General features: G+C 34.8%; 1 protein-coding gene across 1 annotated transcript; it reads right to left on the bottom strand.

Moving 5' to 3' along the window:
- Nucleotides 1-22,371: 22,371 nt before the first annotated feature.
- On the bottom strand, nucleotides 22,372-66,535 carry GNAT3 (G protein subunit alpha transducin 3). Its single transcript, XM_010993375.3, has 8 exons — nucleotides 66,315-66,535; nucleotides 50,165-50,207; nucleotides 45,966-46,107; nucleotides 38,766-38,923; nucleotides 34,316-34,444; nucleotides 24,592-24,721; nucleotides 24,247-24,400; nucleotides 22,372-22,562 (listed from the first exon to the last, which is right to left on the bottom strand). Exons 1-8 carry the CDS (start codon nucleotides 66,430-66,432, stop codon nucleotides 22,372-22,374), a joined length of 1,065 nt encoding a protein of 354 aa, XP_010991677.3. The 5' UTR covers nucleotides 66,433-66,535.
- Nucleotides 66,536-72,089: the final 5,554 nt, after the last annotated feature.

Genomic DNA, 72,089 nt, shown 5'->3' with positions numbered 1-72,089 from the left:
TTACTTGGATGCTTATTAGTGATTTATTTGTGTGTATATTTAATTTAACTTTAGTAGCTTAATTGAGACATAATTCACATACCATACAATTCACCCATGTAAAGTGTACCTTTCAGTGTTTTTAGTATCTTCACATACTTGTGCACCCAATAGTACCACAGTGTAATTTTCTCATATTTTCTTGTTTCCTAAAAGAAACTGAATTCCTTAGCAGTCCATCAGCTCTCCTATTCTATAACTCGGATCAGCTGTTAATCTACAGTCTGTCTCCATGAATTTGCCAAACCTAAATATGTCATATATAAGGAACCAAATAATATACGGCCCTTAGTGACTGACTTCTTTCACTTAGCATGTTTGCAAGGTTTGTCTGTATTGTTGCATGTATCAATACTTCAGTTCTTTCTGTTGTGAAATAATACTCCATTAAACAGATATACAATATTTTATTTCTCCATTCATCAGTTGATAGGTAATTTGGGTTGTTTCCATGTTTTGGCTATTATGAATAATGCTGCTGTGAACATTCACTTTCCACTTTTTGTGTGGATGCATGTTTTCTCCTGAGTATACAAATAGGAATGGAATTGCTAGGTTATATGGTATCGGTGATGATCGCTGGGAATGGTGGATTTGAGACCCATTCACAGAAGGATGATGAGTGGTGATAGGAAGATAAGATCATTACCATTACAGAGCAAAAAGGGAAGAGGAGTGTGATGTATGTTTGACTAGATTTGTGACCTGTTTTAATGACCAGGAATATAAATCTAGAGCAGACATGAAACATGACGGTTTAAGCTAAGTATTTCTGATTCCTAAATATCTGTCTTTAACAGAGCTGAGAGAACTATGATATATCGGCATCTTGAGGCAGTGCCCGCTCTTGAAGACATAGCTTTGCCCTTGTCCAGTAGGGAGCAGCGCACACCAACACACACAGCCTTCACTATCCTGCAAACAATACAGGGCAGAAAAAGAAAGACCATTGAAGAATCCACTGTCTAAAGCTGGTGAAAAACTGAACCTGTAGCAATTAGGGTCCTGCCTCCAGAGGGCAGTTGGAGAAATGCAAAGATTACAGCTTTGCCCCTTCTTATATGTTCACTAGTTGAAAGAGTTATGTTGAAGTCAATTCTGTTTGAGTCATAAGGAGGCTTCTTAGAAATAGAAATCTCAAGATCAAACAAATTTCAATTTAATCTCAAACACAAACATAATTCTTAAAACTCAGAAAAGTAAGAGGAACTTTGCAAAATCAATGCATTTAAGATCTTCCAGAACCTAAAATTTTGGAGTATGAATAAGAAAGTAATATGAGTTATTGGCTATATGAAAGAACATGATGCTATAAGATGGACTTTATTTTTGTATTTAGAAGGCCGCTTGACTAAGGTTTTTGTTATAAATATGACACATCCTATATTGGCTATTTTATTAATTGCTTTCTGATCACTGCTGTGCCATCAGATACTCTGTTTTAAAAAATTATTGTTTGAGTATGATGGTATAATTATTAAATATACAGAAGTAAGATCATGATTGTTTGCTGAGGACACAGACTAGGAATTTTAGAAATGGAAGAGAAATTCAGACCATCTAGTGACTAAGCTTTTTGCTTAAAGATACTGTCTCAAGACAATCTTGAATATGTACCTTAATAAATACAAAATTTTAAGATACACTAATTCTCACTTTAGAGTATTTAGAGCTACCTATAGGAAATAAGCTAAAATTTTCTGAGCAACTTAACAGGAGCTTTGTGTGTTTATCATTTAATTAATAGGTATTATTTTACAGCTTAAAAAAAAAGGTTTTAAGAGATCACAAACTTTACACGGTGTTGCATACCTCCTGAAGCTGGGATTCGAACACATGCCTAACTATAGATCTCATAATCTTTCCAAAACCCACACCCCCTCATTCCCAGGATCCTAATAAAAGTATTGGACACTACCATATAGAAAGATTTCTCACGAGTTAAGAATCCTGTAAAGAATTGAGACCAATATGGCTCAGAAGAAGCAATAACAGAGCAGACTGCCTTCCAAAGATTCCTTTTCTACTTTTGTATCAGTGTATGTAAGAAGACATTGCCCAAATCTGAAAGTGAGGAGGAGGTCTAGAAACAGACAGTATCTTTTGTTCAGAAAAATGACGTCAAGAACCATGTCCTAAAGGAAAGAGCTGCTTCTTTAATTTCTGTATCTCTCCTTGGAGCACTCCCCCTCCCTTCCCCTTCTCCCTTCCTGTCCTTCTTCCCTTCCCCCTTCCCATTCCTCCCCCTCCCTCTTTTGTATGCTCCTCCCCTCTCCCTTCCCCCTCCTTTCCCCTTCTTTCCCCTCTATTTACTAAGTGATAAGAGTGATAAAGTTGTCTTTTGCTATTGATACCAAGCCATTTCAATCACCTGCGTTTATCAGTGAGTGATTTTTTGAGAAGCCTCTAGGTACTGGCAGGGTAGGGGCTGGTTATCAAGGATACCAGTTCTGTAATTAGAGGGTTGAAACATTCAGCCCTGTCCTTACCTTCAGGGTAAGGAGGAGGTGTGGGGAGAGTGGTGTGCTTAGGGAGGTCATGGAAGCTCTGCACCTCCTCCCCTACCTCGCCCTAGGCGTCTCTTCCTTTTGGCTGTTTCTGAGTTGTATCCTTTTATGGTAAGCTGATAATTTAGAAGTAAACTGTTTTCCTGAGCTATGTAAGCTATTCTAGTAAATGATGGAACTGGAGAAAAGGGATCAGGAAACTCTGATTTACACTGGTATGGTCAGAAGCACAGGCAACAACCTGGAGTTTTGATTGGCATCTGAAGTGGAGGAAGTCTTGTGGGACTGAGCCCTTAACCTATGGGATCTGATGCTATCTCCAGAAAAATATTGCCAGAATTGAATTAAGTTATAGGACACTGAGCTGGTATCCAGAGAACCAGAGACTTGCTTGGGGTGGCAAAAAGCTTCACATGTGGTGTCAGAAGTGAAGTATTGAGAATACTTCTAGAACAGTGGTAGACAGAAAACAGCTGTTTTTTACACCTGTGGAATCCACCTGTTACCCATTTCTGTACCCAGGCAACCATTGGTCTGCTTTTGGTCAAAATACAGGTTTGCTTACAAGATCTTGAATTTATATTAACGGAATCATGCAATATGTAGATACTATAGGAACAGTAAAGTATGAAAAGATGTTCAACCTTTCTAGTCATCAGGTAAAAGTAAGTTAAAACTACAGTGAGTTACCGATACATATTTATTTGGCTAAAAAGAAGAAGATTGACTTTTTCAAGTGTCGGCAAGGATATAACGCAAGTAGAACTCTTTACACTGGCATAGGGATATAAAATGGTACAACCATTTGCAAAAGCGGCTTGACAATTTCTTAAAAAGTTATATACCTACCATATGATCCAGCCATTCAACTTCTAGGTATTCACCCAAGAGAAATGGAAGCATATGTCCACACCAAGACTTATATATGGATATTCATAGCAGCTTTATTTCTAACAGCCTCAAACTTGGAAAAACAACTCACATGTCCCTCACTATGTGAGTGGATAAATAAATTATGGTATATCTCTACAATGGGATATAATAGGCAATAAAAGGAATGAACTATTGATACTTGTAACAACATGGTATTTACATGGCTTTACATTTTTAAAGCCACTGGCTGCCTTTGAGGAATTCTCAGTGAAGGAGGGAGAAAGGGAGATGGGAGATCTGGCCTTAATTGAAGATTCCCCCTCCCCAAATATATTCATAAGATAGCTTCCCTGGAGTGTATCAGATAAGATGTGGGGTGCAAGGTGGCAAGGGGAAGAAAGATTAAAATCTTAGCAACCCCTGTCTCCCTTCCTCAAGGGAATTTCAAACAAGACAGTAGTACTGAAACTTCTTGGCATGGCTTTAGTCAAACTACATAGCCCTCACACTTTCTTAGGCAGAGTTAACTACAGATATTAACAATCTGAAAATATATCATTTTAAAGTCTTTTCCCCTCAAAACATAGTCTTATGAGGAGCGACAGACAGGTAAGGAAACTCTCTGGAATATTTAGATATGCTTGAATTTCTAGGGCTCAAGCAAAGACCCAGCAAAATCCTGAGAGCAAAGGTGCTCTTTTTTTTTTTTTTTTTTTTGAGTAATAGTACTTCAGGTTTGTTCCACTTTGGAGAAGCACATCATGAGTTAAAGCAAAGTATGAGCTATTTAGGAGATGAGCAAAATCACTGTATTCCTTACAAGATTTTTGCTTCCCATAGCTTAATTTATTTTATTGTTCATCATCTATTCATAAAGCTCTTCTAATTTGATAACTTCTTACTGTATATTCAGCCATAAGCTCTCTTTGTGTTATTCATACTGAATCAAATGGTTGCTTTCCATGTTACTACGAAAAATTCTTTATTATGGGTTTTGGTATGGTCTGTTCATCTAGGGCTTCCAAATGGCTTATTAGTACTGGACATTTAATAGTTTCCCTTAAGAACAATCCCTCACTCCTTTCTTAGGTTTTTAATATGACCCATTAAAAAAAAGTTAAGTTTTTTCTTTACCCATTTACTTTTTTCTATTTGAGTTCTTCTTGCTTTGTTCCAATAAACAAGTCATAGGCTTATTTCTAAGCTAATAGTATGGTCCATATTCAGTGAATCCCGCATCTCTATACATGACCCATGCCAGAGTCACTTTCTTTCAGACTGATGCATCACATTTGTCTGCATACTACAAGTGCAGTTTCTACATTTTCTTTTCTCAAGATGTTTTGTAATTGCTCTCATTCTCTCTCTTGCAAAAGAAAACCCCATAATATTAATTAAAAGCAGTCTTCTACTTGGATCAGCTATACAACATATGATAGGGGAAAGCCTCCTGGATAATAACAGGACCAGAATCGTCCTCCAAACTTAAGAGAAGGCAGATGATTTGGAAAGACTTGATCAGCACGCACCTGTCGTAAACTGAAAGGCATGTTAGTACTTGTGAAAATTTTACTTGAGGAAAAACAGACAGTTCCATAAACTTTACAATTGACAGGAATATAACTACATTCTGCATTCCTTTTAATATGGTAAATATTTTAATCTGATTGAGACTATTCACTTCTGTTCAAACATACACTTCCACAAGATTATAATTTAGAGGTCAAAACATAGGTTTTAAAATATCTGTAATCAAATCAAATTAAATGTACTGCAAATTAAAGAATTTAAATATGTTATACATACAATTTGTCTTAACCTGAGCTTCCCAGAGAGCAGGCCCTCAGAGAAAGGATTCCTTACAGGTGATTTATTTGGCAAGGGAGCCTGGTGAGCAGGAATGAGGACTAGGAGGAGTGAGAACTGGCACCAGAGAAACCTAACGCTGGAATGCACTGTTGAGTTGATTGTTGCTCTACCTGGTGCTCCATCCTTGGGATTTCTGGGAAGCTGTCTGTCCAGAGAGAACAAAAGCAGAAAGCATTATTCAGAAGCTTCGGATCTTCCTTGATGAAACTTGGCTCCGTGGTTGTGTTAACTACCCTCACTTCCTGCTTGGGCTTGTCTGAATGCCGAGTGGACTTCTTAGGGTGTCCCCATGCCATAGTATTGGAGGAGGCCCTGGTCAGGGGAAGTATGCTGCTCAGCCCAGACAAGGTGCTGTAGAAATTGACTGGACTACCGCCACTGGGACATTGGCTGCAGTAAGAGAGAGGGCCAGGCAGATTTGAGCAGGGCTGATGCAGAGCCCTTGATGTAAATGTTAGTATTAGTGTGAGCAGATAATAGAGGTTCATAGCTCATTCATCTAAAATGTAAATATGCGAAGGTAAAATTGCTGGTTTAGTGACTATGATATAAGCTAGTTTGTAGGAACTTTGTAAATTCAATTAGTCAAATCCCAGCAACAACAAGACCACCAGACTCAGTCTGCGATTTTCCTGCTCTTTCTCCAAATGTGAACTACGTGTCAGATGGATCAAAAAGTACTTAGTCCTCAACATTTCACTTGTTATCCAAGTAATACTGTGATGATATTAGTGAGGTTTTAGTTGTTGCAGAAATCGAAGCACCTTACCAGATCTAAATATTTATATATATTCTTCTGGTCTTTATACTAGCGCATATTCCCATACTTACATTAGCATTAGGAGTTATTTTTAAATTGCTGAATTAACAGTTGATTATAATTCTGAATATATTATACCTTGTAGCTTTCTATTTCACTTCTCTGAATATTACAGAACTTTTTTTTGATTTTCTTTTTTTTTAACATTTTTTATTGATTTATAATCATTTTACAATGTGTCAATTTTCTTCTTTGTATTAGCTTTTTATTCATACAAATTTCTACAAATAACAACAACAAATAACAAACTCAGTGACTTGAAACTACTCAAATTTATTATCTGACAATTCCTCTGGATCAGGAGTCCAGATATTGGTTAGATGGCTTTTCTGCTCAGTGTCTCACTAGGTTGAAATCAAGGGGAAAGGCAGGATTCCAATCTCATCTGAGGTTTTGGGGTGTTCTCTTCCAAATGCAGATAGTTTTTGGCAGAATTCATTCCCTAATGGCTATGTTGACTGAGGTCCCTGAGTTCTCTGGCAGCTCCTGAGACCACAGATCCCCTACTAACCCAGAGACCCTCTCACAGCATTGTAACTCACTTCATCTTTGAGACCAACAAGAGAACACCTGTCTGACACTTTTAATCATCTTTTGAAAAGCTCACATGATTAGGACAGGCCTACCCAGTGTAATACCCCTTTCTGATTAATTCAAAATCTAATCACAAGAGTGATAATCCATCGTGTTCATAGTCCTCCCCACACTTAAAGGGAGGAGATTACACAAGATGTGTACACCAGAGGGTGGGAATCCTGGGGGCCTCCTAGATTTCTGTCTACTACACTGAGCTAACTTTGAAACATAAAATAATGTATTGAATAGGTACAATGTCTAGGTCAGTACATTGATGTTCAAAATAAAGTGGAAAAGAAATGCAATTTTATTAAAAATAAGCAAATGTTTCAACCTCAGTTACATGAATATTAAGGATACTTGCCTTATTTTTCACATGAATTTGAAATGCCATGTTCTATTAATCAATAGTGTATTAAAATCCCCTACTTTTATACTGCTGCCTCAAAATTTTTCTTCTGGAATCATTGCCTCGACCTTAGAAATTTTCCAACTTTATGTCAAAAAATAAATGAGAGTATAAATAGTCCTCTTCCTTCTAGTCATTTTGTTCAATCACCTGCTTCTAGTTCAGGTTTGAGATCTCAAATGCGTATCACTCACACAAAAGAGAATATAAGCATTTTAAATAAATTCATGATTTTCCACCGTCCTTTGGTAAATTGACTTAGATTTTTTTCTTTTCTGCCATTCTTCTACTTCTCCGTATACATGCTGGTGTTTCCTTTTTAATTTACAAGCTCAAGGGAGTGAGTGGAAATTATATCTCCGCTCCCATGTGTAGAATATTTTTGCCCATCCCTAATATTAAAATTGAAAGTTGTGAAAGTAAATCATAAACATTGATTTTTTTCCACATCTCTGTAGATTTACAAAGTAATTCTCTTTAAGTTAAAAAGATTATAAACAAAATTATAAGATAAGTTATTTAAGTCAAACTTTTAATCTTCCAGTAAATAACAGTGGGAATGTTGTTGTAAGTTACTTGAACTAACCTACCCTCAATTTGTGGGTTTGTTTTTTAAAAAATGCTTGGATTGAAATAGCACATTATGTATCTATTTTAAACTAATTGCTGATAATGATGATAAAGTTCAGTGAAATAAATCTTGATTCAACCTAATCTGAATGCTATTTAAATGTTAATTTTCTCAAGAGCATTTTATGTGATTCTTATGTTCACGTGGAGTTACCAAGTGGAAACTGGTGTTAAACAAAATTCAACTGAGTAAGTTTTACAGATCTTACTGGCTTTATTCAATTATTTATGAATCAGGCAGTATTCAGTCTAGCAGATAAAAAGCTTGAGGAGCAGTACAAAATGAAAGACGGTTACAGGCGGAAGGGAGTGGGAACAAGGAAGTTACTGGAGGCAAGAAAGCAGGTTGGTTATTGAAAGATTGCCTTCCTTTAGGGGACGGCAAGGGTGGGCCAGGTAGATTACTTCACTAGTGCTGACCTTGCAGTTGATGATTGATTGGTTTCACATTCCCTTTCTGGGAGAGCCAAAACTGTAATAAAGTTGTCTCAGATGGGTGAAGTGGAAATGAACATAAGCGACTCCATTTTGATCCTGCTGTCTTCTTTTTAACACTGGGTAAAAAACATCCAGTGCAGATGGGTCACATTCTAATTCAACTGCTGATTGTTGAGATCTACAGTGATCAGGAAATGTGATGAGCAGTTTGGATTCACTCTCACTCAACTTTCATGGACATCCATGACATAAGGGTCATTATTCCCTTTTAGTTGAGCAAACTGTGTTTTTAAAAAGTTACATTATTATGTTTAAGCTAAATAATAGAACTTGGGTAGTCTTGTGAAACTAAGTCACATGCTCATTTAGGTAGCAGGGGAAGTGCGGAGTACTGGCGACCGTTTCCGTGTGTTGCAGGATGGGATAGGACCAGGGAAGTCTTGGTAGAGGGTATGTGTTAGAACCAGATGACTAGCTTCAGTGATACATGCATGGTGTTTTTAATAGAAAAGAAATGTGAAAGGAAATTCCAACACTGAGTAAGAAAGTAAAGATGATGTTTCTGTTGGAAAGTACTGGATTTGAAATCAGCACTGTCTTATCTCTCCCCCTCTTCTCCTCTTTTTAGTCAGATTTCTTAAAAACAAAACAAAACAAAAGATTGTCAGTACTTATTGTCACCATTATCCTTGCCAGTTTTATTCTCTGACCCATGACTTTCTGACTTCCAGACATACCATTTTGCCAAAATGTCATCAGTGACACCAGTGTCCATAAATCAAGTGGATACATAATGTAAGATTACTGATAGCTCTTCTTCAGGTTTGAAAAATTCTCCTATTTTGTCCTGTTCATGCATTCTCCCTGATCTGAATCCTACTTTGATTTTCTTTTCCTTTTCAGTGTCCTTTGCAGTCTCCTCCTCTTTGACATAAAACTGTTAACAATTCCTCAAGGCTGTATCACAAGCTCTTTTTTTTATTTCCTACTCCATATCCTTGATCTAATTTGCACCCATGATTTTTAGTACTGTCTATTTCTTGATGATTCACAAATGTCTATCTCCAGTTCATACTTCTCTAATCTCTGAATCAGAATTTCTAATTACCTACTCAACTCTAAGGTGATCTCCAAGGTACCTCCAATTCATCATGTTCAAAACCATTATCATATGTCCACTCTTCGTTCCTTAAACCTGGTCTTCTACCATTCCGCACGTCAGTTAAGTAACCACCATCCCCTGAAATTTCCTCTTGCTGACTGTCCACTAGATCCTACCATATCTGACAGTGATGAATTAATCACTGAGGTTTGTTGGTTTGGCCTCCAGAATACATTGTAAGTCTGTCTGCCCTTTCATTCTCCACCTCTATTGTCCTCATTCAGGTTGTTATATCTCCTTGTGGAAACTTTTGAATAGCTGCCCACTTCTCTGTACAAATCTTGTCTTCTTTCCTCTCATCATTTTTCCATAGCACAGCCAAGGCGATCTTTTCAGATTGGAAATTTTATCGTGCCTGTCCATTTTGGTCACTTGTTTTCCAAAATCCTGGATGTACCTTAAAAGACCCTATGCGGTCCAATCTTTTCAAAGGTGTTCTTCAAAGCAACAGAATTCTTCCATTCATGTGTTAATAATGATATAGTCAAAAATCAAGTTTATTTACAATAGATACACAAAACTTACCTTTTCTTTTCTTTTTTTTTTTTTTTTTCCTGATCCTTAAGTGCACTTTCGATTTCATCTGACCAGTTTTTGCTAAGGGCAAAATGTGTTTGTCCTCCTGTGTGATAAAGAAATTGTTGCTTGTGTCTTGAGGTCAGAGATACATTAAACGTTAGATGCTGAAGGTGTGGTCGTATCTCATAATCTGTAATTGATCCTAATCTACAGTCATATCTCATACATTTTACTGTGTCGTCTTTTGGGAGATCTCAACCTTAAGTGCTAACATTTTTCTAAGTTCAACTTTGTGGGTTAAATCATCTGGAAAACAGCTAGGCTGAGAAAGCCTTGTTAAGATTATTTCAACAGTGTTAGTGAAAAATTAGTGTCAAGGAAGAATTGTATTCAGATGAATGACCTCATGTTGATATTATGCAAAGGAGCAAGTGGTTTCCTAGGGAAAGAGAGAGGATCTTGTCTTTGATTCAGCATTTTACAATGATAATAAATCAGATTGATGACATTCTGATGGTTCAAATTTTGGAGCACTTACAATTTCTGCTAGGGTAGGATATTTGTGTTTCAGTATTAAAATTTCGTAATTTAAAGATAGCTGCTCAGTTCACTTCATTCACTTTGGGAAGTCAGGATGAAAGTCAAGTCCCTGGAGAACTCTAAGGGCCTGTCCTTATCCAGGGCTTTTTTTGTTTTTAAATATAATTGTTGCACCAAATAGTATCCGAGCTCCATTAGGAGAAAAGCAGAGCTGGCACCTAGCACAAAACCATCATCCACAAGGTGGCCTCACCAGTCTCGGGACACTGCTCCCTCTCCTGCGACCTGGACTTTGTCAGTCATCAAAATTGCATTTTACTGTGCTGAAGTCTGTTTCCCATGTGTTTGGTTTAAAGAAATACCAACATTGCCCTTGTTTAATTGAAATGTTTGTGGCCACATAACCCTATGTTGGACAGAATTGAAAGTCAGGAGGTAAGTAGAAAAGGTTTTTGTCCCCAACATCATAAAGTCCATGCAATAATGCCATTGCTGTTTATTTATTACCTAGTATTTCCCCGGCACTAGCTGCAAAAACAGAGATTCCAAAAAGGAGGTTTTATACTGTGTCTCCTTGAAGATACACAGATTTAAAGAAATGTTTAACCTTTGTCAACTGAAAGAAAAATGCACAATGAAAGTTGTGAGTTTCAGTCTTATTCAGGGATCTTACCAAGGACTATAGGCAGAGAAAGAGCCTCTCAGATAGCTCTGAGGAATTGCTCTGAAGAGATAGGAGAGGAGCAAGATAAATTTTTGGTGAGGAAATACATGTAGTGAAGCCTACACCTTGGTGAAAAATGACTGCCACTCACAAAGAACAGGTATCTTTAGTTAATGATTTAGTGCTTTTCTATGATGTATGGGAAGAAGCAGGAATCTCAAAGTCATTGAAATATTTCTTGAGGTACATATCTTAACTATCTGTGGACCATTTATCTACACTGTTGGTGGGTAACTGTAGTTAAAGATGAAAGAAATGTTGCTAAAGTCAGATGCTACCAGTAATGTGTAGAAAAATCCTTTAACAGAATTTTAATTTTTGTTGTAGTTGATTGACAATGTTAGTTTCAGGTGTACAGCAGAGTGATTCAGTTATACATATACATGCATATATATAGATGTGTCTATTTCTGGCTTGTAGATAAAATTTGTTTCTTTTTTTTTTAGATTCCACGTAATAAGTGATATTTGTCTTTCTCTGTCTGACTCAATTTCACTTAATATGACAATCTCTACATCCATCCATGTTGCTGCAAATGGCATTATTTCAGTTTTTATGGCTGAGTAATATACTCCATTGTATAAATATAACACATCTTCTTTATCTATTCATCTGTTGATGGGCATTTAGTTTTTTCCATTAACACCAACCTTTTAATCAATGCATTAACCTTTTAGAGGATACCACTTTTAAATATTGTCCTCTTTTACCTCCACCTTCCTCATATCCCTTCCACGTACCCAACCAGGTGCTCTGTTACACAATGAACCCTCTTTATATGTCTATATACAACATTACAGTGGCTTCTTAACTTTTCTGCGCCCTATATAAACAGCTAGTCATCTATACCATTTATCAGGCACTCTTCTAAGCACTCTGCACATATGAGCTCATTTATTGCTGGGCTCTGACCTGGAGCTGTTTTTATTTACCCCATTGTGTGGATGTGGGTACTGAGGAGTTAAGGCTCTTACTCTAGACTATATAACTAATCAGTGACCAAGCCAAGATATCAGCCAAGATATTTGACTGAGAACCCTTACTTGGCATTGTTCTCCTGTTTATATTCTCTCCACACTGAAGAGGAGGTTTCCCTTGCATGTTCGTCTTTAAAGGCAAGAACTTTTTCTCGTGTGACTCATATTATCTCCTCACATATATGAGTCCCTAGGACAATAAATAAGATGAAACCCACATGCCTAACTTGTAACTCAGAGTATCACTGCATTACAATATAGTAGTTGTTGTTCATCATCATGATTACTGATCATTAAGAAAAGGATAAAATACATTGAATATATTCCACCTCAGAAGACAGAAGAGTTGATAATACTGTTGAAATATTCATTATGGTTCAAGATACCAAAATTTGAAAGGAGCAAATCCTCTACTAGTTTGGAAAAACCCTACTTAGTAAGAAGTCTTCCTTATAGAGAGATGATCAAAATAAATACCCTTTGAGTTCCAGATGACAGTTTTATCATATTCTGCTTACACAACTTACATATCTAAACAGAACATTTTTCTTTCAAAATTTACACTCAGCTATACTGTTCTTGTTTCTCGCCACTCCTTGTTGGAATAGTAATAAAATACGGCACTATGTGGGTTACTTGACAAAGTGATTTAAAACCTCAACATGGTTTTAATACAGCTCTAATGCCCTTAGTCAGCTGATGGCTGGAGGTTAATGTCACAGTATGTGGATGTTTGATACACCAGCCTTCTGGGTTTGGAACATTTGGAAAATGCTCTGGGCTCAGCTGGGCATTTTGTTGTCGTAGGTCTCAAAGGGAAGAGAAGCACAAATCTGCTGGGCCTCTGCTGAGATGGGGTTTAAAGATAGGCCTCTCGTGCAGTCAGACTTGATTTAACTGAGAAAGAAAAACTTTCAAACTGAAAATACTGTTTCAGAGGTAAATATCACAACACACTGTGTACGGTATTATATGATTATCAGAAAGTCATTGTATACAATCACCATTTTCATCGTGTGCATTTAATAAATTACAGGCTGGTTGTAATGTGGTCTGGTCATTATACATGAGGGAAAATTTGCCTCTTCAAATCTCTTTAAAAATTGAAACTGATGCTAGTTACCTTTTAGGAATTGAAACACAACTGAGAGAGAGCATAGATTGAGTTCGTGAACAGTAGAAATTCACTGAATCTTTTAAATTTTTTTCATGAAAAAGTCCCATGAACTGTATAGGAAAAATTTACAACCCCCAACTGGTTGACTTAAATTTGTGAGTTCAGGAAGGACTAAGAAACTGGCAGGTTTTATTAGTTTAAAAAGACACATTAAAAATTGCATTGAGTAAAGTTATTTTAGGTCTTCATGAGACGTGAGATGATGAGGGTAATTTTATTCAGCAACTTGACTCCATAGTTTACAACAACAACAAAAAAAATGAGATTTTTTGAATTTGTTGGGCTTATAAAATTAAGGAAGGCTATTAGAAGAAATCTAAACATTTTACGACTGTTCTATTATATACACATACATGATTAATGGAAATTACCAAATGCCTAAATGAATACCAAAGATTATAATTATTAAACATCAAGAATAAGTCTTTCTTGATTTCCCACTGAAGTCTATTGCCAGTAACTAAATATATTCTTAAACATCTTAGTGAAGGAAATATTTTTATGTAAAGGTATTTTATAAGCTGATAAATCTAAAAGCAGAATATATTGAGATGGTAGAAACATGCAAATAAGAGTTCCACTGTTATCTTCTTGTATTTATAGACATGAAAGTTCATTGATTCCCCAGGTGGTATTTCAAGTTTTGAAGTGTAAGCATTTTCTGAAGCTCTGGAATAGAACTTTGATCAGGTACATGATTTGTAATCTTCTGGAATGTCCCAGATAGGGGTTATTTATAGTACAGATGGAACTTGCTTTAAAAGTTACTGATACTCTGAGGAAAATATAATTTATGCTCGTACAGTGGTTACGTGCTGAGGCAGTTCAGAGTCTGTCCTGTTAAGAAGATAAAAGTTGCTTTTAAAAGGCTTGAAGAAAGCTTTTTTAAAAATCAAAAAATATTAGCAGTACCCTTAAAGCTTCCCTTAAATTAGGGAAGTATGGCATTTTCAAAGCCGAAAGAAAAGATTGTAAAAATATCATTAGACATTATGAAATAAAATGTTTAAAGATTCTAAAGTTTAATTCTTTTATTGTGTTTTGCTCTTCTAAGGGTAATGCTTTCTATGATGTAATTCTAGCTTTACAAGCAGTGAGATAAAAGAAATGCTTACGTTTTAAGGTTTATGTTTCTTACACAATGGACTAATTGCCGCAGGCCTTTGTAATGTACTGTTGTTCATTATCCAAAATCTCAGAAAAATCCATTTGACTTCTGTGTCTGCTCTGGATTGGCAATCAGATTTCACAACTTCTGAGACACTAGATGTGCCTTCTGTTTACAGGGGTGCCAAACTGGCAGCAAAGGCAAGAGTGGTGTTGGTTTCTTTCAGATATCTTTTGGGTAGTGCTAGCTATGACTTTTTGAATAGTGATGAGTTTGACATCTTCTCTGGAAGCTTTTCTATTCCTACTGATAAGAATAGGATGTGGTAAATGGCTTTGGAGAAACAGATTACTGACACATTTATGTAACCTTGTTTGGGATATAAAATTAGTATGTAAAATTTAGCAATTGAAAATTTTGTTGAATGCATTGAAGATTTTTTTTGAGAACAATTGAGTAGAAACAAATGATATCTTTTTACTCATGATACATCACTTTCTTTAGACATTTTTATTACTCCTCCCTACTCCACAATGAACATTAAGTTAGAGTTGGGAACTTTAAAACACACACTCAGACACAGACACACACACAGACACACACACAGACACACACACAGACACACACACAGACACACACACAGACACACACACACACACACACACACACACACAGTAAGAGCTTACAAACAACTATTCCTGTCCTAAAGTGGATTGTCTGCTTTGTATACTCTTCACAGGGGCTGGAATGGATTTACTTACCTTCATAATCGTGATAAGCTTTACAAAGAAGGAGGTATAAGGTGGTCAGGGAGCACATGGACAAACAGATAGCCAAGACCTGGCAGGAGAGGAGAAAATTACTGAAAAAAGTGAAAACCTAAAGGCTGAGTTAATCAGTCAGTGCATGATGAGAGGGAAGAATGTTGTAGGAGGGAGCACTTTTGCTTGTGGATTTAGATTGAAGAATGGCAAAACACGAGCTAGGGAGGGAAGATCAGGGACAACATTTAAACGTTAAGGCAGTCGGACTTTTATGACATTGGGGAACCATGGAAGCATTTGAAGTCATGTAATGTAACTGTTCTGCATTTCAGACAAATTATCCTGTCAGTTGGTTGGAAAATAGGTTGAAAGTGGCAGGAATGGAGGCAGGGTGGACAGTTCAAGGAGCTCTTCCAGGAATCTCTGAAATAGGGAGAGTGGAACTAGACAAGGGGCAGTGATGATGGAAAAACCAAATAATTAAATTCTTAGGGTGCAGAACAATAAAATTTACTGAATAGTTTGAGTTGGTAACAGGTGAGAGAAAAGAAGGGTGAAACTCAAGGTCTGGACTAAGCAACTGAGAGACCACAGCAGGAGGGATAGATTTGGTGAGATGACATTTAGTTAAACTTGTTAAGTCATGAGTTTAATTTTTAAAATGTTGAGTTTTATTTATATGTATATGTCTCCAGAGGCAGTTAATCTATACATCTAGGGATCAGGAGACTGATCTTGCCTAGAGAAATATAAAGTCATGAAAGTAATTAGGATTTCTACTAGAGAACATGCAGAGTGATAGGAGAAGAAGCTCTAGACACGTATTTTCAGTAGTGTTAACATTTACAGGATGATCAGAGGAGTCTGAGAAGAAGTGAGAGAGACAGGAGAAAAATCAGGGAAGTATGGCATTTTCAAAGCCAAAAGAAAAGCAGCTTTCCAGAACTTGGTAAACAGTCATTGGTTTATTGGTTCATTAATTCATTAATATTCTTTAAGTTCCTCCTTCGCCTCAAATACAACTATGGAAAACCCACAGAAGGGCTCTACCCTCAGGAAACTAACAGTAAAGTGGAGAAACAAATATAAACCAGACAATCACATTGATCACATTATTTCATTGTAAACATCAATGAGTCATAAAGAGTAAGATTATAATAAAGAGCTGTAAAGGATGAAGCAGGTGAGCTTCTATCTATGAGATCTGGGAACCCCTGTCTCGAGACATGAACACTGATTTAAAATTTGAAGATAAGTAGGAGCCATTAAGTCACAGAGTGTGTGTGGGAGGGGCAGTCCTGACTAGGAAATGGCAAGAGCAAAGGACCTTCTACGTGAGGGACAGAACCATATGCCCTGAGCACTGGGACTTATCCTGAAACTATACGTTAGCATGAGAACGCTCTCAGCTTTCTAGACTTTTTAAAAAGTAAAGTTAATTTATTTTTAGGCCACCAACTGTGCAGGGTGGGTGGACCTAGCTAGACAGGGGTACTGGAGTTTGGAACATTTCTGTTTCAGGTGGAAAGGTCATTATAGGAAATATGACTGCATTGCTTATTAATTTATTAAATACTTACTAATCCCACTACATACATGAAATACTATGGGGAAGGATGAGTAGCATATTATTCCTTTTAAAAATCATCTTTATCATTACTACTCTGATTTGAGAAATAATTTATATATTCATCCATTTTAAGTATAAAATTAAGTGTTTGGTAACTTTACATACAAGTTGTCACGTTAGTCTTTAATAATTTTTTTACATGAATCAATGCATTTTTCCTCTTGGCTGGCAAAGGATGATCACTCTAGGTGAGGAATGAGTGATGCCCTTGTGAAGTCTTTACTAGGGGCAGTGCTGGGTGCTAGATGTTCTTCCCAGGAATAAATAACACTTCTAAGCCCTCAATTTAAAACTGAAAAGAAATGAAGTCACCAGTTTCATTAGTCACATTTTAAGTGTTCATTAAAAGTCCTTTATATATCATTCCTCTTCCTATTTTTTAATTTTCTTTTAATAAAGCAGTTAAGACAAGCTTAGTCTAATATCAATGTTCAAAGACAGTGCTGACTCCGAAGCTCAGGCTGTATTGGTTTCTGGTGATTGTTTAATCTACTCTGTTCATCTATAGATAAGAAAAGTAGTAGCCACCTGGAAAAAATTAACACTTGCATGTTGTCCCACAGAGGGGATGGTTGGTGATAGAACTGAGATTTCAATGTGAGTTCTCAAGCACAGCCCAGAGTTCTCTGCAGTGACCATGTCACCTGTTCTTGGGGGAAAATGTAGTTCAGGAGAGCTTTTTGTCACAGATTCACGATGAAATACCTCATGAGTAATTTGCTGTTGGAATCTCTCGAATTTAACGAAACTGTCCATGTATGGTGGTCCAGCTTAGGTACTTCCACTTCTGTTTTGTAGCAAAACAGTGTGGTGACTGCTTTAGATTATGAAGCAGTACTTGTATATTTACCAAAGAACAGAATTATGGAAAAAAGTATGCATTTGTGTCTGTTTTGGATGTGATATATATGGTTTATATATTTTTAATAAAATGTTCTACCTTTTGATTCAAAAGGTAGAGATGATTATGCTGCCCTGTTACAGGTATAATTGCAGAGCACGTCACATATAAGAATAAAAAGTGACACAGTTTCTTGAATATAGTAGAGACTAAACACGTGTGGACTCACTATGATGAATAACTTGACTCTAAGGCAGATAAAATTGTTTCTTTTGCTGGTAAATGATCTCACCTAACTTGTGCTACATATAAATGTACATTTGTACATCACCATTTTTAAAATGTAATGAAATATTTGGATTTTAACCGGATAAGATAATCATAGGGTAGATCATCTTTTTCTTTGCCTTTCTGCATGGGTACTTTTATGCTAAATTTTCTTATGCTAACCTTAAGTACAATCATAATATTTTCTCCAATGTAAGGCTTTTAATATGTGAAGGCAGAAACACTTTCTGTTGGTTTTGATATTACAATGGCATTTAATATTTGACCAGTTTTCTTATTCAGAAAAAAATTGACAGCAATATGCATTGGAAAACATACTTTTCTATCATATATACGCTAGGTTTTGTTTGAATCTGACCAATTTAGAAAGTAGAATGTCTTTCAAATAAAATAATCACTGTACTTGTGTGTTTCATATATTATTCTTTATCTGAAAGGTGTAATAATTAGAGGGCCATTACTGTCCCTGTGAAGTAAATTAAGGTCTTTTTATTTCCTTTTTCTTTCAAGTGACTGCATTTATTTCTTAACCCCTGTGACAAGTGTGGCTTAAAATAACAATTGTACTATTACTAATTAAGTATCTGTTGGCAGCAGCAGTGCTGGTAATAGCAAAATGTCACAGAGCATTCATTTTCCTCTTGATTTGGTGGGATAGTGGTTATGGAGACAGTGAAATAATCAGAATACTGGAATGGCTAATATTAAAGCAGAATGAAATTTTACTTTGATTTGCTAAAAAGATATTAATCAGTTGCCAATTGATAAATATTCACAAAATGTAATTGTTAGACATGCAAACGATTCTCCCTTTCACCATAAGCTAATCAAGATTTAAGACACAATACAGATTAATGGAAAAGCACTGTTTACAAAATGAATGATCACTTAGATTTAAACATCAGTTTGAAAATGGTAAAAAATAAAAGCATTGAAGAGACTAAATGAATAACACCAAACAAATTTGGAACTGTTTCAACAGCTGTGTTACTCACAAATTTGACTAAAATAGTGCGTATAATGACTATGAGAACATTTTCATGTACCACAGAGCTGGAAGCACAAAATGAACTATAATTCTTAATACGATTTTATTACCTGTGTCATTAAAGTTATTAATAATCTAAATGTATTATGTTTGAGCATTTGGATAGAACACATGATGTAAGTGTGCCCCCAAGTGGATAGAGGTGAGTGTATAAAAATGTAGAAAAGGAAAAATGGAAAGAGGGCCTTAGCTGGTTACGTTCTCTAGTGAATTCCTTCATCCCAGGCAGAGGGTTGTCTCATATTTTTTAAGTTATTCTAAGTTAGAGGATTCATAATTTCTCCTATAGTTTTTACAAATACTTATTTTTAGTAGATACAGGTGGTCAGCTACCTCTGATTCTGAAGTGGTGTGACACAGTAAAAGCACATAAATCAACACAGAAGATTTAGTTTTTCCTTGTGTACATAGCACTTGATTAAGTCAAGCCTGAGTGACTCTGCAAGTATTTGAAAATACATTTTGTGTTTCAAGAGGACAATGGATCAAGTATGAAAATTTGTATAAGGACAGGACCATGGCCTGAAAAGGTAGTTTGCCCATTTGTGTGATATACGTGAAAACTATTACTTGTTTATAAATTTTGAATCAGTAGGATATTGGATCTCTATAATGTATGTTGTAGATTTCACAGAATTCGAAATGATCTTTCCATAGAGCTCCTTTGTAGAGTTGCCAACTTTTGTACTTTGACACAATGATATTACCCAGTTAATACTCTTCTTCATTTAACTCTCTACTCGCTAGTCCCAAGCTGTGAAGACTTATCCTTTGATCAGTTCGTGCTTCTGGAAAAAATCTGCAAGGACTAAGTTGTTAGTGATCCCATTAGATGTAAGCCTGTACCAGATCTCTGAGGTGGTACACTGTGTCTACTACTGGACAAACCTTAGAAATGAATGAGTTGGGAGTGTTAAAAATCTAAGGCAAGCAGGACTGCAGAACACTCTGAGTCAGGAAGAGAAATCTCAAATAACAGAAAAGGAAAAATAACAGTATAACCACATTTGAGCTTTGAATGACAAAGACTGCTTCCTTGAGATACTATAAAAGCAGCAACACGATCTGTACAATTAAAAGCTTGAATTTTTAATTGAAATGCATGTTTCAACTCTAACCAAATTTAACATTTCTGGTGTCAGTGTGAGTTTCTTCCAGCTGAAATATAGCTTCCTGTATTTTCCATTTTGTTGCTTTCTTTAATTAGTCCCAAATGCTGTATATCCACTCCAACCTTTTTTTTTAATTAATAAAGTATAAAAGTAAAATCAGAAATAGACTCAATTTTGAGGAACATAATCATTAAAGACATAATAGAAACATTTATTTTCTCTACTAAAATTTTTTCTTAATTAAAATTTATTGTGTAGCACAGCAACTATTTTTGATTGTGAAGAAAAGTTTTTAAAATTGCAATTATAGCATTGGAAAAAATTTGACAGTTTTTTTTTTTTAAGTAATCCAAACTCACCTCTAATTTTAGTTTGGCCATTTAATGTATTTTTTACAGTTCTCATAGAACAAAATTTCATAAATAAATATTGATGCCTGTCAATTTTTTGCACAGATTGAGATGAGTTGTGTATTTTTAAAAGATAAGCTATTTCTGATCCCACCCTTTCTACGTTATCTAATAGAGAAACCCTAAAGTCAAGTCAGAGTCAAAATCAAAATTATAGTAATAGTAATATTTCAAAATAAATTAATTTATTTCTAGAACATTCTCTTCACACTGATGGAGAAAAGTAGGTTAGAGTGGAAGAATAAAAAGACAAAGCATTGGATGAAATGATAGCATTTGTAATGTTAATTTAAAATCTCAAAGCATTGAATAGCTCCCAGCAAAATGTTGGCTTGTTGTCATGTAAATTATGGTCCTTAGCAGAAAATTTCATTGAATGCCTGAACTAAATATTTTCTCTTTCTTTTTTTTTTGTCCTTACTATTCTGACTCCTTAACATATTTTGAAAACGGATTTCAAATTAATTTTTCTTACTGTAACATTTTTATTTGATTGTGTTTGTTTATAACTCCTTTGTGTTTTTGAAAATGAAACCGGAAACACTCAAGTCAAGGTTACTTATTGAATAATGATCATTCTTACATGTTTAGAATGGAAATGCATTATAAAACAATGAAGTAGTGACACTGAGACAGGGCTACCTACATCCACCTGGGCTACAGATTGGCAGATTGCTTAATTTATATTCCCTTTATCTCATCTAGTTATGAAAATCTAATTAGCTCTCTTTTCAGAATAGTTATAAATCTTTTACACTGACCTACTATTCTGACCTGTACATCACCTTCTACAAGGGTAGAGGGTAAACAATATCAGACATGCTTTAAAGTGTATGGTGTAAATGGTGCTCACTTTGAAAAAAAAAAAATCTCTTCTGTTCATAAATAATACAGTTTTGTTTGTAAGGCACCAGATTAGCTTTTAAAAAGTCAGCTTTGACCATTTGCATACCATGGAACTTTTAGAAAGGACCATACACTACTGACAAGAAGGTCAATCTTTCTTATAAAAAAACTCCTAATTACTCACTCTTACTTCCTACCTCTTATTCACAAAACCAAAACATACTAGTGCTAAGACATTGAATTACTTCTTCTCTTGAGGTTTAGAATTACTGTCTCCATCCATCAATTGTGATCATGTTCCACGCTGCTCTGGAATAAAATGTGGGAAATGGGTACTCCATTGAGGACTATTGTTCCACTTGAACAGCCTTACACTCTATCCTTGACCATAGATGATTTCCTGTTTTCAGTGAGATTGGTGCAAAGAATATATTATTGAAATCCTCAATTCTAAAGGTAAATTCCGCATCAGTGGTTTTTTTTCTAGGGAAAAGTAATAAAATTGCATGCATTTCTCTTGCATGTATAATTTTCCACCAACAGGTATATGTATGTATAGTGAAAACCTCATTTGCAGCTAGCTGAATAAGAGTAATTGACCAACAGAATACCCCACATATATCATCTTTGAATAGTTTCTACAGTACAGGCACGATTATATTATCAGCAGAGATGAATGCCTCTCAGAATCTGGCCAGTGGAAATAACATGGAGAACTTTGCTTTTCTTCCTTTGCCCTATCATTACAAGTAGGCCACAATGCAGAATTGACTTCCAAGCAAATTCAGTGTCACTGAAATGTATTGTTAGAGAATTACCAAAACACATCAGCTTTCAGACCCAAAGGCATCAAGGAACCCCCATCCTCAATGTCCCAGAGAAATAGAAATTTATCCACATATAGGTGACAATACATTAAAGTTTTTGTGTGGAAAAGTTTTTGCCTTATAACACTAGTTATATTTCTACATAAGTTAATATCTCTTAAAACTAGACACATCACACGGCACCTTTTTATATCTTGAAAAGTGTACGTGAGCAAGTGCAGAAGAAAAAAGGATAGATCAGAAAAGCCCACAGTCTTTCAGATTCTCTTTGATTATTATGTCTGTAACTGCATCAAACACAAACTTGACATTTTGAGTATCTGTAGCACAGGTCATGTGGGAATAAATTTCCTTATCTTCTTTTTTTAAATTCAGGTCTAGAAACTGGTTCTTGATGTAATTCCCTGCATCTTCAAATGTATTTGGCCCTTGTTTAAAAAAATAAAGAAGTAAATGTGAATTGCATTTTAAAAAACATAAAATTATAAATAATATCTATAAGTTTTAGGATTTTACTTTGTGTGCTATTTGATGTACTCGGTATTGAAAAACCAAAATGATAATAAACAATTATCGGGGATTTACACAGCATCTACTTACCCCCTGGGGGCTTCAGGTGGCTAAAATGTAACCTCTGCATCAAAAAGCCCATGATACAGTAGAAATAGTAATGTATTTATCCAACAAAGTGAGTCATAAAGCCTATGTATTTGTCAAAGACTATGCATGTATATGTGTACGTGGGGGTGTGGGTGTGTGTTAATATGAACTGAAAGAAGAGTAGAAATTATAGATGAGTGGAGTACATAATGAGGTGGTATTTGAGCTGGACCTTGAGGGATAGCCAGAAGGGAGAAGAAAAATCATGTGAATGAAAGCCAAAAAGTGGCAGGCACATACTACTGTATGATTCCAGCTATATGACAGTCTTGGAAGGACAAAATCACAGAAATAGTAAACAGATTAGTGGTTGCCAGGGGTTGGAGGAAAGGGAAGAGGCAGGAATAGGTGGAGCACGGAATTTTAGGGCAGTGAGACTACTCTGTATAATACAGTAATGGTGGGAACACCACATGCATTTAGCATCACCCATCGAACTGTACAACACAAAGTTAACCGTAACCTAAACTATGGACTTCAGTTAATAATGTATCAATATCTGTTCATCAGTTTTAACAAATGTACCACACCAATGCAAAATGTTAATAATAGGGGAAACTGTGGGAGCTGACCTGACAGAGAATATATAGAAACTATTTTCTGTAAACAAAAAATTGTTCTAAGAAATAGACTGTTACTTAGAAGAAAACATATACCCCTTAATTATGACTCTATATTTAATTTGTAACATCATTACACAATTGTGATTATATTTAAGCACATGATAAATGTGTAAACATAATTTTTTCCCAGCTGAGGTGTAAACATATAATTACTTACAGATATGAAGAAAAATATAAGTACTCATTATGGATTAGCACAAATAGCTATTTTTACAGAATAGGACAGCACATTTGGGATACCCACAAATCTAAGTGGTGAAATTGAGTTTGTATTTGTGTTTAAATCAAATATTTCCATCTTACACAATTTCATCAACAAGAGCACATAACTAATAATGTAAAAAGTTCTCCAAAAGAAACATAACTCTTCTAGAGAGCCTGACATTGATTAACAGGATCAGTACTAAAGCTCCAGGATGTAGGAAAATTGGAAAAAGGGAGGTCACTATCCTCAAATTCATTCAAGCTATCCCTCTGGAAACTGAATTCAGATTTTGAAGAGCCACTGAGATCTAATACAGTATTAAAAGTTTTTATTAGGAGATATAAAATGCTGATTCGGAATAAAATTTTCACCCCTATCACAATGTTTAAGATAGTAGAGTTTGCAGTATCATTTACCTCTCATTTACTCATTATAGCTTTGTATAGTATAGAGAGGGTTTCCTCTTTATCTTGTAAGATTCTTTCAAGTTTGGATCAGACACATGACTCCAAAAAGTATCATAAGCCTCAGCCTCATAGCGTTATACTTCAATATCCAGACAGAAGATTATATCTCTATACAAGAATTAACTATGATGGAATTTTTTTAAAAAAAGAATCTTACCAGTGTACTCTGGAAAGCAGATACTGAGATGCACTTTGGTTACTTTTTCTTGAAAGAGATCTTTTTTATTGAGAAACAGGACAATGGAGGTGGTTGCAAAGTACTTGTGATTGCAGATACTGTTGAACAGGTGAAGGCTTTCATGCATTCTGTTCTGTTAGGTACAAAAGATGAAAATGTGTAGAATTGTTATCTGTAGGATATTAATGTTGGGCATTATGAACAAGGATCTAGAAATACTATGTCCCTTTGGAAGGCAGTAATTGAGTGGGGAAATGGAGTAGTAATATTGCAAAGCACAAATGCTTATTTTTTACCTTGACCTTGTTTTCCTCTGAGACTTACCACCTCTTCATCTTCCACCAGGACCATGTCATAGGCACTGAGTGCGGCACAAAATATAATGCATGTGACTCCTTCAAAGCAGTGGATCCATTTCTTTCTCTCAGATCTCTGTCCACCTACATCAAACATTCTTTAAAAAACCAAAAGTGATAGAATAATGAATCTTACCAGGATCCTCCAAAATTTACATTAAGGTAAACATTTGGAGTGATAAATGAATGCTCTCCTATCTTTAAAAGGTTGTCTTTTGATTTTTATTGATGAGAAAATATATTTATTTGGCCAACTTGAAGCTCAAGAACTACAGATAAAGAGACATTTTCTTTAGTTTTTGGTACTTATGCAGACTAAAGTAAAATAATTCATATACTGGACTTTGAGCAACTGGAAAATTTACAGCCACTTAGAGTTTTAGTAAGACCTCTTGGCCTTAGGGATTTTGATCAACGTCTATTCATACTCTTAAATTAACAGAGCCCACAAGATTGGAAGCTACCATAGTTCCGGTCCTGTATTCTTGCCTGTTTTCTTAGCTCTTCCTACATTCATTCATTCATTCATTTAAACAATTATCATTTGTATTCCATGACTAGACACTGTGCCAGGCCTACGGACAAAAAGATGAAAAGATACAGTCATGATCTTCAAAGAGCTTGCTGTCTTGTAGAGAGAAGAACAAATACATTATTATAATGTAAGGTAATAAATATTCTAATATATAAGGTAAAAAGTGAGCCCAGAGGAAGATTTAAGTCAGCCAGAGGGATTATGAAACTTACTCAGAGGATGTGTTTAAAAATTTGACCCTCCCTCTGTTTTTGTATTTTGGTAAAAGGCACCAATGTGGACAGAGCAACTCAATAAAGAAAGTAGGGATTATTCGTAATACCTCCCTTTCCCTTCTCTTCCATATAGTACACGTGCAAAATGCAGTTTCTAATTTATCCACTTCTTTCTAACTTCTCTCTTCTTGTATGAGTTATGAACATTCGTCACCAGGGCCACTACAAGAGTGTCCTAACCTGCCTCCCTGTTTCTACTCTCGCAGCTCTAAAATTGACTTTCATAGCACTCAGAATTTTGCCTTTTTTTTTAATTGAAATATTGTCAATTTACCAGAATTTTGTCTTCATGTAAATCTTATTCCACCACTTTCCTGCTTACAACATTCCGAAGGTTTCTTTGTCCCTTAGCATCAAGCACAAACTTGTTTCGATGACGTCTAAGGCTCTAGCTGTTGTGCTCCATTCCTACCTTTCTGAGCTTAGTTCATACCATTCTTTTTAAAGCCATCCAATCACAAGGCTGTCCATTCAGCTCCTTAATAAAAACCTGACTTTTTGCTGTCTCGGCTTTTACATAGTCCATCTCCTTTCCATGTGACACAATTCCTTTATTACATAAGCCTGCTTCCTTCTCGACTTTTGGGTCTTAATGTCAATATCGCCTTCACAACATCATAGCCTCCTTGGGCGTCCGTGGACATTGTTAACTGTCCATTGCCCATTTACTTTCTATTGCATCACTCTCTTTATTTCCTTTGTAGTAACTGTCACAACCAACAATTAAGTGGTTTATTTTCTCACACATTTAATGACTGTCATCTCCCACATAGGATTTTTGCATATAGTGCCTGTACAAGTCATCAAGGAATGAGAGGATATGATACGCTTGGGGTAGATAAGTAATTATATTTTTGGAAACATGAAGATTAAGGTGAAAACACTGAGATATATAGCCTGATAATTGTTCCATATATTCAGTTACTTATTGAGCATTTATTATATTCCAGGTACCAGTGATTCAATCTTGAGAATCTTCTAATCTGGTGGTGGTGGTTGTGTGTGTGTGAGTGTGAGAATATACTTAGGATGTCAGTATATGATAATAAGTGTTTGGGGTGGGTTGTAATTTGAAATTGTGTGATCAGAAACCACAGAAGATGATAGTTGTGTAAAAAGAATGTTCCAGGTAGACGCAACAAGGAGAAAAGCAAGAGCAGATTTGAGCAAGCAGGAGTGAGTCTGCGGTGTCAGGCCAGAAGGAGATTTCCTGGGTCTTTTATTATTTCCTGAGAAGATTAGATTGTATATTGTATCTGTGCTGGTCTATAGGAGACTTTGGGGTAGTGAGTAAACGTTTGTTTGTTTGCTTATTATTACGTTTTGTCACTTTGACCTGAGTCCAGAAGACAGATTTGATAAGGAAGAGACTAGAGGAGAAAAAGTTATGGGGATTTCATAGTAGTTTAATCCAAAATAATATGTACCAGGAACCATCCAACTTGTACACAGATTTCAAAGGTAATAACTATATTGATGTATTAAATGTCAATCAACTATCAGCTGACTTATTAAAAATAGTCAAAAGTACAATATATTGTACTTCTCTAGTACTTTACATTTCATGTATTAACCAAGTAAAGGACAAATATATAGAACTAAAATTCATATATATATACATATATATATACACACACACACACACACACACATGAATGCAAGTTCACGCCATTTAATAGATTGAAAGAGACGTTGCTCATAATATTGAAGGCAGCGTTTAGGAGTTCACTAATAATATGGTTTGAAAATTTAAATTCAGTGTCCAAACCCTCGGCAATTTTAGACTTGTAATATAAATGGAGAAAAAGGACAGAGTTTTGACTTTAATGTTCCATTTTGTAAAAATCAGCCAAGAAATTAAATTTTTAAAATTCAGTGAACATTGTTACGGAAGCAAGGGTAATAAATAAGCATTCATACTTTTAAATTTTTCGACAATTATTTAAACTTCCCCATGAACTTACAAGATAGGTACAGTTATTATTCCTGTTTTTCAGACGAGCCCTTTAAGCAACTTGCCCAAGGCTTATTAATTCAATATTTGTTCAAGCTGCTATGTGTACCAGGTGCCATGACAATTTCTTTGTGTATGATAGTTACGCTGTGAAAGTTGTTAAGCTTTTTTGTGAAGGTCATTAAATATGAGTCTACCTACTTATACTAGAGGTCCCTACCTAGTATACAGTGTCTGCTGTTAGCTCTCAAACTCTCACCAAGTAGATTGGAATTATCTGTGTTGTGGAGACTTCTTTCCCTGTGTCAGACAGTAGATCTCCATGTTGTCAAACAGATCACTGGGCAAAATTTTAACTCTCCCCTTCCCAAAGGTTTGGTTCCATTCTTTTAATGGATAATCTGGCTATCTCCTATCTTTGATAATTCAGCTTCTTTGTAGTCCGCTATCGATATCAAAACCTATGTGTGAGAGGTGGCTATTCTCTTCAGTCAAATATACACACAACTAGTAAGAGATATAACTAGTAATATAACCCTTAGCACACTGTTCTCTTAACATATCTTGAAGCCTCCACTAAACATGTTTCATAGGCTTAGCTTTCTCCCCAGGAAGGGAGGACAAAGATTATTCAGGCTTAGGGCTTTTTATTCATGCTGATAAAATGGCTTCTGAAAGTCTATCTTAGATTGCGTGCTAGTAATCTTATTTTATAGCTCATTTGATGAGCAGTATTATTTTTTTTTCTGTGCACATTGACATTAGAGACATAGGTCCAGGGAACATTGAACATTTCTCTAATGCTATCTGCTCATTAGCAAATCAGACCAATAACTGGAGCTTTGCTTTTATATTGATTATCCTGGATACTATGTTAGCTCTAAGAAAAGTTACATTTTGTTTCGCTGCTGTTGTAGTAATTTATTTTTTATGCATCTCTCTTCACGTTTAGCTCTTCCTCTCAATTTAGATTTGGGGTTTATTTTAGAGGTGTAAGGTATTACAACCTATTGAAACAATTTGGAGATTCTCAAGTGAAGCATGGAAGAAATAAACACACACACACACGCGCACGCGCGCACACACACGCCATCATAACCATTCTGGGAAAAACAGTAATAGAAATCAAAGAAAAACCTGTTAACTTGCTGATTGAATATCTGGATTGGTCAAGCCTATAGGGACAATTAATGAGGTGAATGGACATGTGATGTAGCTTGAATATCCTTAGTTCCCTAATTAGTTACAGTATCCAGGACCTTAATGATATTAAATGAAACTTGGAGTACTCATTTTGGAAAGGTTTTTTGTTGTATGTATGTATGTAATACATGTTTCCTTAAGTGTGATATTTAAGTAAGGATTCTTAAATGTTAAAAGTAAAAGGGTTTAAATGCCTGCAATGTGTGATGTAACTAAAAATTGACAGACCAAGTTTTTAAGTGACAACTGAACATCAGCTATTCGTTAAACTGCCCGTGGCATTAATACAGGGCCAGCCATCAGAGGTTTATGGCTTTATATTAAGCAGTTGACTAAACAGTTGAGTTTTATGGCCCATTTTAAACAGTTGGAAACACTATTGAGTTTTATGTGTTGATATTAAACAGTTGGCTAAATATTTGCCCACAAAAGATTATTCACATTTTATATCAGAATAGATTATTATGAAATAATGAGTCTTTTATAGTGCTTGGAAAGTCACTGTATAGTCTAGGATAGCTAGAAATTAATAATGCTACTGCAGTGAATGTATTTGGGAGAGATGTCTTTGCTCATCCTATAAGCTTGTGACTTTCTTGGAAAAATAATTTCTGATAACTTCTATGTATTTGACCTCAGTAAATAAGACCTAATGTGAGTAGAAATTTATTTGAAGCTACTCTGTTAAATGGGATTTATTCAAGATACTTGACTGTATCAGAATTGGTGTAACTTTTTATTTTCTTATTGAAGTATAGTTGACATACAAAATCACAGTAGTTTCAGGTGTACAACACAGTGATTTGGCATTTATATACATTGTGAATTGATCACCACAATAAGTCTAGACATAAAGTCTTAAGATAGGTACATATGTTAGGGCCAACAGGTGGTTCTGCGTCCCCACTATACAGCCATAGCAGGATGGCCTAAGTCTTTGCCTGGTGCCGGGTTTTGAAAATAGATTAGGGCAGATACTTGCAGATAGAAGGGATATGCCCAGAGGTCATTCTGAATCTCTTAAGTGCTTGTGATTAAAAAACAAAATTACAAGGGTTGACATCCATAAGGGATCCTGGCTCTCTAAACTACCTATAATTGTTAATACCGTTATATATTTTCTACTACGTACGTGTGTGTGTAACTTAAAATGCCCACTCAATAATTTTCTAATTATTGAATAATATAATTCTTAAAGTTATTAAAGTAAATTCTATCACGAGAATAAATTAGACATCATCTTATATAGCTTAAGCATGAACCTACCTAAGTGATTGCTCTGTGAGATCTAGTAGAGAATAACAAAGCTGAGGGAATGGAGCTGCTGGATAGACAATCAGACTCACTCCTCACGTGATTCATGCCTCCACAGAAAACACAGTGCACATGATTAAACTTCAAATTCAAAACAGTTACAATTGATTGCATAACAGAGATTCGCTCCAACACGGTTGAAAATAGTTATGTTACATTTACAAACTCTGCAGCTCTCTGCTGTAATAGTTGCTGACCTCTTTTCCTTTGCTTCCATATAGTTTCATGTCTTTTCAATTCTGTTTTCTAATCGTGGAGCAATTAGGAAGAAATGACTTCTCTGTAATTGTTTGATAAATCCCTATAAATCTGTAAGCTCTTTGCTCTGAGGAATTATTTTACAAAAATAAAAGGGATCACATTTGCATTGCATTTTCCTTTTGCATAGTACTTGAACATCTGTAAAGATAATTAATTTTCCCGTTTGACAGTTGGAGTTCTGGTTTGATAAGAACTCTCAGGTAATTTCCATTAAATTAGATGATACATGAGGATGATACAGTACATTGACGTAGAGAAGTTTTTCATTTTGATGCTACTGTTTAAAATTCTGCAGTTCTCTAAATTAATATGTAAATTAAGTCTTTCATTTTAAATAGTCTTAGGATGATTTATACTATGTGAATACACGTTAAGTGCTAATGTGAGTACCTGGGCACTTACTGAAATGAAGTTGGAAGGTACATTATTTTTATAGTTCATATTTTGAAATACTAAAGAATTTTACACTACAAAAGCCCGCGTACTTTTGGAGAATCCTTTTTAGTACTTCAAAAAAAAAGTGATTTAACTGGGAGAATTTATTAACGGATTAATATATCTCAATTGCTGTGACTGAACTTAAAAATGTATTTAAATGATTTAACATAGTTCCTTAAGAAAAAAGTATAAATTGTTGTTTTTTTATGTTTTATAGTAAAATTTAAGTATTTTCAAAATTTTGTTGTTTAAATACTTTTTAGAGAAATTCCCTGCATTTTCTTTCTCACAATGTCTAATAACACACCCTCTTGAGGCAGAGAGGAAGCAAAACCTATTAAGGGAACAAAAGAGCTCAAAACCTGTTTTAGCAGATGCGAAAGAGGTAGCAATTGCATAGTATAGAACATGTTACGTCCAGGTAAGGCCTAACTGAGCTTCACAATCCAGTTCACAAACGTCTTACATTTTCGATACCATGATAGATAATTAGCAGGACCTTTCTCATTCCTTCAAAAAATCCAGCAATTTATGAAAGTAGAATAGATCACTTAAATAACTTAAAATGCTTCACAGAATTCAGTACAGATTTACAAAAGGACAGGAAAATGGTGATGTGCCCATGAGAGTCTTAGTGTTCTAATGCAAATATGTTCTATTCAAAATACAATTTTAAAAATGTATGAGTAATGATATTATTTAGTACTGAGTAAAATAGATGTTTCAGAACATGAACATGGTTTTTTGAGGTTTTGTGTGTTCATGGGCATTTGTCACGTCCCCTAGTTTCAGAAGTACAGACCTGTGAAGCACCACAGAGCCCTGACAACTGAAAGCCACCTCCCCAGGTGGCTGTCATCCTCCGCCTCCCTTCTTCTCTCTGAAGGGAATTATGAATGACCAGCAACATTGGAAGAAGCACTTACTCTACAGAAAAAGAAGGGTTACCACCCCATTGACCTTACAGCCCATCTGTGGCAAGCAGCGGAAGAAGTGTGATTTTTGAATTTAGAAAGATAATGCACTTCTAATCAAGTTTCTTGCCCTTCTCTGTATGATCTTGGGAAAACCCTTCACCTTGTTTTAGTATCCATTTCTTGACTCTTTATCCTGCATGAGGATAGCAATGGCCATCCATCATACTCCAGTGAGAGTACAAAGATAATGTTCATAGAGTGCTTGGCATGGGACATTATTCATCCAGCAAGAATTGACTGGATGCCTGTTCTTTGCAGACACTGTGATCATCACGAGAGATAGAGCTGTAAGCAGACGTGGCCCCTGCCTTCCTGGAGCTCAGAGCATACGAGACAGACACCGAAACAAAGAAAGAAGACAAAGAAGGTGATTTCACATATTGGTAAGTTTAAACAGTTTAAAGAAAAGGAGTGTGATATTTGTAAGTGTGTAATGGTACCGGCTCACATCGGCATGGCTAGAAAGAGCTGTTTGTATTTCTTCCCAACTCTCCATTTAGTGACATCATGCGGGTGGGCTGAAACTGGCTATTGTCAAGGTGTTTATACCCAGGAAAACATCAAGGGCCAAAAATCAGGCCGCACCCACCCCTGCCTCTGAGAGCCTGTCATATGCTTACCCACAATCTGCTGGGAATAGCAGTGACAAGTATAATCTGGGATGGTCAACAGATAGGATGCTCAAGGTGTCATGAGGAGATACAGTTTGGTTCGGAAACTTAACCCTTCCAGAGATCCAGGGTCAAAGCATTTCAGGCAAAGAGAATAGCAAGTACAGAGACTTTTGAGGCTCAGCATGTTCAAGGCACAGATACACAGAAAATGTAATTCATGATAGAGACTATTTCTGACAAGATACTGAATTGGTGCTGTTGTAGGGAATGACCATGGTTGTGAGCTTCTAGGTGTTCAATATGTGACATTAATTTTCAAAGCTGGCTTATGATGCAGATAATCTAGGATCCAGAAGATTCCATTAGCCGATGCAAGATAAGCTAACACCAAGTTATAACACTGCTAGGGCTTGACTTCAGCTAATCTTTACAACAACCTCGTTAGGCAAGTGAAGAAAAGGTTGCTTTATTCCTCAGCAACTGCCATGAATTAATGGGGAACCTGGAATTAGGACCTCGGTAGGGTTGGCTTCAAGGCCTGCACTCAGCTTCTAGCCTGTGTTGCAGTGAGGAATTTAGAGAGAAAGGGTAAGAGAGGAAAGGAAGTGTGCCAAGAATGCTGTGACAGACTTAGGAGGGGCAGAGGGGGAGGAGCATCTGGACTTAGGAAAACCCTGGAAACTGGATCAAAGATCAGGAATCTGGAGAAAGTCATTGCCAAAGAGGAGCTGTACCACGGTGATGACAACCTGAAGACACCCTTGGCTTACATCTGCCTAGGAGGATGTCGATCCCACCCTTGGCAGGACTTTTATCCTGGTTTGATCTTTGGCTTCTCTTACAGAAATTAACTATTTGTGGGCCTGAAATCAACAGATTTCAGAGACAGATATTGAAGAGCTTTCTTCCATAGTGACTTGAAAATATCCTGGCCACCTATGTAAGAAGTATTCTAATTAGATATTATATATCACCAATTTTAATGCTTAAAAATTAAACTTTGATCCCACTGAAACAATTTTTCCTTACAAATGGATATAAACACTTCATATAAAGTTTTTTCCATTTTTTCTACTTTTAAAAAATATTCCCATTATTGATACATGAATGACTTCATTATGTTTTTATTGACTTTTTTCATTACTAAAAGGTACATCTAGAACATTTAGTAGCATCACGTAGGTGGGCTGAAACTGCCTGTCAGGGTGTTTTTACCCAGAACATCATTAAAGGCCAAAAATCAAGCTGCACCCATCCCTGCCACTGAGAGCCTGTCATATGCTTACCCACACTCTGCTGGGAATAGCAGTGACAAGGATATTCTGGGATGGTTAATAGATAAGATGCTCAAGGCTCAATGAGGAGATAGAATTTGATTTGGAAACTTAACCCTTCCAGTGATCCAAAGTCAAAGCTTTTTTGACTTTTTTCATTACTAAAAGGTACATCTAGAATGTGGCGTTAATGTTTAATATTCTGTGTCATCCAGTCCATAGGGAAAGGTGCTTAAATGTCCAGGGACGTTTTCTAACATGAAGGGTTTCTGTTTCTTGGTATCGTAAATGAGTAATTTTGTGATAGAATTTCTAAGATGATCTTAATAATGCAACAGCAGTGAAAATAATACTCATTTTTATATTCAAACCATGCTTGTAAAATAGGTCTTGTTATTCCAGTAAATAGAATCACATTCAAATACTTCTCATCTCAATTATTTGCATTTTTTAAATTAAGGAAACAAATTAATAAGAATATTTCAAGCAGATGGGAGGGTAGGAAAGCAAAAGAAATAGGATCCCTGGCACCTGTTACTTAAATGTTATTTAAATATATTTGCTTTTTTTCCAAAGTAGGGTATCAGTTTCAAGTATGAGGAAAATAAAATCTCACTCCCATCTGCTCCAGACAGAGGCATTTTTCTTGGAGGGAAGGATGAGGCTCAGGATGAGGTCGTGTGTATAGAGCTGCAGGAAGCAATAAAGGACAGTGGTACTGAAAGTAAATGAAGCCTAGGGAGCATGCCCGAGGACCCACTGCCCTCGACCGTGGGTTTTTTCCGTGAGGAAATACTGAACCTAATGCACATGTCTGTTGATAGTTTAAAAAGACATTAGATCCTACCTGAAATGCAGATCTTTAAAGGAGAACTGAGTTTCAATGATTCCAGTAGTTTTCACTCGAGAATGCAGAACGTCTTGCTCATTTGGGACATATCCAGGAGCTGCTATTCTGTCCAAATCATTCAGGTAGCTAATTAAAAAAAATAGCATATATATTTTTAACTGTGTACTTGAAGATACCAGGATTCAGTACAAAGTGAATTTTAGTTTTGAGTTCATTAACATTATTAAACTCTAGACTGATACTTTTCCAGCTCTGCTCATCAGAATTACAAGAGCTTGGTGGCTGTGATGTGAATGTGGCAGAGAGCTGAGTGTGACACACAGCTGACTCGTGGAGCCTCTTTTAAAGGTGGCTGGGCCGATACTGCCTGAGCTTGTATTTTATGAGGCGGATGTGGTAGGTTTGCTGGTGTTTAGATAGGCATTGAGAGGAAAGCTCTCCTTATAGGACTTAGATCATCCAAAAAAATGCTACCTTGTAATGGTGGTGGCTAGACTAGTCTGGAAATGGTGTAGTTTCTATTTAGGCACTTTGAATTTTAAGAGAGTGATGGATTTTAATAACATAATTTGAAGGTGGTCGTGTTGTTTCTCCTGGATTGTATAGCTTAGGAGTCTGAACCATTTTCATTAAGTCTCATGATTATATCCAGTGAGGTCAATAATAGAAGAACGTTTTGACTTTCTTGCTTGTTCATGCTGGAATTAATTCATGAAATTGCTGACTCATGCCTGAATCAGCACTCCTGGGGACTAAAAGCTGAATTTACACATTGTAGCCACTCCTATCTCCTCTTCTCTCTCATCAGTGCATCAGTGTCTTTAACTCTTCTCCAGAGGCCATGTTTAAAATACCTATGTTTATCAGGCTCAATGCTGTCCCTTTTCTGCCTGCAGGATCTAGGGGTGGTGAGAGGCAGGAGTAAATCTGATGAAGCATATGCTCTAGAAGAGTCTGCTAGATTAGAGGAAACAAACTGTTTTAGCTTCGTCCTGCAAACCAGATCATGTCTTTAGACTAAAATGGTGTTCTATTGCTTTAAAAAAAGTCAAAACCACTTGGTCTAGACTTTTGATAATAAGGACTTAGGAACTTAGTAATATGACCATTTCTATGAAAATGTTAAAAGGTATAGCAATAGCTAGGTAAGGTTTTTATGACACGCTTAGCCATTATATTTAACAAAGTTTATACATACAGCTTAGATAGAAACATCATGATGGGTATGCATCCATTCAGGCAGACTTTGAGAGGTAGACTCAGGCTGAATGTTAATTATTATTGAGAAGTTGAATTTTTCAGGGACTAATTAGAAGAGCTGTTAGGCCTTAGCACCTGGCACAGTGCCTTAAAAACTAAATTATTTTTTCAAAATAAATTCAGCAGCAATATAGATGACTTATTCTTGGAGGATCTTTCTGTTTTTAAGCTGTGATAAGCTAAGACTTGTGAAGTACCCAAAGGGATTTTGACCAAGGACAAATAGATACTTCAGAAACACATATGTTTAATGTGAAAATTCATCAGTATGTTTTATTCAAATAAAGTTTGATTTTATTTTAAAAAGGACAAATCAAGATATCCATAGAAGAAAGTATTTGAAGATTTTTCTAGTTTATTTTTATTTACTATTTTGTGAAGCAAGGTCCTTGGTGAATTCCCTGTTGATTCAGTCTGCACATATGGTAGTTTACCATTGGTCAGTTGGTTTATGCAGGAGCCAAAACAAAACAGAAACATACCTGCCATGACAGATATTAAATTCATTTTAATGCTAGCTAAATGAATACTTTGTTAAAGACACATTTTAGTGTACTTTTATTTGCATGTTTAAATAATTTCAAGCAAACAGAAGCGTCAACAGAGTAAGAAATTTGCATTTAAAATGCTTAGTTTAATAAACAAATATAGAATTTGGGTGCTTAATCCTGTGGTCTAAAACTGAAACCAGAGGCCCTAAACACACATAGCTCAAATCACTTTAAAAATATCTGATTCTTTTTCTAATCATGTAAGAATATTTTTCCTGGTGAAGTCTGTGTTAAATCTTAAAGCATATGGAGTTTAAATCATACACTAGGCAACCCCAATCAGCAAACCATGAAGTATTAAGTAAAATCTTTCCCACTGTCATGACTCTTTTCTCCGGTTTGCTAGTACTACTTGGGGGAGGGGAGGTAACACGTTACCAGCAAACAACATTCCCTTCCCTTACACTGATCAGAACTCACCTCTTTGTTGGCCTCAACTTAAAGGATCTCTAAGTTTGAGAGGATGAAAAATATCTCACTTTCACAAAAAAAATTGATAAATAGATGAATGAATGGATGGATGGAAGGAAGGAAAGAAAGAAAGAGGGAGGAGAGGTAGAGAGGAAGGAAAAGAGAGACCATTGTCCTGTTTAATACACATGAAATAAACATGGCTATGGTATCAAGCTGATACTATATGTAATTCTACCATGTGAATATAATTTAAGTATTTGAAAAAAATTTGGATGAAAGCCATGGCCATGCAGCTATTTTCTTAGCAAGCTTTTACATAATCTTCCTTTTAAGGATCCCTAAGGGCAAAAAAAAGTTAACATTTCCATTTTTTGATTTTTATATGAAAACTTTCTTAGACACAGAGGGAGGAAATGAACTTTCCTGTTGTTATTCTACTGCCTTTTACAAATCTTTGTTAGTGGCAACATTCATAAAACGGATGCAAATAGATATTGTATAGATGTGTTTAGCTTGAAGAACAGATAAATGTTTTTAATACGAATCTATAATGTGATAGTCACAGTAAAATTTTTTTATAAAAAAATTTTTATATGTCAAAAAAGCTAACATTAAAGATTAGGAAGTCTAGAAAATATAAAAAAGTCATTTTATCTGCCCATTTTGGCTATACAATATGTAAATATTTTTGCTATCAAAGAGCAAAGAATTTGGTAAACAGAATGATAACATAATTGCAAATACATTTCTTACATAATTTTAAGGGAAATTTTGTGTAATCAATAAGGTGTATCTAAAGTTAAATATGTTAATTACAGGTATCTATCCTTCTCACCCTTCCTCCCTAGAACTTTGTGAAGCAACATTTTATGAGAATATTCCACAAGTCAGTTTCTTATTAATTGTGACTGCCTTTATCAGTGATTCATATAGAAAAGCATTGCTTTTTGTACTAAGAGTAGTATTAAGATGTGCTTATTAAGCACTTGCACACTTATAAAAACAGTTATCCAAGTTGATGTACTCATTTTCCGCTTCATCAGAGAGGCAAGAGCAGGACTTTCCTACAACATCAATATGGCCGTTGGATTTCGAAATAGAAAATGAACACGAATGAGTAATCACAAAAGACCATTGTTGTTAGGTTTTCCTAGAATTTATATAGTGTGTTTTCTCTCCATAATCCTTCCACACATCATGATTAAAAATCTGAACTATCAGGGGGATAGTATAGCTCAAAGTGCTAGAGCGCATGCTTAGTATGCACGAGATCCTGGGTTCAATCCCCAGTACTGCCTCTAAAAAAAATAAATAAATAAGCCTATTTACCTCCCTCCCCTGACCCCCCCTCAAAAAAAATCTGAACTATCATGTAAGTTTTCTTGTTCTGTCCTCACATAATCTTTCATTTGTTTAACTTTAACTTTACTTTTTTTTTTAAAGTACTACTAGCATGTTCTGTTGGGAGTCCCTCAGAAGAACTGTATCCCCTTTTACACATTCATATGCAGCACCAGAAATAGAGAATAAGTCATTAAATTATGTTTACACATGTGTGCATACATGTTTGCAGGCATATAACCATGGGATAGGTTAAGAATCACTTACTAAAATGGTTTAAATCATTTAAAAATCATTTTGATAATGAAATTATAAATATCATTACAACCTCCTAATTTCCTTAGCTAAATATTGCTAACTGGCTGGTATTAGTTGTGAAAATTATATAATCTTTCTTGAGACTCCAGAAGAATCCCACAATATACAAATGCTTTTTAAATCAATACATTACTTTCTTCTAAAATTCTGTCTCATGCTCATCAAGCCAGTGGAGCCAAAGCATGTGTCATAATTATTTTAGAAGATGATTTCAATAACTTGGATATGTGTGAAGGGAATAGCCCAAAACCTCAGTGTGCATGTCACTAGTGTGTGTTCATGCTGCACGTGGTGCCTAATGATTAAATCTTTTTAATTGGGAGAAAATATTTTCAACATATATGTCTTCTCAGACAGTTTCAAAATCAGTTATTTAAAATGCTCCAGCGGTTATTTACATCATCTTGATCTTTATTTCTCTTCAGTTACTGTTTATTTTAGTATAATCAAATGTAAAGCCGTTTACTTTCATCATTTGTGATTCCAAATGCAGAGTATATAGAGTGATAATTCTTAGATGTAAATGTTTCAACTATAGTTCCTGTCAAAAGGTATTCACTTACTAAGCTGCTGAGTCATTGAGCTGATATTCAGATGCCCTTTCAAAGCAGGCCTGAATTCCTGGGTCTCTCCACAGTCGTTTTATTATCTCAGCCAGTTCAGGTGTCATACCACCATCTTCCAGGGTATCTGCCATCGCATAAAGTTGTTGTTGGTCTTCCTACAGTGTAGCATTTGTGAGAAGGATAAAAGTGTGCTGTTATTTGGGATTACATATTATCTCCTTTTTTTTAAATAGAGCATTTCAATTTTGTGATTCTTCATTCAGTAATAATTTCATTAAACATCTGTTTAGTATGTCTAAAGGTTAACAGAACTCAAGTTCCTTATAATGGCTGACTGTCCAGAAAAGTTGTTCATTGCAAAATCCATGAAATAATATGTGGAGAAATTAGGATATTTTGGGATATGTTACTAACTTCTGAATATGATGTCCAAAGGGATGACAATATTTTGGTGTAAGTCCATTGAACTTCCATTGGACCAAAATGCTCATGTTAAAAAATGGTGAATCTGATTTAATTTGGCACATTGTCTTCCTTTGATCATGACCATGTATTTTCCAGGAAATAAAAATACCACATAAGAATCAGGGTAAACATGGAAATTAAAGCTCAATACACTAAAATTACAATTTGAAAAAGTATATTGATATACAGTATTATTTGCCATCACGTGCCTCTCTATAATCATAAAAATTAGCAATGGTAAACATTTTAATCTGCACACTGTTTTCTACCTTCTACATAGGCATTGTCACTTGTGTGCCTTTGGGGCAAATCAATAGCAGAGGGGAAGCTTCATTAAGAAAAGAAGAGAAGGGAAGGAAGGTAGGGGGAAGAAGGAATGAAAAAAAGAGGAAAAGAAAAAGCAAGCTTTGTGTTAGACCTGATGGGATATTTGGAGGTGATAAGGGCAGAAGGAAATAAAAGTTTGAGTAAATAACATAGTCCACAGTTCATTTAAACTAATAATCAAAACTGGCTTATGTCCCCCCAAAATTAGGATTAAGGATTTGGGTTTCAGAATAATTGAGTTATTGACCATGATACTAGACCAGGCAAATGAAGAAACCTGGGCTCACGTCATGGTGGTCAGACTCCGAAGTCCGTTCTCATTTTTGCCCACACTCTTTTTAGTGCATATTATTATAGCAACTTACACATTTACCACATGTAATATCTCAACAATCCTTACAACATCATCACATATAGACACTTTATTTTCTCCAGTTTACAAATGAGGAAACTAAAACTTGGAGGTAAATTTGCCAAATCAATAAAGACAATACGCATCAGAAGAAGAGTCAAACCCAAACATTTTCTGCAAAGTCAGGTAGCCACCAGTGAAGTATGTCTAATAAGAATATGATGCTCTTCTGCTACAACTTCATTTATTATTATTTTAAATCGATGACAGGCTTATTTTACCATTTTACTAAATATCTGCTCTTTATATGAAAAACTAAGGGTATCTCTGTTACTGTTAAAGAAAGTCTCCATTAAGACTAAGAACCTTATTTCATCTTTCTTCACCAACAGATTTTATGGCCAAATAAAACTGATCACATAACCAGGAGGCCAAAAATTGGAAATGGTCCAAGTGAAAGGCTTTGACCCCATTTCATTGCATCAGCACAGGGTAAACTTTAAAATCATTCTTCCCCATTAGCTGGATGTGAGAGAAAACTGCAAATTAGTGAAATATGATCTGGCCTCTCTTGCTGGCATCATCCTGTTTGCCTCCTTCCACATTCAAGTGCTCTTTAGGACAAATGATGCAATGAAACAGCTGCTCAAACATTTTTGTCCCTAAAGGGAAAATGCTACATGCCTTATAAGCCTACCTTTCCAAACCAAGCTGTTATGGTCTCTTTCATTCTTTTTAAAATTTCCCATTTTTAATTTAAATACACTTTATTTGTATAGATGTCATGAATATAGTCTCACCTTGAACATTTAAATGTCGTAAAGGCCTCTTTGATCATCACTTACAGTTACCTTCCCCAAGGGCAAGCCATCCTGTCAGTTTGGTTTTTATCTTTTGAGACCTTGTATTTTTTGGTGTACTGCATGAGTAGGTGGAGTTGATGGTGGTGATTTTCAAACCAGGGTGTACATTGTAAACATGTGGGTTGCTTTTTAAAAATATTGATACCAGGGCCCTATCCCAAAGGAAGTGAGTTAGAATCTCTGGGTGTCAGATTCTGCAAAGGTATTTTTAAAAATTTCCCAGGTGACTCAAATGTGCAGCCTAAGTTGAGAATCCCTGGCAACACACTGTTTTTTTTTTTTTAAACTGTAAATAATGTCTTATTGGACATACTACAATTCAATGCTTGAAGTCCTTCTACAGTTATCAAAGGGCTGATGGTCATGTAAGGAGTCAAATTTTATGTGTTTAAGGGATTGGCCCATCAATCAAATTTGAATCAAATTTGAATTTTTGAAATACATCCCACTGAAACAGCTAGTATGAAAAGTTCTACAAAACAGCCACATTGATTGAACAGTGAACTCTTACTGATTATCTTACTCCCATATTTAAAAATAAAACTCCAGTAACTTCTCACCAGAACTGTTCTTGGATTGTTCCTTGAACTCACCAAGCCTACATTTCAGAGCATTTGAATGGCTGATCCCTCCACATCTTTCCTTTGAACTTTCGTTCCTACTTCACTCACTTCTCTTCCCAAATAATACCTCCTCAAGGATGCCGTCCCCACCACCCTTTCTTTCATTCTTTCATCACTTGCTAGACCTTTGACCTCCTTGATTTTTCTTCATAGCTCTTTATTACTACCTATATAGTGCATAGTTCTTTATATCTTTTATATTAGACTATAAACATAGGAAGACAGAGATCTTGTTTTGTTTATTTCTATATCCTTAAAACTAAGAGCAGAACCTGTAACATAGTACATCTCTGAAGTATTGTTGAATGAACGATTCAGTGAAATAAATATGCTAATTAGCTCAGACCTCATGTTCAAGAGAAACTTTAAGGCATGTCTAATAATTTTCCAAGATTATCAGATGATTCCAATGGTGTTTGAGTGGTGTCCTAAGGAAATTTTATTTCCATGTGATGTGTTTGGAAACGCTTGGGAATTAAGATGGTTCTAGAATGGCTTATTCTCTTAAGGTTGCATCGTTCTAGAATTGAGTTGCATAAAAGGCAAAATATATATTCCTTCCAGAAGTTATCCAGACTTTCCTCATCAATATTAGTGACATAAGATAATCCTAAAACCTTGTAGAACTCATTCTGAATCCTAGAATCATATTTCCAAAGATTGCAAAAATATATATATATCAAAGGAAGGAAAGGCGATCATAACCTAGTAATTTCCAGAAATGCCAGGTTTAAAATGACAAATTTTGTTAACTACAGGATTTTCGGCACCTTTGATTACAAATATTGTTGGTGAATTTCCAAGAAGTTGATAATAGTATACATATATCCCAAACTTGATTACAGAACTTCTATCATAGAACATCCTGGGAAATCAGAGTTCTTTAGTTCAAATTGTAGGATTCACTTTGTATGGTGCTATGCCAGAGACAGTCACAACACCCAAAATGTGTGAATAAGTGTTACCATTTTCAGCCTTCTTTTATGTTCTAGTGAATGTTTTAGGTATTCTAAAATAGAATATAGTAATATTCAGAAAGATTAAGTAGAAATTTACTAAATGCCTTCATAATTTCCTCTTCTTGTTTCTTCAACTTTACTGTTTAAAAGTTTTATATTTAAGAAAAATTTTTAGAACATTTATTTTAATTTTTCTACAACTTATTTTTAGTTTTATATTTTTTAAATTAGTCTATCAAACATTAAACCAAAATGAATGAGAACAATCCCCCTTCAACTATAGATTCTCTGTATCTCATACTTCTCAGCTCTAGTTCTTAAACTCTGTTCTCATATCTTTTTATTTCTCAAAACCCTTCATTGGATTCTGAATTCATAGTTCTTTGGTACCCTTTCCCATGATCTCTGTATTATTAAATCCATTAGATTCTCTAAAATATACTTCTTTCTTGACCTTTCAAGACCTTTCAACTTAGATCACTTCCCTTTGGAACACTTCTCTCAAATTCTGTGATTTTGCATTCTTCTGGTTTTCCTCTTATTATTTCCATCCTTTTCTCCAAAGTTTTCTATCCCTCTCAAATGACCAGAAAAGTCAGAGTTTTTCAATACTGTTAACTTAACTCTCTGTTTTCCTTAATGGCCCTGTCTTCATCTAAGCACTTGACCTCTTCCATCCCACCCACTTCCTTACTGTACAATATATGCCATAAGGTACTGATCTGCCAAAAATACTGAAATTTAAAATTTAACTGAAATATCTCCTGTGAACTTCAAATGAACCTTCTCAACTGTTGATAGCGTGTGGATAGCTCACAGAAGTACAAACTCAACATTTCTGAAGGGAAACTTACTAGTTCTGCTCCTTCCTCACTAGTGATAGTCTTCCATTTCTCAGTGATTGCCTCTACAGATGAGGAAGATTTAGCTCCACATCCAGCTGTGCCACCCTTTTGAAATAGCTAATGCTTTATAATTACTTGTTCAACATCAGTCTTCTCTGAAGGGCAAATAATCCCTCTCATTTACTGCTGATTCCTCAGTATATTCTCAGAGTCCAGTCACATGTCTGCCATATATATATTAGTTTTATGAAAAATAACCTTTTCAAGTGATTTTGGGCATGTAAACTTCAAAACATAAATGTTAATGAGCCTACATTCAACGTGGTTATTCAAAAGTAATAATACCTAATATTTACCAGGAGCTTACGTCTTTCAATATTTTGTGTTTATGTGGATTTTTTTTTTTGCAGTCTCTTGTAATAGTCACTGTAATTTAATGAGGAAAGCACTAACATTTTGTGGATGAAAAAACTGAAACTTAGAGAGGTTAAGTAACTGGTCCAAACTTACAGCATTAGTGACCAATAAAGCACATACACATTTTCTGTTAGGACTCTTTCTCTCTTTGAATGGCCGTCTGTGTGATGCTGTACAAACAGTTATGTAAAAATATATAAACTGTGTAAATGAATCCATTAAAAACTAAATTGAAAGCCATTGGACTCTGAAAGCCACACATAAGTAATGTGTGTAGCAATTAATCTGTTGAATAAGCAGTTTAAGCCAGGTAGACAATGTATTAATCCTAAAATCAAATATGAAGAATGTGATTGAAACTGCTATAATCTGCATTAATTGAAATTAAAATAAGAGCTAAATAGTCCCTGACCACTGTGATGTTGATACTTGAGGACACAGGTATTCCTCGGAAGTTATGTCGCTTGCTTAGTGCTTCTTAAGTTACTCTGTGTACACCATTTAACGTACAGTCTGAATAAGTGACATTTAGTTGTATTTTTCAGTTAGCATAATGGCAGCAGTGTACAGTCTGTTTTCATTCTACCTGCATGCCAGATTGTTAAGACTCTTAATCGACAAATTTCTGGTCTTTAGTGATGACTGGCATCACTGATTTGCAAACATTGCGCTGCATGATGCACAAAATACATTTAAATAAGTAGCAGTAGGCAGAGTTGCAATGCAAATACAGACTATTACACATGCAAATTCAAACTTTGCTAAATAATCCTCAGAGGAATGCAGAAGGAAACCTGTTTCAGGAACAATTGTTCCTTGAAAGAAAGAAAATAAGAGAAATATTCCTAATTTTCAAAAGTAATTTTACATAAACCCTTGCATAGGGCAAAGCACTATATTAGAAGTCAGAAGAAGTGGATTTTGCCCTAAACTCTAGCTGTTTAATGGAGGCAAAATCTAATCCTCCATTTTTCACATGTTTATATAAGGGGGTTATTCTAGATTATCTCTTAAGGGCCAGTTCAAAATTCTAGGTTCTTAGGAAAAGCCAGGATCAGAGCGGTAACTGAACTACTCTTAAACAAAAATATGGACGCTAAGTCATAGAATGATAAAGGTCAAAAGGATATTAGAGTTCAATTCTTGCAAATTCCTTTTTTACATGTGAGAGGGTAACCGTAACATGGAGAATTAGTGGACTTTGCAGAGCCAAGTTTTGGGGAAGCTAACAATGCGAGAGCCCAGCAGAACTCCTTACTCTGCTTTACAAACTGTCTGCCCTAAAGACATACTAGCATTTCCATGTTCTTTGCTGGCAAGTGGCGGAATCAAAGGGAATTTAGCAACATGAAAAAGATATTTTTCTTTTCATCCTAATGGCTTCTGATGGTCATCCACTGGGGCTAATCATAAATTCCTGGTGGGGTAAAGTACAAATATCACCTTCTTCTCTATATGTACTCTACTGTTCACCTCTGTTTTTATGCTTAGTATAGCAAAGAATCTAAGAATTACTTTGAGAACAGTTCAATTCACATCATCCATAGGCAACCAGCTGCTCCTGGAGGGGACAAAGGGAAATGGGTGAGTTCTTTCTAGGGATAGTATACTCCTTTTGGGGTATGGTTAACTATCGTTCTTTGCATAGTACGACAGGTTTTATTTGCCAACTAAAGTAGTTTTACAGGTTTGCACATAAATTGTTTCAAAGTAAGTGGATTTTTAATGTATTTTAACATAAAACAATTATATTACAGAATATAAAATAGATGAAAAACGAAACTATTTAGATGCTACCTTATAAACAAACTATGACTATTTGTGTCATATAGTATACAAATGTTTTATTTAATCACACAATTTTAAATTATTTTTAAAAAATTAACTTTACAAAATAATCATTTCCCTGTGCCACACAGTCTTTGTAATTATCGTTGAACATGAATGATAATTGTAGTGTTATTGTTAAAAAAAAAAAGCCTCCATGAAATGGCTCATAGTTAACTAAGAAAATAAATGTAGATATCGCAGTTGATTTTATGAATGAAACTCTTTTGTATTTAGCAAACAAAAATATTTTTCTCTAACATAGTGTATTTAATATTAGGATTGAGTCCTAGGAAAGTAGTTCATGTTAAATAAGTTTATAGCACACAGACAAAAAGAAAAGTTTCATTTAAAGGAAAATAGGAAATCTGACACTGAACAGAATTAATGTTTCCAAAAGTCATATTTCAGATTCTTAAATTTTTGGTGTAGATTAATACTACAAATTTACTAAGTCCCACTGTTTGGTGGTTCAGACTCCATTGTAGGGCCTACAGCTGTCATTATTTGCATACTTACTGCACTTCTGGGATTTACATAATCAATCCCAAGGGTTGCCATGGCTTTCACAATAGCTAGGATGGATTGCAATGTATTACTGTAAATTATTGCTTTGAACTCCATGCATTCTTGTTCACTGTAACCGTTTTTATGGATGATCCTGTAATTTAAACACGAAAAGCTTTTGTGAGTTGAACAATTGATTTTTTTTAATAATACTAAAACACATCAATAATAACTTGCTTGAATAAAATTACAATATGTAATTGTTAGAAAAGGAAGAATTTTGTCCATATGTATAAACTAAATCTGAACAATTTTACAGCTTTGGATTTTTATTTTCATTGGGGTTTAATGCATATTTTCTTTCTGATCTCCTAACGCTGAATACAATGAGGATTTAGGATTTGCTCTAGATAAATCCGTGTAAAATGGGTAATTCATGAGCTTTTTACTTAGCAAGGTTATTTCTTTTCAAGAGAAAGATTCCCAGATTCCTTGGACAAAGATATATACAGAGTTCTGAAGCATTTTGTAGTGTTTACAACATGATGTCTAGAGGATGTGAAGTAATTTAGTGTAACATGGACATCTTTTCCTATCACTTAAGACACAGGAAAATAGGAGTGCCTGCTTTCTATTTATAACAGTAACAAAGACATCTTTTTTTTTTTTTCAATGTAGGTAATTGCCCTCTGTTAAGTCCCTTGTTGCTTTTCCACATGTGTACGTGCCACGGAGTTCTCAGAGTTGAAAGTGCCTAGACATTTAACTTGGCTGAACTTTTCATTACCTTCCACTCATTCAATCAGAATGCAACGTTTTACTAATAGTTTTGGAATACGCAGCTATTAAAAGCTAAAGTCTTTGTATATGCTGATCACTTCATTGCATAATATGTTCTTAATCCTTTCTGGTTTTTTTCTTATTGTTTTTAAAAGTGGTGTGTGTTCATTAGTCATCATTTAGAATACATATGACTAAAGATTTGTGTTATATCCATGTACACAGAGGCTCTAGCACAAGGGGAAAAAGAACACAAATGCCTTCCAAGATACTAAAGCCTTTAAATACAAGGACTTTCAGTGAAATGAGTAAAGGCAGTACCTGTATTTATTATTTATTGTTTTTGATATTTGATTGCCAGTAATTGCTCTATTTCTGCTTCAACCATGGCGCTAAGCTATACTGCATCCCTAGTATGCTAGTCTATACAACTGCAAAAGTTCAGCATTTCTGAAGCAGAGAGTAGGAAGGGGGAAACTATGAGGCATTAAGATGAAGAGATAAGCAAGAGCTGAACAACTCTGAAGTGTCTTATTTACCATGTCAAAGAGTTTGATCTTGACAGTATAGGTGAAGAGTTCAATTTAGGAAAGAGAGAAACCATATTTTTAGAGATCAGTTGGTTGCAGTGTGGATAATGCAGTGGAACAAAGAGGGAGGAGATGGAAAGTACACAGCAAGATTAGTATTATTAGTCCAGGTCAGAAATGCTGAGTTTTTTAACTACAGCAGTGACAATCGGGTTAAGTGACATGCTTGCAAACATAACTTGTGTAGTTGTGGCATAACTTGGTTAGAGAGTGAGGGATCAGTATAACTACACTTAGTTGTATTCCTTTAGAGCCTGGTTTGCTGTAATTTATTTTAGGGGAACAGAGGCCAGATGGGGAGATAAGTTTAATGTTTATTCTGATTTAGGCGTCTCCTTGGAATATAGAGATGTATCTGCTTCTCTAGTTTAGACAAAGGGTATGAGTTGGAAAGAAATATTCTGGGACAGTCCACTTGAAGATGATGGTAAAAATCACTGGACTTCAGTGATTTTCATTTGATGAAGGTATAGAGGAGGCAGAGAAGAGGACCTGGTGCATTAGAGACACCAACATTTAAGATACAGTCAAAAACTGAGAGTACAGCAGGCAGAATTAGGTAGTAAATTGGGAAAGAGAGTTATGGTAAAAGCCAAGCTAAAGTTTTGGGAGAGAAAAACTCAATGGAGTCAAAGGGAATTAAAATAAGGACTCATGAACACTTCATAAAAAATGGGAGGAGATTATAACTGGACAATTTCTGTGATACACCAGAGGCAACAGTGATAGAAATGGTTGAAGAGTAAGTGGAAGGAGTTCAAGAGAGCTAGTGTCAACCTGTCTTTACAGAGACTCTACTGAGAAAAGGAAAGAGGAATGGGGCAGAATGGGAGATTGATTCTTTTTTAATAACAGAAGTAGTACTTGCTTATTGTAGACAATGTGAAAAGCACAGCAATATTCAAAACATAGGTGTAATGTCACTTTAAGTCCTACTACTGACAGCAAATTGTTTCAACATTGGCTATATATTCTTCCATTAAAAAATTATTTAATCACAGTTGGGATAAATTTATTCATGCAATTTTGTATCTTGGTTTTTCAGTTAACGTAAGTATATTTTTATTAAAACATTCTCATATACATGTAACTTGTAATGAATGCAAAAGATTGCAGTTAAAGGGTAAATAGTCCCACAATTTCATAACCTATTTGCTTGTGTTTTATTTCAATTTAGGTTATTTTATTCTGTCTCATTTTAATATTTTGTATAAGGCTGATGTAAATCTCTTTGTACATAAATTTCCATATTTCAGTTATTTTATTTTATATATTTTAACATTTATATTTGTTATTAAAATGATCAGAAATGTATTTAGAAGATCAATAATTATTTTCCCAGTTTTCTTTGTATATTGCAAAAATTCTTTCTGTAAAGTTGCTATAGCATATACTTTTATAAGCAGTAGTGAGAAATACTCATTTCTCAAATCTTCACCCTTATCAGGTTATATTATCTTAAAACTGTTGTTTGCTAAGATTAAAAATAGCTCATTGTGACATTAATTTTTATTTATTTTATGTTAGTGAGGATAAACTAAAATATATATATTTAATAGCTATTTGAATTTTTTATTTTGTGAACTGTCTCTCCATAGTCTTTTCCCATGTCTATATATTGGGCAGCTTATTGTTTTTCTTAATAATCTACTTTACTTATTAGTCATTTGTCTATAATATTTATTACAGATTTTTTTCTAGTTTCCTATTTTTTTTTAAGTTTTAATATTTATCTGACCAAATTATTGGTCTTTTATTTTTCTGCGTTTAACCTCAGAGAGAATGGAGAGGTAAAAAGGGTAAGAGGGGCCTGAAGGAAAGCACAGGTGAACACAGAGGCAATGTTAAAAGGGAATGCAAGATGCCTCAGGGGCAAGGATTGAGCGAAGAACCTGAAAGCAGTGTGATCAGGCACCATGATAAAGAAGTCCTGTTCTTCAGAGACAGGAAGAAAGGTCAAAAATTTATTGCAGATACAGGTGACCGGAGACTTCAAAAGAGGGACTTAAAAATTGGTTGTTATGGAACCTACATGACATTATTACCCAGGGAAAAGAAAACAATTTATTTAAATTATAAATAGACAGTTTCACCCTTATTCCTTCATAGAGTATGTTCCAAACAACAAGATCCTCAAACATAATGAAAAATAAGCTCAAAAATTATTATCTTCCTCTCCTGTAGTGATAATGTATATTTAAAATTCTTAATAATTTAAATTTAAAATTCTCCAGCAGTGACAGAACCATGAAGTTTCATATATTCAACTCCACTTATCAGTGCCATTTTACTCATTGAGGCATGGCATTCTTGAATTACAGCATTTTTTTGTATTCATAATGTACTCAATAAAAAATTCAGGTCTACCATTTTATTATAAAGAGAAAAAAAAGTAGGGAAAATAAATTCAAAAATAAATTGAAGTCCATGATGGTAATAACTTTAAACATATGTTTTATTCTTAGGTAGGCAAAATGCCAAGTACATTAAAAATACTGTTTCCTCTTATATTCAAATAGATCATTAATTGATATATTTTGAAATGTTTATGGCTTTTGCTCACAATATTAAGGCACTAGATCATACCCATATTAATATATTTAAAACATAATTGCTTTTAGCATTCATCTTGTTCAGAGGTAAAATTTAAAAGAAAAATGGAAATTATAATATTATTCATCTGTTATGCTTTCTGCTAAAGGGTAGGAGGAATATTTGTGACAACCTTGCCACTACCTGTGATTTAGAGACAATCAGATTTTCCAAAAGTATTTCTCTTAAGAGTTGTCAAACACGTGGACAGACATCAAATATTAAACATTTAAGATAGGATGTACCTACTTCATTTGTTTCACAATGGTGCTTTTTCCAGATTCTCCTGCTCCTGCAACAGGAAGGTGGGAGTCTTATCAACTAATACACCAAATTTATATAGATATTAAAACCTGTGACTATCACTTTCTCACGGGTAAATCCTTAACAGACACCTCTCCTATGTAATGAAGGAGAGCAATCTGTCAAGCCTAGAAAGGTAGCCAGCTGTCTACCTTCCAAAATAGTACCAACCCCCTTCTTTTGACACTGGCTCCAGATATAGGTCTGGCTCCAAGGCAGTGTATCTTCTGAAGCAAGATGTGTATACCATCAGAAAAATTTCTGTTGTTGCATTTGGATATAATTTGGAAAGCTGTTATCTCCTGGGTTTGCAGCCCTCCCCTCAAGTGTTCCCAACTTTATAGTCTCCAGATCACCTTCATTCTCCCAGAATATCTCCTCGTATATCTTATTTGATTAAATAGCAAGGAAAAGAAAAAACCAATAGAAACAACAATATTTTATCTCTAGAACTGTTCAAAGCCTATTCTGATTGAAGGACTGGCTCTTGTCTTTATCCATATTTACCTTGTTACTTAGGTATTTTCTCTTCTGTTTAAACATAGGAAACCTGCTAATAATACTAAGCAAACCTTAAGATCCTATGGGATAATAGTGATATGGGAGTGTCTCAAAATGGATTACACATTCTGGGGTAGGGACGGGGTGATAGTATATCATAGACAACCAATTGCGTTTATCTGTAACATTTATTTAGTTGACAATACACAATATACAACTGTATTCTACTATGGTTGGCAAACATGTAAAAGTATACAAAATTTACATGATTAAAAAAATTTAAAACATGAACCTTTAGTGAAAAAAATCAGTGATTGTTTCAGGCTATGTCTCAAGGCCTTTTGAGTGTATTTGAGTCTCCTTTACCCTTAAGGAATATTTATTTTGGAAATGAAAACCGAGAAATACTGAAAGTGTGATGACCTAGATTTGAGGGTTTGACTCTGCACCTGTGTGTGAGTGTGTGTGTGTGACATCTCTTCAGTAAATCCTTTAACCTCTTAGTTTCCTCATTTTTAAACTGAAATTACTTACCTCAAGATTATTAGAAGACTGTAATGACATAATATACATGATGTTATCTGAGAATCCAAGGATGTAAGAAATGTTGCAGAGTTTTGTGAAGAGAACAGTCTAGAGATACTGTCCATATATTAAACAAATGATGTAGGAGCAACCAAATGTCCATGTGGAAAAAGAACACTGACTCTTAAATGACAACAAACCAAAATTAATTTGAAGTGATGTGTAAGGATAAATGCAGTGGGACTCAGGAGAAGTCATATAAGGATGTTTATAATGACAAATAGAATAAAAATGGCTGCTATGTGAAACGAGACTATAAGTGAATATGAATTGAGAGTGAAAATGATGAGAGAATTTGATTAAAATTAATGTAGATAGAGTATCAAAACAAGCTTTTAATTTTTATTTATGAGTCCTACACATGTGAGGGATGGGGTTGGGGGAGGAGCAAACTCAGGCAACTTCTTGAAGTCTGAGAGTTCTGATTTCATAGACGGGAGAAAGGCAGGGAGTCACTAAAAGCAGGTGATGCCTGGTAATACAAATGTGCTCATAACATTTTTAGATAGAATCATCAGTACATTTTTATTGAGAAAAATTCAAGATTTTATAATTGATATGAAATCATATCTTTTAAAATTTATTTAAAATTTTATTTATTATTTATCAATAAAAATATGATACCAAAGTATGATTCGGACCAAGAGACTGATCTAAAATGCTAAAGAGTAAATTTTTAGTCTTCTCATACTAATTTCTGTATCTTTAAAAGAAGCAAAGACCTTGATGTATGACTATGAAATTAGGTCACAGGACATTTTCAAAGTCTTATTTGTCCAAAATTAACAGGCACACTTTCAAAGCAGCACAACGTAGGCAGTTTAAAAAATTTCCAGGAAAAACCCCAATTTAGGAAGACCAATTAATAGACAGAAAAACATATCCCTTACCAGCGTGCCAATCAACTGCCTTGTTTTACCAAAACTGGTACGATTTTATGTAAGCAGAAGTAACATGACTTCTGGTAACCCTGAATTTCATCATTTTATTCAAATTATATGAAAATCCATATTGAATCAAAGGACCCTGATACCATATTTAAATTTTTAACCCCATAGTCACCCACTATCTTCCTTTCCCTACTCTACCCTTTTTTCCTAGCACTTACTCTACAATGTAACAAATTATTCACATATTATTCTTAGCTTTTCCTGTCTGTTTTCCAACACTGCACAGTAAATTCCAGAAGGGCAGGGAATTTGTCTATTTGTTCACTCATGTATCCAAAGCACCTAGAATAGTGCCTAATAGTAGAATCTCAGTGAAACAAATGAATTCTTTAGACTCATACTTCAAAAATAGTTTCGTCTTCTGTGTTATATATATTTTTCACACTGAACATTTCTGTCTAACAATATTTTCTTAAACTGATGAACAGTTATAACTCTATCTCAATTTAATTCGACTTCACAAGTTTTTTATTTTTCTCAGACATATTTAAATGTATCTGCCCACCTTAAGGATACTGAGGAAATTAGAGTGGTGAAGCAATGGGAAATAATGATTTTATTGCCGGTGATGATTTATAGAATCCTCCTCTTGGGAAAACCTCCAGCATACTTGGCCCTATAGTTTTATGCTAGTGTGGTTCACAACACACAGTGTGAAATTTGACCACAAAGCTGATGAATGCAAAATCAGCCTTAGCAATTTGCTAATCTTTCATTATAGATTTTTTTAATATGGAAAAATTATAACTTATTTTTGCTTTTGTATTTCTAAATTTTCTATTTATATTATTTTTCCTTTTAAAAACTTTATTTTTATTGAAATATAGTTTATTCACAATGTTGTGTTAGTTTCAGTTGTACAGCGAAGTGATTCAGTTATACATGTATATATGTGTATATAACATACGTATGTGTGTATACATATATATACTTACATATGTATGTATATATACATATAATATATACATATATACTTTCTCAGATTGTTTTCCATTATAGATTAATACAACATATTGAATATAGTTCCCTGTGTTATACAGTAAGTCCTTGTTCTTTATCTATTTTATATATAGTAGTGTGTATATGTTAACATATGCCCAGGATTATAACTCTATTTTTAGTTTTTTAAGAAACTTCCATACTCTTCTCCATAACGGCTGCACCAATTTATATTCCACACCCTCCCCAGCATTTATTATTTGTAGATTTTTTAATGATGGCCATTCTGACTGGTGTGAGGTGCTACCTCATTATAGTTTTGATTTGCATTTCTCTGATATTTAGCGATATTGAGCATCTTTTCATGTACCTGTTGGCCATCTGTATGTCTTCTTTGGAGAAATGTCTGTTCAGGTCTTCTGCTTATTTTTTGATTGGATTTGTTTTTGTTTTTGTTTTTTGATATTAAGCTGAATGAGCTGTTTGTTTATTTTGGAAATTAATCCCTTGTTGCTCTCATTATTTGCAAATATTTTATCCCATTCCATAGATTGTCTTTTTATTTTGTTTCTGGTTTCTTTTGCTGTGCAAAAGCTTTTAAGTTTAATTAGGCTTCATTTGCTTATTTTTGCTTTCATTTCCCTTATTCTAGGACACAGATTGAAAAAAATATTGCTGCAATTTATGTCAAGGAGTGTCAGTCTATGTTTTCCTCTAGGAATTTTACAGTATCTGGCCTTACATTTAGGTCTTTAGTCCATTTTGAGTTTATTTTTGTATATGGCATTGCAGAATATTCTAATTTCGTTTTTTTACATGTAGCTTCCAGTTTACCCAGCACCACTTACTGAAGAGACTGTCTTTCCTCCATTATGCGTTCTTACCTCCTTTGTCATAGATTAATTGACCATAAGTACAAGGGTTTATTTCTGGACTTTCTATTCTGTTCCATTGATCTATGTGTCTGTTTCTGTGCCAGTACTGTTCTGTTTTAATTACTGTGGCTTTGTAGTATAGTCTGAAGTCAGGGATCATGGTTTCCTCCAGCTCTGTTCTTTCTCAAGATCATTTTAGCTATTCAAGGTCTTTACGGTTTCCATAGAAATTAAAAATTTTTTTTGTTCCAGTTCTGTGAAAAATGGCATTGGTAATTTGATAGGGGTTGCATTGAATCTGCATATTGCCTTGGGTAGTATAGCCATTTTAACAATATTGATTTTTTCCAATCCAGGAATATGGTGTATCTTTCCATCTGTTTGTGTTGTCTTCAGTTTCATCAGTGTCTTATAGTTTTTGTAGTACAGGTCTTTTGCCTCCCTAGGTAGGTTTATTCCCAGGTATTTTGTTCTTTTCAGTGTGATGGTAGATGGGATTATTTCCTTAATTTTTTTTTCTGATATTTCTTTGTTAGTATATGGAAATGCAGCAGATTTCTGAATATTAATTTTTTAATCTGCAACCTTACTGAATTCATTGATGAACTCTAGTAGTTTTCTGGTAGTGTCCTTGGGCTTTTCTGTGTATAGTATCATGTCATCTGCAAACAGTAACAGTTTTACTTTTTCTTTCCCAATTTGGATCCCCTTTATTTCTTTTCTGATTGCTATGGCTAGGACTTCCAAAACTATGTTGAATAAATGTGACAGACAGCATCCTTGTCTTGTTCCTGATCTTAGTAAGGGAAATGCTTTCAGCTTTTTACCATTGAGTATGATGTTAGCTGTGGATTTGTCACATATGGCCTTTATTATGTTAATGTATGTTCCCTCTATGTCCACTTCCTGGAGAGGTTTTTTTTTTTTTAATCATAAATGGATTTTGGGTTTTCTCAAAAGCTTTTTTTGCATCTATTGAGATGATCATTCTTCATAGATTTTTAATGTAATCATACACAAACTCATAGATTGGAAATAACCATTTCATTGAACAAAGGCTATTATGTCCATGAATGAAATATTTGAGATTAAAATGAAAATCCCATTAAAATATTGCCTCACATCTTTTCAGGAGACAACTGGCTATATTGTTTCACATTACTTGTTTGTGAGACTGGCAAGAGTAAATCAGTGAGATTTACACAATATCTTGGTTTGCTGGCTTTATATAATTTGCTACTTTGCTCGAGGTTGTACATCACTTGAAAGAAAAGTTTGATAAGAAAAGCCCAATAAGATTATAAAACATTCCTTAGTAGGTTTGTTTTAAACTCTCCAGCAGTAGAAGGGGATAGTAGAAATTGTAGCATCATCCTACACAGATGACAGATTTGTAGGATATCTTTTCTAGACATATGTTTTCAAATTTTGCTATATGGAAAACTGCAAAGTTATAGGTATATGGAAGGAAAACCAGTGGGCCCAGTAGGAACTCCAGTACTTGTCCATTCAGGTGTATTTAGTATTACATTTTATTCAGTTGGACTGGAAATACTGGGGAAAAAGACTTAGGAGGAAATCTAAGTCTGAGAAAAGAATGTCTCATTTCTGACTATCAATTACATTTCCTTAAATAATGCTATAATATCTGACTTCTAAAATGAAGTGAAAATAATTCAGATAATTTTTATTTAAATCAATTACCTGCATTGAGAATAATGAAATAATGTACAAAGAATTTTCAGGAATTGTACTAGCATATATATCATTGAAAAATACAGTATCAATTAAGAACCACTATTGGACACATTGTTTAAAAAAATTTTAAACAATAACTGCCAAATTTCATTAGAGTCATTCTATATTAATGACTAGTCAAAAATTTATCATAAATTTGGAAAAAAAAAGTGATTTTTTAGACTACATGAGAGAATTGACATACATTCAAAGTGGTCTTTTATGCTTCATAAATATGGCCAGCTGGTAATCATACTGATGTCAGTAAGACCTAGCAAGTTTCCAAAATTATTTTTGATGCTAGTGGGTGTGTTATTATATAAAAGTTGTTGATAACTGATCATTCACAATGTGTCTCAGATTAGCAGAATAATCAATCATTTTTGAAAAATAACAAGTACTTTTTTTTATTATTATTAAACTCTGTATGAAACATTAACATTTTCTTTTGGAAGACTTTAAAAAAGGCAACTGGATCATTTCTTGCTCTCTGTAGTGACTTAAGGCTTATATATGAAGGTCCAGGATAGACAACTAGAGCATTGACAGGAAAGTTCCTAAAGAAAAGCTACTCTGCAAAATCTTATCTATTATTTGGAACCCCTTTGTAAAGTTATCTCAGTAATAAATTGAATCCCAGTCTCTGTGTTTTTGGGTCTTAGTTCACAGTAATTATTCCTTTCTTGTAAGATTAGATAATGTTATGGAGCCAGATATAGACGTCAAAATAGCATGTTTGTTTACATAGGCCAAGGACATCCTGAAATAATCTCTTCCTTCCTAATTAGGAAGGGCCACACCTAGTATGATCATCAGTAATATTATTATCTGGGTCAAGGAGTACTGAGGAAATTTTAACAAGATACACATTTGTTACCTTGGAGTAGAAAATGTTTCAAATAATTACATATTTAAATTTATACTTAATTCATACTTTAATATTCATAAATTATTTCATTCTTAATAAGAAGAGATTTTATCTCACATTTTTATTTGCAAATACTGAAAACAATTTTAAAGCTACATGATATCTAAACCCGTAAGTGAACTTCAACTGAACACACTCAAGGCTTGATTGCTCATTTCGTACAACTTGTTAAAACAGGCCAAATGAAAATAAACTTTTTGACTTGTAAGTATGCATAGGTTTTTTTGTAGGTGGTCTTAAAACTCACATAATTGTGTAGAAGGAAGAAACCTTAGAAATCAACCAGCTGTTTCTGTATCTCCATTCTATGCATGAGAAAAATGAGTTTAGTTGAGACTATGAAACTCCTCCAAAGTCCCAGATCTACCTTAAAACAAAGAAATTATGTATCCTGGCTCCCATAGTAATGCTGTAGTGTTGCTTTCTTTTTAGGTATGCACTGGTAATGTCAATATCAAAATTAATTCAACAGTTATAAATTATTTAAAAATCACTTATTTTAAATTAATATGAAAGATGTAAACTTCCATAGACATATGGGTATGCAGTGTCTGCTTGTCATCTGCTGGTAGACTGTTGGCATAAAAGATTTTTAGGATAGCCCTTTTTGAAGCAACTTAATTTTACTCCACTCACTATTCCTCTTTCTTACTGAGCACCAACAAAATTATCTGTCTCTTCTACATTACATCCCTTCAGATAGTCTAGACAGAAGGTAAGAAAATGTAATAAGAAAACTCATGTTTTGGAATTTGATAAATGTGAGCTTGTACTCATTTCTGACTTCGGGTGTCTCAGTCAGAATTAATCTGAGAATGAGTTTCCTCTTTCCTAATGCTGGCTTATTAATAACTACCTGTTAGGGTTTGGGTAGATTAAAATACAGGTATAAAATACCTGGTACATACTTGAACTTGCCATGAGCTCTCAACATTCTCTATTATTTGAAGCATGCTCTTTTCTAAGAGATGTTTTAAGTATAACATGCTTCATTCCTTTAATCTTTTCTTGTGGAACATGATTTTTAGACCCTTTACCCTCTGAACTACACTCCATGCCAAAGCTGATGTCCTTCTGAAACACTGTGTGACTGAAAACTATGCCATAGACATCAGGTGATTTTATTGACAGCACTGATACTCTGATGTAGTTGGATAGGGATGCAACGTAGGTCTGCCTCAATCTGGTGCTTATTTCTAAGTAGAATACTTTTCTTAATAGGGACCATGATTAGTTTGCCTCCTTTTCTTTATTCTTTCTTTCTTTTTTTTTTTTTTGTAGCTTTTTTACATTCTTTTACCTGTATTGATCTTGTAGTAATCAATATTTTTCTGCTTTTTTCTCAGATTACCTCTTAGTAAATAGATCCTCCCTCTTACTACATGTGTATACTACATGTGTATAGTTGATTTTTAACCTCAAATATATCTTATTAAATTCCATTTTGCTCTTTGGGCCAATTATTTCTGCTAGTTGAGATCACTTAGAATACTTGACTCTACCTGTCGCTATAGCCTTCCAAATGCTGAATTTTACTCAAGTGTTAAATTTTGCCCTGTCTACTTTCATGTGAATCTCTGATAAGAGCATGGAAGAGGGGAAGGTCAAGGGTAGGAAACTATCATGCCCATAAGTCCCTGTTTGCTATCTGTAGTCAGTGATGCTAAATGTTTGTCATTAAGTGTGACAGTTATGGAAGGTTTTTGTGCTTACTGTTTATCTAGTTAAGGGAATGCCTTCTAGTCCTAATTATAAGTTTATGTCAGGAATGGATAAAAAAAGTTCATCTATTGAGTGTGTGTGTGTGTATGTGTGTACCTCCTGTTGTCATCATGATGATCCTTCTCCTTTCATTTGATAATGTGAATAGTATTAATTAATGTTTTAATAGTATTTCAACCAGGCATTCTTGAGACAACTCCCCCTCCCAACTCTGGCTTTTTTCTTTCTTTTTTTTTTTTTTTTTAACCTTACTAGAATCAGTTTGCTAATATTTTGGTTTGATTTTTGGATCTACGTTTGTGAAGGAGAGTGTCCTATCATTGTCTTTGACAAGTTTTGTTCTCAAGGTTGTCAAATAATGCATCAAGAAGAACTTCCTAAAAAAGTTTATGTGATTTTAAAATGATCTGCTCATGAGATATTTGATAGAATTCATTTGTAAAGTAACATGGATGAATTTGCAGATATATTTGTGTATTTTATTTTGCTAGAAAAAAATCCCAGTGTACACTTTTCTCAATTTTTTAATTTTCATAGTACATAAACCCTACAGAAGTTTGAGAAAATAGTACACTAGAAACCTATATTATATATCCTTCACTTTTACCAACTATTAATGCTCTGCCATTTGCCTTTTTCATATATATATATAAATTTACACACTCTCACCTTGGTTATCCTCATAAAATCTTTGTCTCATAGCATAGCCAGGATGGTCTTTGACAAAAAATCCAAGTATTATCAATTGCATTTACATTATTAAAACCTATCAAACTTCACTGACTTAAAAAATAAACTCCTTATGAGATGACATATATGGCTATTTTCAGCTCTCTTTCCAAATGCTAAATGTATGTCTATGCTTTTAGTCACCATGAACAACTTAACAGAAATATTTTAGATTCTGATTCTGTCATTCTTCCTGCATTATGCATGCATGCTTTCCTGTGCCAAGCTGTAGGAATTCAATGAAGAGCCAAAGTAGACATGTTCTCTGTTGTCATAGAACTTAGAAGGCAGATAGTAATTTAAAACTGACAATGATAAAAATAAAAGGCTTTTTTCTCCTGTAAACTTACTTGTGATCTTTGAAATTGATTTACCTTCTTAAAGTTCTCCTTGTCTTCTCTATATAGTGAAAATACTATTGATTTCACGGGGTTTCCTTGTAGATTGAAAACAATAACAGGAGCAGTGAGGGGAAATGTGAGATCCATTCTATCAGTGGTAGAGCTAAAGCTAAACTTTGTAACAAGATCGAGTTTTGGATGGGGAATGATCCCAAAGAAAGGAGCTAAGGAAGACTGAAGTACTGAGTTGACATAATGGAGAAGAATGCAATGAGGAACCTCATTTAGAAAAGTTTGGAGATGAATAGGGAGCAATATAAACTTGTTAAATGATTTTGAGGTCTCCCAACATACAATCAGGTCATTGATAATAGGAATTTGCAAATATGGATCAAGAAATTGCATAGAAGAAGGGATATTAGGGTCATTCTTCTAGAAGGGATAGTTAAGACCTGATAGGAGGTCCCTGAGAGAGTGCAGATTGAAAAACAAAGGCCCAAGGACAAACTTTGGTGAGTGAAACCACTTTTAAATGGACAGGTAAACAAGTTTCCAATGACGTTAGGAGTGAAGGGATATAAAAAACGAGGAACTATTGCAGATAGTACAGGAGTTTAGAAAGAAGAGAGATTCAGTTATTGAAGTCTTGAGTTTCATGAATTATAGGTTATCAGGGTTCTGTGAGAGATCATTTTTTAGTAAAGGGAAGGAAATAGAAGTTAGATTGCAATTAACTGATGAGAATGTAGATGGTATAGAAATAGAATCAGTGAGCATAGACTACTTTGAGAAACATTTCAGTATAAAAAGATTTTAAAAGATACTTATAATACTCATAAAGGGGTTATAGAAGTAAAGTTTTTTTAGGTGAATAGAGAATACCATTCTATGCCAGGAAGAAGGAGATAGCAGAGAAGAATTTTGAAAATAGCAAAGAAATAAAATAATTCATAAAGCAAAATTCTTAAAATATGGAAAGAGGTAGAATTTATAGCACAAAGGCTAAAACTAGCCTTAAGTGAAAATGGAGTACCACCAATTCCTTAAAACTAGATGAAGCAGAAGAGAGTAAATAAAAGTTTAGTGAGTTTGGAGATGATGACTGATCACTATCTTACACAGGGGTGGTCATCTAGGGTGAGGTGGGAGGGGAGGAGAGTCTAGATGAAGGTGATGTTGGAAATGTAGAAGCAGCCGTCTTTCAAGGTATCTTAGTAGAAAACTTAGTAGGAATAAGTAAAATTATTAGCCCTGCTAAAGTTAGAAACAGGAAACTGTAAGCCAGGAAACTGAAGATGATACATCGTTTTATTCTCCAACACCTGGGAATGAAGAAAATAAGTTTTCATGGGGGCCAGGGTTATATCAGAATTGAGGACTGAAAAGATGTTAATTGAGTAACATCGCTTTGGAGGAAATCAGTTGAAATAGTGTTATTAGAACAGTATTAAATGGAGAACTTTCAGAAATTATCCAGGTTTGAGGGTATGAATGCCAATTAAGGTAGAAGATTAGGGAGACAGAACATTTCAGACTTTAGGAGGAACACACACAAAGTGGGTGATTTTCAAGGGAATTCTGTGAAATCAAAGAACTAATTCAATAAGCGTGAAAAAGTATGAGAGATAAAAAAATCAAATGCTGGTCAGAGAGTGCAGTTTCCAGATATCTTAAAAAAGGCGCAATTCTAAATAACAAATTCATTCTGTTTTAGTATAAAATATTGAGGCAAGAATTAAACCCATGAGTTTACTTTTATCAGCACTGGGATCTAATAAACAATAGATATTTTCATATCTTGATGAGTCTAACCCTCAGTTTCACCTTGAATCCTACTTTAGGTTCAGATTCTAAAAGTATTGATGTATTTAGAGGAAACAAAAGAGATAGATTCTGAATATGAATCTGAATCTACCTGGAAGTATATTTTATGAAAAATATATTATAGAGCTTTTACACTATCCAATGTTTTCCTGCCCTCTTTTTAACAAAAAGGAAGGGTAGATAATTTTTATTAATGATTCATATTGGTTACATGAATATTTTTAATAGTGGTATATTGCTCTTGAATCAGTAATTCAGGTTTGAATGAAACAAATGAAGGTAAAAATGTTCTGTGATACTACTAGAGAAGCTCTGTTAAATTATTGTTAACAAGAGTTATTCTCAGCAAGACAAGATAATTTAATCTCATTAACAAACACCATCATTTGGCTAAATACTGAATGCCGTAATAAATTGTTTGCATCTTTTATGTGAGAGACTTGTGAGCCTTATGTTTAATGTCTACTGATTATTTGAGATAAATTAATCTGAAACAGCCAAATATATGCAAAACATTTGTCTAAGCACTTTCCGCCGATTGGAAAGAAAGGGACATTGTAGAAAAAGCTATTTGATGCTGCCATCTGCCATTCTTTATAAATAAACACAGCGTTTTAAATATTTGGCTTTGCCTCTATAACGTTTGAATTGCTTTGGTACAAGTAGTTCGTTGCACTTTGGAGACAAATTGAAATGGTCCAAGTAGACCTTTTCTCCCTGTTTTCTCTCTACTGAAAAGCAATTTTAAATATTTGTATTAAAAATATTCGTGCACTCATAAGGTTGGTATCTTTAGAAACAAAATAAAATAGTGTATAATATTTTAAAACAGAAATGTATTGTTAGAGGGGGAGGGTATAGCTCTAGTGGTAGAGTGCATGCTTAGCATGCATGAGGTCCTGGGTTCAATCCGCAGTACTTCCTGTAAGAATAAATAAATAAACCAAGTTACCTCTCCCAACCCCCCCAAATATTTTTAATGTAGTATTATTAAAGGAAGAAAAGATTACTTTAATTTGGACAAATAAAAAATTGGAAACACTATTCAGGAATATGTCCCTCTTGTTGCTCACAAGATTCTCATTGCTAGTAATCAGAAAGAAATTTTCTTTTTAATTCTCCTAATTCTGCTTTGCAAGTTTTAATGGTAACATAATTAATTATTTCAGGGGATCTGTTTATGTGGATCACATCCACAATAGGCATTGACTCTATTGTTGTAATAGAAATTCAAAATATAGCTTCTTACATTTGATCATTTATAATCTAGCCAGTGACTCAGGAACACCTCCAGTTTCCTGCATCCTCTCACTCATATATAGAAATAGTTTTTAAAAATGAAAAGACCATTTTAAAAAAAAAAAAAAGAATACAAATAAGAATTTTGATATATCCCAAGTCTTATGTCCTTTTTTCTCTTGGTATACACAACAGAAGAAATATTATATTCATTTATTGATATTCAGTTTATTTCAAAACCTACAATTCTAGGAACCTACAATAAGAATAATCCCATTTGTCCGGAGTTTTACAATTCATCAAATGCTTTGACAGCCATCATTTTTCTGAGGTTATGTGTCTAGCTGAGGTCATTCAGAGAAGTGAAAAAACCAAACACTCAATGAAAATATTATCAAATCAATTTTTACCTCAAATGGCTTACAAACACACTCTACCAGAGTTAAACTGTATTCCCTCCACTCTGCCAGGTGGACAGACCTATTTAGCTAATTCCGTTTTCCAAGTTTTATTTTACCAATTATTTTGTAATAAGCTTTAAATAGAATCAGAATCATTATAATTCTCCTACTGTCATACTAAAAAAGTGGCAGATCTTCCAAAATAGCCATTGGTTGAATAAGCGGCACGAGTTGGAAAATCTGAAAATGTTGAATAGCTAAGTATATATAAGCACATTTAAAGTAGATTAAAAAATTTTAAACTTCATCCAGGTTCATATTTCTAAGAGCCAGATGACTGGAATAACATTTTAAAACAATAAAACTCAGAAATGGCACCATTAAAAAATAATAGTGTAATGTTTACAACATAGCACATAGAAAAATAAAGAATAAATAATTTTAGAACTAAAGGCATAGAATACCAGTGATGAACAGTCCATGAACACCATGAACATTGATGTTGGAAATCACTGGCTAAAAGCTTATTTTGATATTTTTACTGAGAATTGTAGAGTGAAAGTGGCAAGGTTTCAAATAAGAAGAAAAAAACAAAACTATTTTTTTCCCTGTACTTCAGAGTTCTGAATCTAACCAGATCTCTTGAGGGAAATTTGTAAAAATACAAAAAAAATAATGTGGTAAATAAATAAATTTGAACTAAAATTTGAAATAATAAAGAGAGGAGACAGAGGAAAAATAGATCCACATTGATTCCACAATCAACTAAGAGGTATTTCTTTTGAACAGAATTTAAGTTTAATCAAACATTTATAAATTAAGACAAAACAACTGACATAGGAAGTCTATGAAAGAGAACAGTTTATTCATTAGCAATTGTTTTCCTTATTAAAATGCACTTCCTCTGGGGCAACTTTCCAGGCTATTTCTTTTGTTAAGTACATGATATTATTCTTTTGATAGGAGTTACCAAATGAGCCAGGAATATGTATTGTCTCTAGTGCTCTCCTGAAGCCTGCTTTTTGCTAGAGAAACAGATTTTGTGTTTGTTCTATAATTTTACTGAATGTCTGAAAGTTATGATAAAAAGGTGACCTTTACTTTTAGAGTAGCATTACAATATAGCTCTTCTGATTCCATGAAATCTTGTGTCCAGTGATACGCTTAATACTCCGTGTTAAATTTGGAACGTTGTATTGGGTTTAAGCACCTAGAAATTCATTGGATAATAAGAGTATCAACATAAAGAATGAATTCTGTCAAAAATGTGTTTCAGATTTCTAATTTTTATAAAAATAGAGTTAGCCTCAGGGTCTGATTACTGGTAACTCTTAACTGGTTTGTGCCACGTGACATACACTCATTAATAAACATAAACATTTGTTAGGACCAGGCTGATGAATGAGAATCACTGCTTCAATGATGGGAGAAATTAAATAGATTTTGTGAGTGAGGAGATTTGAGGGTGGTGTGGGATGAGAGGGTAGGAAGGTTTAGTTTAGTTCCACTGAATGCTTTTATCATATTTTCATGAATCCAAGTTAAATATAAAGATTATAGTTTAGAGAATTGGTGTTCAATTTAAAAAATGAGAATTGGAGCAGAGTTGTTATAAGGCTTTGTTGTTTGGCTTTGACAAGTTAATCATTAGACATAGAACTCATAGAGTCCAGTAGTGAAAACAGTCCAGTGTTTGGAATACCATAGCAACAGGAGAAGCTGAAGGGAATCTGATTCATTTGTGTAAATAAGATGTGACTGAGAAGTTCAGTCTACATATTGTTGGAACCAAGTAAGTCCATGCATATTGTCTCGTGGCACTGGAAATGAAGTTATGCGATTGTGATTGTCTAAGGAAAGCAAAAGATGTAATAGTACCACTAATGACTCTCTGATATCTCTGGTACAAAACGCTACCCTTCTTCTTAATCTAGCTCACACTCTAACCTAAAAAATAATTGGTATATTGAAAATAAGTCTATTCTTTTGAAATTTTACTCAAACATGGGGATTTTTAATGTATCACTACTCTTGTGCTGTTGTTTTTTGTACAAGAGGGACACAATGCTTTTGCAGGAATGCTTGGTTTTCCCTCTCACCTTTTATTTGCTTTCTCTATGTCCACATTATTTGCACTCTTGATCAAAGCTTCAGCGAATATTCTCGAGTGTTAGGGAAAGTATATTTGCTCGTTTCGTAAGAGCTGACCCCAACTCTTTCTAAGTTACCGGCCTCTCTAGGTGGTTATTTGCCATTGCTCTGGACAAGTGTGAGGCATCAAGACGTGAGCATAAAGGGAGAGAGTGTTTCCTTTCCTTGGGGAGCAAGTGCTAAGAATCCTGTAGTGGGTTTCTGAGATACTCTGGTCACAGGGAGCAAATTACACACAGCAAAGGGACCATTCCACCCCTCCCCCACATATATGAGAACATTTTGTTGTGTGAAAAATTCACAATTCTAAAATAAAATGAAGTCCTTTTGTGTATATCTAAGAGCAGGAAGAAAACACAACTATGAGTAAATGAAAGCCCTTGTTTTGTATTCTTTTTGTAGGTCTTTATTTCAAAAACATACGTACCTTCCAGTGACCACTACATAGTAAAAATTCTGTGTTAAGAAAATGTGGTATATGGATTGTTTTCATTCCATACACGTTTAATTCATTAAACGTGTATGGAATTTATAGTTGTAGTAAAACAATGTGCTGAGTTTTGAGGGAATAAAAGATAAGAGAAATCCTGACCTTAATGAATATTTAAATACCCTAAAAGGATTTAAATAGAGTATTTTTCAAGTACACAGATATATTACGGGCAGTATTCAGAAGCCTGAATAATATTAGTATAATTTACTCTATCATTATTCTCTAAATAACTTGAGACTAATTGATTTTAATAGCACAAATAATCAAATCACAAATTAATGTTGATATTAAACAACTCAACATTTTCAAACAAAATGACATAAACCTTTATAACTTGTAATTAAAGGATTATTTTCCACATTAAGTTGCTATTCAGGAAATTGTTAGGGTACTATAAAATAATAAATGTACATGAGTTTTCCTAATGATAAATTACTGACACAGAAATTGAGTCAGCTAATAAATATTTGTCTCTGTGCTTAACAAAAATCATGTAATAAAATGCTAAACAAAAATGAATATTTATAGAGGAAACATAAAGTCTAGTTAAGTTCCAGACACATTTTCATAATAAATCTCTCTTATATTAACACCCTTGAAATCAGAGTTTGAGAAAAGTAAATACATCACAATTGAAAAAAAAAATCAGGGTTTTAAAGGCAAAGGAAAAAATGATATTACCTAATAACAGCAATTTTACTGTTCTTGCATCTCGCTCAGCATCTTCCTGAAGCTTTTTCTCTAGTTCTTTGGATCTTTTGGCTGACTCCTTGCTCTCAGAACTAATTCCACTTCCCATCTTGCAGTGTTAGATACTGGTCAGTGTATCTGCTCAAACTTTTTAAAATGTCGAGCAGAGCTCTGATTTGGACATAGGGTGCAAAAGCAGTGCTCTGCTGACGTCCCCGACAGCCCATTCCCTCCTCTCCAACACTCTGCTTTGACTAAGGTATTGCTTTCCCAGCTGTCACCTGATCAAAGGGTAAAACTATACAACCATAGGGTTGTGTGGTTGATAGCTAAAGAGGAAATTCATTATGCTTTCAAGTTAAATGATTACTTCTGGCACATCTTCAAAATCCTGCTCATCTTCCTTAGAGAATAGCATACAATAATGCAGAAAGTTGTCAAAATCTGTCCGCTAAAGATAATCTGAAATGAGCAGTTCAAAAGGCATATTTCTCACTAATAGGCAATCTTTGCTACATGATTTAAAGTTATTGTTACTAATCAACAAGCTTGCATCTTATCTTCAGCTATCTGGGTCTTCAAATTCTTTGTAATTGCTCCAGTATCACTCTCAGAATTTTTATATTGAATCATCCAGATTTCTAGTCTTTCTATGCTTAGGTTATGATTCAGAATGATTGAGAATCTTTTGGCATCTGTCAGTTAATTAGAAAACACTTAAAAAAAATGGAAACAAATATATATAGTTCTTACATCTGTACACATTGTTGTATTGCCAAACAGAATGCAACACACAAGTCCCCTAAATTACTGATTTTAGTCTCATAGGATAGATCTCAATAAATTGAGCTTTTACTGCTTGTGAGAAAGTCAATCCATCAACATTAATTGAGAGTCGACTTGGTGTAGACACTGAAATATGTTCGATTTATGCAGTGCATCAACTCTTTGGGGCCCTTAAACAACAGCTGCTGTGTTGGAAGGACTTTTATTGATTTGGTACCGAGGCAATAAAAAGCAATGTTCTTTGAAAGAGTAGGTCATTTGCTTCTTGAAAAGTAGGAACAGTAAATACAAAATACTAAATCTGTTCCATGCCTTTTGACTATCCCAACAGATGTCATGTCCTTCTTCAAGATCTTTAAGCTTGGGGACAGAGATTCTGTTGTAAAAAGTTTTTGTTTATATGAAGCATAAAACACTTAGATAGTCAAGTGATGTTTTCCTTATAAAGCGAGTTGGCTACCTAGCAGCAGGCAAATCTCTCAGTACACATTTTTGGATTTATGAATGTGCCTAACCAGGAAGTGCCAGAATACAGTCAGTCCATCAGCATGTCAGTGCTGTTCTTGTGGGATCATGGGCAAAGGCTGAACAGGTGGGTTTTTGTATATTCATAGAACAAGGAAATAGTCTGCCAAATTCAATACGTAGCCTGCTTTGTTTACTTTTTCACATGAAGTATTCATCTGCCAGTACATAAGCATAGTCAAAACTTTGTGGATTTCATCCTTCCAAAGCCGTGTTATGACAGTGTAAAGATATGGAAAGATAGGTATGCAAGAATCCATGCAAATTAAGTGGTGTTGCTTTTACTATGCAAAGGGCCTGCCCCAAAGGAACAAGATTTGCACTGACTGTTTTATTTATACTCACCCCTGAACATGGAATCCATGCTAACAGCAACACAAAATGACACAAACATTAAAATAAATCTCTTTTTGCCTTTTGTTTTTACATCAACATTAAATATACAGAGTACCCTGAGTATAAAAGACTCTTCTATGTTCCATAGCATATTACGAACTGGTAATACTCTTGGTATAATTTGCATTCAAGTAAATATACCCCATAGCTTTTTGGTGGGGACATACCCCAGCTTTGAAAGAGGATGCATTTTACTAAGACTTCTAAGTGGGTTACTGACAAAAACTGACCTGGTGCCTGATTTCAGAAGTAGTTCATTTTCTGCACTGTTTGAAATTATGAATTTTTACTTTTCCATGTAACCCAGAATGTTTAGTCATCAGCTTTGAGAGTAAAGTACGTGGAGTTTTTTTTCCATCAGTGACTAAAGTAATCATGACATAAAATTCAAGATGGATCTATATTTAGGGGACGCAGGCTGGGGAGAGCCAGAGAGGAAATAGGCTTCTTTCTCAGCCTCCTCCCCTGGGTGCCTGGGACACAGCTTCACTAATGAGCTGGACTTGTTAATACTTAATCCATGTTGCTTCACTTAGGACGATGGCTTTCTGGACCTATGATAAAGATGAAAATAAAATAGTAAATTCTGCTAGAGTGAGGACAGTGTCTTATTAGCTTAGATGTCCTACATAGTATTGGGCACAGTGCTGACATCAGAAATGTTCAAAAGTTATTTCTTGTAATAAATTTATGGAGACCTGGAGCCTTTTGTGTGTGTGCTCTGCTGAGGTGACAGTGTAGTTAGGGTTTTTTTCCAAGGTTCAGTGTCATGGTGGTTCCATCTTAACACCCTAGAAATTTTAGAGTGACTCAAAAAAATCAATGAAAAACCCAATTTTAGTCTGAAATAGTGTCAATATATACAATTACAACTGTTAGCCCAATATTTACACTTTTTTCCTAGCCTTCAAAATATACCAGCACACTCTTTTTTTATGTTAAACCTTGTTCCATAGTGAGGAAAAATTAATCGAAGATGACAACATGAAAAGTTAACTAAATTAGATGTTTTTGTTCAAGGAAAAATGTGGCCATAATTTTAGTTTGTTCTTGAAAACAAAAACCATAAAGCTTTCCAAGACACTATCATTTAAAGTTTTACATATTGACCAGCTCGGTAGATTGCTCTACGTACGTACGTACACACACAACACACACACACACACACACACACACACACACACACACACACTTGAACAACCCACACTCTCCAGAAAGCAAGAGGCCCTGTGTTGGAGCATCACAGTCTTTTAGAATAATTAATGAAAATTACTGAGAAGAATGTAGTTGTCTTTTTAAAAAAGATCACAGTGTCAGCCTGACTGGGAACAACTTTGGGTACCAGGCGGTGCAAGGAAGAAAATTGAGGAGGTAGAATACAGGGAGTGAGCCCTCAGCTCTGAAGGTCACTGAAATACCACATGTTTGCCCAGTGTGAATATTTTTTTCCTCTTGCTATTTTTGGTCAGGGTCTCTGTGGAATCTTCAGATTAGGACATAAGCCTTTAAACAGTTTGAGTAATGACTTGTACAGACTGCTATCTGTATATTCTTTGTTTCCATATCTTATAGGATGTGTTGACTTCAGGCATTGGGTCCTGAGTGGTTTGAGCCCTGGTTCCCTTAGCAGTGACCTTTATGCTTAGATAGTCCCATGAAATTTGAGGCAAAACATCCCTTCTTTGCTAATGGTACTCAAATATGCACTTCTGGGAGCTGTGTGCACGGCATTTCCTCCAGAGAGTTCATGTCTTTGGGGACATCCTGAGAGCAATCTTTTGACCTTGATGGAATAGGGCAAAATTTGCTGTTTCTAGTCAGCACATTCAGCTAGTGCAATAAATTTACAGTGCCAACATTAAGAAGATCTTATGTCCTAAGAGGTAATAAAAAAATACATATTTTTATTCATCAGAGTAGATTTCTACTTTATTCTACATACTCTTCTTAATGGGTTAGAATGATTTTCCATTATGATTATTGTAAATAAAACATGTTACAAGCCTAATTAACAAAGAAGATGAGAGTCATAATTATTTCCCAAGGGGCCTCTTTCTGTCCCCAATTCTGTCTCTTTTAAGATTTTTTATTATCTCTGTAATGCAACATTTACACTGCATACTCCCCTAACCTTATTCCTCTGTAAATTTAGCTCTGATTATTGCAACCACCTCTTACTTAGGTTTCTGATTCTAGTCTCTGCCCTACCCCAGTCTAACCTGTCTATTTGTGCCATGTTAAACTACCTCAAAACCAAGTTTCGTTATATTACTTTTCCTGTTGAGAAAACACAGAACTTCTTATTTATTACTGCCTCCTGTATTAATCCTACTCAGTAATCTAGTTAGCACCACCAAACTCTCCAAATGTATTTTCTATCACTTCTCAGAACACATTCTCTATAACATCTGGGCTTTTCTCTCTTTCTAATTTAGGTGTCCCAACTTAGCTTTTGCTCATTTTTTCCCCCTTACCTGGAATATCTTCTCTACCATAGCTGATTTTTTCCCATATACCCATTCTTTAAGAAAGAACCTAATATGTATATTCTCCACTCTGTTTCACATCTACTAACTAACCCCCATTAGGTGGTTCTTTACTTTCCAAGCCCTAAGAGGAATGTGCTGCCGATCAGATTATCCTTCCTCGTTAACTAGGCAGGATATTTTCCGATGACCATGCCTTCTGGTTGTTCTCTTCTGTTTGCAGGCTCTAAGCTGAGGGTATGTAGAAGAACATCTTGTTTATTGAAATAATTGGTGAATAGTGAGTGATCAATAGATACAAGCTGTTTGACAGCTCTTTGCACCATCTTGGAAATGCAGGATTCTCCTTCTCAAATGATTGCAGGTGTGAAATATGACCTCTAATATTTGCAGGAATTCATTTATTCAGCAACTAATGTATTTAACAATTGTTATGTACCAGGCATGGGAGATTCAGCAGGAAACAAATTAGACGCTGCCTGTCACAGAGCTGAAATTCTACTGTGTGTGTAGGGGGTTCACACAGATAATAAATGCAATACATATTTAAAGTATATAGAATTATAGATGGTGACAAGTGTTAAGGAAAAAAATAAGAGAATGGACATAAGGACTATGGGGTTGGTGGTGAGGATGAGAGATGAGAATTTTATAGACTTTATCTAGGAAAGACCAAACTGAAAAGGTGATTCTTTTAGATCAAGTTCCATACAAACTGACTTTAACATGAAAAATGCCCGCAAAAAGTTTATTGGAAAGTGTCCTTTGGAAAAATCCATGTAAGTGAGTGAAGGAAGATGGAATATTGGCAGAAGGGGAAATTGGAGTGTAATGTAGTTGCAGCAGGGAACTCAGCCAACCCTAACAGCTGAGGACTGAGTAGGGCAGTAACAGAGGCTTCCATCTGACATTCTTCACTATGCTAACTCCTAGTGTACAAGCCAAAAAAGGAATTCTGCCACGTATATTCATTCCAACTGCCACATATGTTCATTCCGGGTATACATTCACGGACTCAAGAAATGACTGCTGGCTGGGTCTGTGAAAGACTGTAATATTAATATGGTCCAGGATACCACTTACTACCTGGCTCCCATATGTGTCCAGTGTCACATGAGGGCTGCCGTGCTACTGCTGGTCCACAAGTATCAAAGTCCATGCACACCTCATAGGATTTGTTTGGTGAAGCTTCATTCTGTCCATTTATCGTGATGTTGAAGATTTCTCCTTCATGAGGACCTTTTAGTAATTGGGTTCTGCTTCTGAAAAATAGCTCTGTTCTGGAAATAGAAGGGATCATGACATTTTTTGACATTATCCTTCTAATGATTACCCTTGACTCTTTAGGTTGTTTAAATTCAGCAAACTTACACGGCCTGCTCATTTATTTTGGTTTTAAGAACACTCTGCTCTATTAACCATTTCCGTAGGTCAGTGCATAGCAGGCGCCCCAGGTTGCCACTCTGACCTTTACTCCTGTCTTTATAATATTACACCTGCTGTGGTTCTCATAATTAAATGCTGGCAGCTGGTCTCTGTTATTTTGGGGTATTATAATTCCCATTGCTTTGAG

The sequence above is a fragment of the Camelus dromedarius genome, chromosome 7 (genome assembly GCF_036321535.1).
Source record: "Camelus dromedarius isolate mCamDro1 chromosome 7, mCamDro1.pat, whole genome shotgun sequence".
NCBI classification, from domain to species: Eukaryota; Metazoa; Chordata; class Mammalia; order Artiodactyla; family Camelidae; genus Camelus; species Camelus dromedarius.
This window is presented reverse-complemented; position numbering and strand designations above follow the sequence as displayed.

Excerpts from the sequence above, each read along its gene's own strand:
- GNAT3 (XM_010993375.3), bottom strand. The coding sequence starts at position 66,432 with ATGGGAAGTGGAATTAGTTCTGAGAGCAAGGAGTCAGCCAAAAGATCC. Across the intron at positions 50,208-66,314 it reads AGTAAAATTGCTGTTATTAG|GAGCAGGAGAATCTGGAAAA; the intron begins GTAATATCATTT and ends TTCCTGTTGCAG. Across the intron at positions 46,108-50,164 it reads ACCATTGTGAAACAAATGAA|GATCATCCATAAAAACGGTT; the intron begins GTAGGTACATCC and ends TTTAAATTACAG.